The sequence below is a fragment of the Pezoporus occidentalis genome, unplaced genomic scaffold (assembly GCF_034315485.1).
Source record: "Pezoporus occidentalis ecotype Australia unplaced genomic scaffold, CSIRO_AGI_Poc_V1 ctg23, whole genome shotgun sequence".
NCBI lineage: Eukaryota > Metazoa > Chordata > Aves > Psittaciformes > Psittacidae > Pezoporus > Pezoporus occidentalis.
Window position 1 is genome coordinate 9,118,746 of NW_026914180.1, and position 72,089 is coordinate 9,190,834.

General features: G+C 39.6%; 1 protein-coding gene and 1 long non-coding RNA gene across 2 annotated transcripts; one reads left to right on the top strand and one right to left on the bottom strand.

Moving 5' to 3' along the window:
• Positions 1-36,020: 36,020 nt before the first annotated feature.
• KLF6 (KLF transcription factor 6) lies at positions 36,021-44,651 on the bottom strand. The gene is made up of 4 exons (XM_062621545.1): positions 44,156-44,651; positions 40,729-41,302; positions 38,893-39,016; positions 36,021-38,468 (listed from the first exon to the last, which is right to left on the bottom strand). Exons 1-4 carry the CDS (start codon positions 44,255-44,257, stop codon positions 38,417-38,419), a joined length of 852 nt encoding a protein of 283 aa, XP_062477529.1. The 5' UTR covers positions 44,258-44,651; the 3' UTR covers positions 36,021-38,416.
• Positions 44,652-44,748: 97 nt separating this feature from the next.
• Positions 44,749-58,713, top strand: LOC134165110 (uncharacterized). Its single transcript, XR_009965372.1, has 3 exons — positions 44,749-44,996; positions 51,006-51,100; positions 57,817-58,713. It is a non-coding gene; the product is annotated as an uncharacterized LOC134165110 (long non-coding RNA).
• The last annotated feature ends 13,376 nt before the right edge of the window (positions 58,714-72,089 follow it).

Here is a 72,089-nt window from a genome sequence, read left to right on the forward strand (position 1 = left end):
CTACTTCTTCGACTTATTTTCAGTGCACACTTACCTATATGGCATTGCAGAACTACTTCTCTGTTCTACCTTCAAAACCCCTTGAGAATGTTTTTCCTTCCTCTGAATGAAATGAGGGACAAAAGCAATAACAAATTTCTCATGACATAATGTTTTCATTAAGTAGCACAACTGTCAAACACTTGGTTCACCGACTATTTTTGACTCAAACGAAAATATACTTACTCTGACAACAACAAAAGCCAATGTTTAAAAAAGGTGTGACAGAGTAGATCTATTTGCATTTTATTATTTTTGCAGAAGGATGCTTTTTTCAAATTGTCAAAAAGTGTGCAATATTCTCACAGTGTAGAACACTAGGCATGGAAGAGCTTCCTAAATCAAAGTTTCTTAATAGAAATAATCCCTTGTTTTCTTACTAAGTCACTATTCCAGTAAGAAGCCTCAAAAACTGCAGTTCATAGCAGAAAAGAAGCAGGAGCAGTACCATCATTACTGATTTTTTTTTTCCTTCAAAGGTGAATTATAGCATGAAAATTTCCATATAAACCTGAGTGAATGAATGAATAAATGAATATATGTATATATACTGAAAACAAAGAAGCTCTGACTAATGTTAAAGGAAGGAAATAGAGGAAGTCTGATGACAAACAAAAGAATTGAATGAAAATCTTCCTGTACATCTGATTTGCATTTGAACATAAAATGTTTTCTTCTTCTCTGGGTGCAGGGCTCTATTCTGTTCATCAGTACCCACTGCAAGACTTCAGCATGTGTGAGAGATTCAGTTATCCAATCTTACATGCTATAAAGTTTCTCCAAGGTCAGGAACAGAAAATACTGTTGAGGCCACCAGGGAACTAGCATAAGAAGCTCACTGACATTGAAGAAACAAACTGTAATCCCAAGAAACTGTCATGTCCATGTCATATCTAGCATTAAAGTAGTGGGATTAAAAAAACAGAAGGAGGTTTCTAAACGGAGAGAGAGCAGCCGGAGCCATATTTTCAAGGGGATTTTTTTAAAATATTGGTTCCTAATGCTCCACAGTGAACATACCTCTTCCCTCAGCATGCCATTAGCTCAACACGACTCCAGCTGCCGATGGTACCCTGACCCCAGCTCACAGCTGGAAGTGAAGTGCAAACAAAGAAGAAAAGAAACTAAAAAAAAAAAGAAACGTTATTCTATAGGTTTGTGTTGAGTTTGTCTGAATGAAAAGAGAACCAAATAACTGGCTGTAAAAAAAACCTTATAGCTGGACAGAAAAACTGGAAAAGAAAGAAGGTGAAAAGGGTAAGAAGGAAACAGGTTTAGTCTAGAAGCACTTGTAGAGTTATGCTGAATCCTAGGACCAAGCATGGTCTTTTACTACCACTGAAGTATAAATACATAAAAAAAATACTAAAAAATAAAAGCATAAACCCAAACCTATATTTTTTAATATTCTATATTTTTTATTGCTAGTGATACCAAACTCTGTGGAGAAATCAGCACTTTGGAAGGGAGAGCCACCCTGCAGGAAGACATGGACAGGCTGGAAGAGAGGAGTAACAAGAACCTTATAAAGTTCAACAAGGGCAAATGTAAGGTCTTGCACCTGGATAAACACAATCCAAGTGCAGCACAGTCTGGGATCTGCCTGGCTGTGGAGTAGCTTGTGGAAAGGGACCTGGGGGTCCTGGAGGACAGCAAGTTTAATATGAATGTACAGTGTGCTTCTGTGGCAAAGAAAGCCAACAGGATACGGGGTTGCATCAACAAGGGCATCACTAGCAGAGATAAAGATGCCATTGTCAGTGCTTGTCAGGCCACATCTGGAGTACTGTGCTCAGTTTTGGTCCCTGCTGTACAAAAAATATGTGGATAGACTGGGGAGGGTCCAGAGAAGGGCTCCAAAGATGGTCAATGGACTGGAAAACCTGCCGTATGAGGAAAAGCTAAGAGAACTGGGTTTGTTCAGCGTAGAGAAAAGAAGGCTCAGGGGAGACCTTATCCCCATGTTCGAGTAATTAAAAAGTGGCTGCAAAGAAGATGGGTACTTCCGTTTTACAAGAAGACACATGGGGAAGATGATGGGTAATTGGTATGTTACTCCTGGGGAGATTCCAGTGGGAAACCAGAGGAAAATTTTCACAGTGAGAGCAGCCATTGCAAGAATATCCCCAGGGAAGTGGTGGATTCCCCAGCACTGGACACTTCTAAGACTTGTCTGGAGAGGGTGCTGGGACATCTAGTCTAGACAATGCTTTTGACATGAAAGGTTAATCCAGATGATTCTTGAGGTCCCTTCCAAACTGCTATTCTATGATTCTATGAAACGCAAATATATATATGTGTATGCATGCATCTATTGATATATAGATGTTAGGTAGGTAGATAAGTAGACAAATAAAAAATGAAAAATTTCACGAATTTGTAGTCAAGAACAAATACAATCTGCCAGGTTAGGAGTGGATCTTCACTGACAAAGGGTTTCACCTAATGCCCTCTGGAAATATAGTTTCAGGAGATCAATTAACTTCGATTTTTCCTTTTGCTATTGGAATCTATTAGTGCTTTATGTGTATGTGTTGAGTATTTGGCTTATTTTCAGGACAGAAAACATTTTCCTAAATTGTTTCAGAAGAATGGCTGTCTGAAAAGGCCTGGCTTTAACAAAGATGGGGAAAAGGATGTTGGACCATCTGTTTACATGTTCTTTGTGCTTATTTTGCACCTGCAAAAAGAACTCGGTTCCCATGATTCCGCGAAAGTGTACCAGACCATAAACAAACAGCTACATGTGGAAGAGTTAAAAAATGAGCTAAAGTCTTTGTATTTTTAGGAGACTAACAAACATCAGCCTAAAAGTCAATGAACTACAAGCGCTGCAGATGACAATGGAGGAAACCCCTCTCTGCATCTAGACCACATCATTGTTAAACAGGTATCAAGTCAATAACCAGAAATCATCATCGTGTAAAAAAATACAGAGCATTTAATTGAGAAATTCATTAGTTTCACCAAGCAAGGAAAAGATGTACTTAGGGAAGGTCACCCAGGGTGTAGAGATGAAACTTCATTGACCCAGGCAGAGCTTTTTCTACTTACAGCAGTGAAGTTTCTGGTCTAGTTTTACTCAGTTAAAACTCCAGTACTTATTTCACCCAGAGTCTGTTCAGTCATTTTGGCATCCACAAGAGCAAACTGTGGGGGAAAGGGCAGTATTTATGAACCACCTGAATTATAGCAAGAGGCTGATATAGTTATAGGAGATCAGAGTCTTTAATAAAGGCAGCACAACCCGCTAAGATTCATCTGACTGGCTATTTGCCATGTATGAAAGCGAAACATTTGAGGACTGTCAATGTTTCATTCAGAATAGCCACAAGGGCAGGGAGACATACAGGTTTTAAGCCTTACCTTGACTGTAGGAACTCTTAAACAACACTGACTCTCATCAATTTGGGGTTTTTAATGGTGCAGTATTTCTGATCAAATTCAGAAAAAGCTCTTGTCACATTTTGTTGGACTAGGTCTCATGCTCTACCTACGTACAGATATTTTGCTGCGGTGTTTGGCTAGTTTTTATCAAACAGTCATAAAACTGACTGGTATAAGCTACCCCATCTTATAAGCAGCTGAATAAAATCTCAAAACTTGTCTTCTTTGCTGAAGAAGTTATTACGTGTAGGCAAGTAATAGATTTGGACTAATTGGAGGTAATATAATGCCCTGAATAGAAGACGTTAGGATTACTGTGAAGTGAACTATGTGCAGTCAAGCCATGATCACCCACATTAAGTTTTTACCTTGCAGTAAAAATACAGTCTTGTGTTTGATGCAGAACGCCTTGGCAACAACCACCAAGGAAAAAAAAAAAAAAGGCTGTATCTAGTCTATTTGTGAATTAATTAGAATATTAAGTAATGATGGAATTCAGAACTTAAATGACAAATATCCCAAGGCTCCCCCACAATCATCTGAAGTGTACATCCATCCCTAATCCCGTTTCATTGTTTCAGCCTCCAAGAAAAACAGGATGCAATATGCCTTTTGTCTATGATAAAGTTTCCTAATACAGTACAGTAATGCAATTTATTTTCATACAGCATCCTGCATATAAAATATTACATAACCCTTTATGAGAAGATAATGCATTACAGACTCAGGCACATTACTGTCTTGCAGGAAGAAATTGAAGGATAATGTTGTGGGAAGGGATGGAAGAAATACGACCTGAGGTACAAAAGTAGTTAAGAAATAAAGTAGTAAACATGTATTCTCCTTGTGCCCTTAGTATCTGCATGAGGCTAGCTTTAGCAGAGAGCAAGTCAGTGTTATTGCAGATGCAGTGTAACACAAAGTGTGATGTACACATAGGAAGGGATATTTCTTATCCCATGGGTTTATGCTATAAATAGATATGAAGGATGACAAGGTGAATCATGGTCATATCATATGAATTCCCCAAGATCAAACAGGGAGCTTGTGGTTCAAGTGTGGAATGAACATGAATGTCAAAAGTTCCAGATGGTGCACTGTCCAAAAAAATACTTTCCATGATAGATGGACCAAAACTGCAGACCCAAAGATCTTACACTGTCTGAAGAGACCCACCCTAGATCCAGATTATTCCCACTTGGAGCCACCTCTGAGTGTTGCAATGAGAAGGCCTAGAGCAGATGGAGAAAGAAGGCCTTTGTGCAAACTCCAGGCTAAAATAAGGAGATTTCAGATTTGAAAACCAAAATTACTTTCAGGAGAATTTGCTTAGTATTTGGACTGCTGGAGTGAGTGTTATTCCTGATTCCTTTGAGGAAATATGAGTGAGCCAAATCTGAGGCTGTGGCTAATCTGAAAGTAGACAGATGGGGAGGCGAGCAGGGTGTGTGAGGTGAAGCAAATCTTTGGGGGAATTGTAAGGAAAGAAGAGAAAATACACATTCACTCCAAATGAGGGGAAGGCACCTCTAACCAAAGTTGTGGCAAATATTTATAAAGCATAATTACAAAACCTCACAATCCCACTATTTCAGTTCACAACAAACGTAAACTCTGACAAATCTTGCCCAGAGAGTTCAATATTATTTTGGTGTCTTCAAATGTGCTTTCTACAGAAAAGGAGTTCTTAGGGAATTCGAACTCTCTGTTGAGAATGTTGTCCTTCCCACCATTTAGAATTCAACCTTAGGAGAAAAATGGTTAGGGATGTAAAGGAGGGGGAAAATACAGGGATGTGTACAGCTAGTGTGGTTGGCTTCACTACTGTATGGATACCCAAGCTACTGAGTGTACGGATACACAAGCCACTGAGCATATGTATACCAGTGGGGGAGAGATGGGGATTTTAGGCATACTGTTCTCCTTCTGTAAATCCATCCCTTCAGTGTGGTCTGCTTTTCAAGAGCTCAAGGTCTTCTGGAAACTGGGGTGATTAAAGCTGGGTTTCTGCCATGGCTTCCTGTGTCACCTTGGACAATATACCTAGGTGTGCTCAAGAGGATGGAAGGAGGAAAACAGGAGCTCCTCTGCCTGTGTTCTGAGCCTGCGGATGTAAGCCACCTCCCATCTGGAACCCATATGCCCATGTCTCCATGCTGACAGACATCCTCTGCTTCGGGAATGTCTAGATATTGTTATGTCTCTTTTAGTCCTCCAGCAAAAGTCACTGCCCCAGTAGCAAGCTGCACAGGCACAGATGCACACCTGTGTCTTGGCCAGTCCATCTCACATTTCCATAGCCTAGGATATGCCTGCTTTCAGTGCGGCTGAAGCTAAGATGCTGAATTCTGAAATGGAGCAGCTGATGCACAAGCACATCTGCTGAGCCAGATGTAGGGGCAGTAATCTCTGTTAGAAGTGTAAAGCAGACAGATGCTGGCAGTAAAGTTTGAAGAGGCCACAACTAGATTCTCCCAAGAAAGACTGTCAAAATCCTAATTAACTCACACACAATGAACTAATGCAGCAATGACGTTTCTGCACCACAGCTGATTCTGGCTGCACCCGTCTGTGTAAACATGCTATAAATCTCTCTTTGATATTTTTTCCCCCCATCTGTGAAATAGGACCCTATCACTTTTTTATTTTATATTTAATTTTAATTTTTTTTTTCTGTATATGATTTTATTTCTTCAGGACTGGGTTCTCACTCTAGCCTTGCTCATTACTGTAACAGTGGAAAAGATACTTAATAGCTGTCATAGTTGGGTATTCTCATTGAATTCAAAGAGAAAACTGACATTGACTTTAATGGGAATCAGAAAGGACATTCAGAAAACCACAAATTAGTCAGTTTATTAAAACGGTGAGAATTGTTAATATGATAATGATTCAAAGTGCTGTAACACTGGGACAGTTTTCAAAGGTGTACATTTACCCAAGCCTAATCTCTGAATGTTTACAGATGTCTTATGTGCTTATGAAAATACAAGCATTTCTCATGCTCTTAAGATAGAAGTATATATAGCATAGCCTGCACTTTAAAGAAACTATAGCTTTCAGAGTCTTATGAACATTAACCTTCTACTCCTTTCTCATGATCCCTCCCACTTCCCCCCTCCATCTTCCGAACTCAAAGATAAATAGTGAAAAAGCATAAAAGCATGGACTGAAAGCTGAAAAAGAACATTAGAGTTGTTCTGGCTTTCTGTACAGTTGCTGCTCTTTGAGGTAGGGTTAGGGCAAGTTTTAGGTTTGAGAAAGAGCACAGCATTGCAGCTGGAAAGGAGATGACAAAGCAAAGGATGGTGAGCAAAGAGAATGTCGTTGTCGTCAACAACTTTTGGTGTGGATACTGCCTGGAGGGGCCTGGGCATATGGATAAATGCTGGATTGAGGCTTAAATTTGTCATTTAGAAAAATATGGAGTCAAGAGCTCCTATTGAAGAGGGAGGGAAATGTTGGCTGCCAAAGCAAAGTGACAGGACAACAGGACAATTTTTGTGTAAAGACTTTGGTCTGTGCAGTAGTTTCTTTGTCTTTTCTGAAGCTCAGATTAAGGTTAGGTTTGCCTTTAAGGTTAAGGCTGAAAGAAAAAAAGAGTTGCACTTGGAGAGGATGGAAATTGGGATGGACTGATTGCCTAGTATTGCTGTTGCTGGTCTCTCTAATCAAACATTTCTATATTGGCAGGTCATTCTGCCTGAAATTAAAAACAGCTCCTTATTTCAGAGTTACTGCTCTTTCCTACTCTGAGTGCAGCTTTGAGTTCATGCTTTGCTTCAGCTTGCTTCAGAACACACAGGGTAAAACACTTGCAGAGTGAAAGTACACTACAATGTGCCCAAGGTTTTGCTGTTGCACTATCATGCAGTTGTCATAGGGCTGACAAGTCACCTCCCTGGAGGGGTCCTGGTGGATATGTGCTGCAGAAGCCAGTAAGAAGTACAGGTAGTCTAAGCATGGACTCTCAAAAAAAGCCGTACTGAGCAAAAGGTGAGGAAGGTTTTCTTCACTGAGTACCACTGATTTTTCAGGATATTGGGCCACCTGTGTGAATATGTAATGGTTCTGCAACAGCACTGAACACAGTAGCTTCAGCTGTGCTGGCAGTCCTCAGTCTCATTTGCTCTAGGACATTGCAGCAGTTATGAACAGACCACACAAGCACTGACAGTGATCCTTTTCTACTCAGTATAGTACAGCATGAAAACTGAACCCCCAAACAATTCTGATCGGATAATTAATTCTGTGTTGCACTGCCTGCATCCTGGTCCAGAATTAAAGTTAGCATGTCTCTTATTTGGTTCTAATCACTATGTTTACTCTGTAATATTTTTTCATATTTGCATCATTTATACAATATTTTACTTGTATACCCATCTGTTTTACAGTTAAGGACCTCATCGCACTGAGACAAAAATTCATGCTGCTGGCCCCTGGGAAAACTGGGAAATTAAACTATGTGTGCATAGATTTTAAAACACTGAACTCTATTATACCTTCCCTTTCCTGATGAATGACAATGGGTTTTACTTGCTGAATACTTACTTATGAAAGGCAACTGTTTATTAATACCTCCCTATATAAATATTAACATAGCAAACCTATAGGAAAAATATGTGAAGGGTCATCTTTAAATTGTGAAAAGTCAGGCTATTCAGCACAAATGTCCGTTCTTCATTCTATCTGGAGACTTAAACAGCCTCATCACCATAGTATCTGGAAGGTGCACACAAGTGTGACATGATTAGCATCTGTCATGTGCAGGTCTTTCTATTCCTTCTGCACTCCCTGGGGAAAAGTGTGCAAGGGCTTTTTAAAATATACGATACACACACTCTGCTGTGTGTTTATATTAGTAAAGGCAAGGTCAAAGATAGGTACTTTACTCCCATCTTTCACTCACCTCATTATAAAAGACAGGAATGCAGGAAGCAGTGTTATCTGTGCCAGATATATATGCCTAGATACTCTGGAACATTAATTGTTCCTATTAAGGATGTGAACAGGGACTGAATAGAAAGTGGTTCAAATGTATTTTATTTCTTAATATGCTGAATATGGCTGCTTTTTTCTCATTTCATCTCCTTTCATGGCACTTAAAAGAATAATAAAGATTTTTGTGGAAAGAAAGAAAAGTTTCCATAGTCTATGGGTCATTGGTATTATAATAAATGTAATGGTTCCCACACAGCCATTACAGGCTGCTCTGACAATGCATATTATTAGGCACCTTTTGTCTGTGAGTTATTGACATGATAGATTGCAACAGCTCTTTTGAACATTTTCTCACATAAAGCAAAACCAGCAAAATTGCCTCAGGTCTCCTTTAGAGGAGGCGCTAAATTTAGGATTCTCCTGTCCCTTTCAGTTTTGTGTGAAATTAAAGATTTGATGACACTTACTAAACATATTTGAGGATGAGCCTGTCACCCCAGACGTTTTTCCCTTCTCTGTGTCTGTCCTTACACCATGGTTGGGACCAAACCTTTGCTGTTGAAACAAGTCTGTCCTTGGCTGTTTCCATGACTACTCCCTTAGCTGAAGGAAGGATCTGAAGGAAGGATGTGGGGACAGATGCCAGGATTCAAGGAAATAAATATGCTCTCACCTTCATTCACTCTCTGCTGAAGTGTCGCTGTCTGGTGTGAAGGACACCCCTAAGCTCACAGAGCAAAAGCGTCTACAAGATGTGCACCCTCCCTTTTCCCAATTCACCTGCTACAGGCACACTGGGACCTTTACTAAGAGATTTATAATCTTTCTATTCCTAATTTAACAATTATAATAACAATAAACAATAACAATAGTAATAATAATAGCGGTAATAATGTTATTCTTATTCAGGTAGGGGAATATCTGGTTTTGAACCTTACTCTTCTTCATCAGGGAAACAATTTTGCACAGGGGAAAAATCAACATTTGCAGAAAATCTCAGTGAGCATCAACAGCACAAGTGCCACAATCCTGAGGAGTCCTTAGTCCAGTAATTTGTGAGAGGTTTGTGACTAAAAACCACCACCACCCATGACCTACCAATGTTTCATTGCAGAGGATACACTTATGCAGCTGCCACTGTCTCTGCAATCCTGCCAAAGAGAGGAGTCGCAGTGAGAGAATCAGCCTTGGGCTGTGCTGTCATCTACAACTCAATGCAGGTCTACCCGGTCCTCCATATTTGGCTCTTCCTCTGTCCTGCTTTTCCTCATAGTGTGGCTTTTCCATTATACCAAAGCTAGTGCTGATGGTATAAAGGTTACTGAGCCCCTTGCCCCAAACAAAAAGGCAAGAATATGGGGATCTGTGCACGAACAGTGTGCGATGCATTTAATGTATTTTCAGAGAGTGCCTGGATAGTGCTTTAGAGATCAGCTTTAATTGATTTTTTGGCCAGACTCAGTGACAGAGGGGAAACATCTCTGTGGGGTAGTTTCTGTTGCTCATTTAAATTGCTTGAAGAATTCTGCATTGGGCTGTTTCTGAACACCAGATGAACGCAAACTGTCTTTTCCTTCCTTTCTCTTCATGCCCCTGCTAATGCATTTTGGGCTTCGGCTATGCATTCTCTTTGCACCCTTTTTCTCCTAAGATAAGTAGGCAAAACATGTATGCAGCATTCAAAATGATACTATCACTGGTTTGTATAAGGACATATTTTCCTTATTATCCCCTTTTTCTTCACTCAATCAGTCAACCATTGCACTTTCCTGTCTTCAATATGAAATGAGCAGACATTTCCATCGAGTTGTCCAGGGAGACTGAATTCTTCCTGAAAGGGTATGACTAATTCAGAGTCAGCCACTATGCTCAAGTCACTAAACACACCTTTCCCACAGTGCAGTACTGTTTACCTTTCCCTAGTTTAGACTTTGATTTTTTTCTCAAACAGAAATGGAAAGCCAGTCTTGAAAAGAAAAATGAGGGAAACAATGGTCAAGAGATGAGTGATACGTGGTTAGATCATGCTTACTGTCTACCATGCAAGTTCTACATGTAAACTACTCAGAAGAGTAATGAGGTGGGGAGAGAGAAGCACTAACTATTCATAAAATAGTGAGTCCAATAGATCAGACACCCTCCCACTTGTCCTGTCTTACACACTTCTTGGGTTGCTACCAGCTTTTATCTTCCACAGACAACATCGGTGGTAACTTATCCCTGACAAGATTTCGGAGTCTGCACTTTCATGCTCCTTTCCCCCTTCACTATAAAAAACTCTTTGTAAATTTATGCAGAGACTTTATCATTCGCTGAGTCTTAAAACCAAAAGGAATCTCCCTGCAGGTCATCAGATCCAGGCTTCTTTCAGCTTTGGCATATTACACACTACCTTTCATAAGCTGCTCAAATTCCATATTGCTGCTAATGTGTACTTTTGCTCCTGTATCTCTTATCAGAGGGCTGGTGTTGCAGTTTTACTCCCGTGAATAGGTATGAAACCTTTCTACTGCCTATCTGTATTTAGTCTAAGCCTGATGATATGCAGATTTGTGCACCTGGTTGCCATTCAATCTTTCTGCCGACTTGACAGAAGGAAGAATTTCAGACATGAATAAGGAGTTTATGTGCTCTGAGCAATGCCTGTGCTGTATGTGCTGTGCAGCTCAGACACTTCCATGCCTGTGTCTAATACCAGGTCTTTCCAATACTTCAATATAGGCAGCTTTAGGGGGCATCAGTAAACCAGCAGCAGAGCTAGAAACTGCTATTTCTGAGCAACAGTACAGCGCTTTGCTCAGTTGTACCTGTTTATAAAAAGTTTACAAAGTAAGACATAGTCTTGACATCTAGGAATAAGTATGAAAGAAATTATAGTAATTCTGTGCTCTGAATTTCAAAAAGTGCAGCAGTTAGGAGGTGTAAGGGAGTGTACCGATCTATATTATCCCTGTGCTGTCAGGGCATTGTGTATATTTCCTGCTTGAAATCTTTCTAGGCTCCTTGTGCTCGCTTGAAGGGACAGAGTCTGTGCCACCATATATACTTGGTCTTCTGCTACACAAAGCATCTCTGATTTTTTTACATCTTTTTCCAACCAGGGACAGGTAAAGACGAGGGACAGACTGAAATCAGTTCCCTAACATTTAAAAAGGTCAGAAGGAGAGAGAAGGAAGAATAAAATAAGGAGAGGAAATACGAATAATTACTACCTAGTGAAGTTCCCTTTCCAAAATCCAGGCAGCAAGGGCAACTGCGACAGCTGTAACATTTCCATTTCCTCCTGCTCTATGTAGTGCCACTAGGGCAAGTGAAGGACAGCAGTGGTCCTGGAAACACTGAAGCATATAAATTCAGTTAGCATGACTGCAAGAAAAAACAGCAGTGAGCTACGAGGGCAACAAGTGAGATGTCACAGGCAGCCAGCACAGACACAAAGAGGCAGCAGATTTTTGTGCATGATATTTTTGAGCTGGCATTTCCAGTCACATTTCCCTTATGAATAAAGCGGTAGGATGTGCTGAGAAGACAAAGACTGCAAGAAAGAAGCAGAAAGCAGTGTGTCAACTGAGGGACTGAAAAGTTGCAGACTTCTGACACCACCTTTACTGCTGCTAAACACTGTCATTGAAATGGCCCTCCCCCTTTTCCTCACTCACTTGCTTTCCAACTCAAGAGATACAAAACTATGCTTTGAGCAGGGGGGCAACCTTAGTGGGTGGAATCACAAAAGCAGACATGCATTGACCTAGTGTGACATAGCTAACTTTCTCATATGCACTGCATGGGAAGGGAAAGGAAGGGAAGGCAAGGCAAGGAAAGGAAAAATTATTTGTTTTAATATAGATATCCAATTCTGTCTACATCTGAGGTTTTGTTCTCCACAGAATAACGCCCTCTGTGTTCATTTATACTTGAGCTAAAGGAGAACCTGAATGAGGACTTGAGAAATCTGGGTTCTTTCTCTGCTTCTAAAAGAGATTTGCTGGGTGACTTTAAGCAACCCGGGGGATCTTGTCTTCATGCCTCAGTTTCTGTCCTAGAAACAGTGATGTGTTCTGACATAAGCACCATAAAAATTTTGAATATCACATGTATATTTTTGTGGTGATAGCATTCTGCACCCTGTATATACTCATTCTGCATAAAAACAAGGGACCAATTATATGGCTCAGAAGTTCCTACAGTACATTACTCATTCTAAAATATTTTAATGGACTCAAATAGCACAGAAAAGGGGCTCCAGTCTCTGCAGAAAACATCTTCATAAGCAGGTGCTCTCCTAAGATCTCTTTTACCAAAAATATATTTGGCTTCTTCTGTGGACATTTTGAAAAATTCCTTGTAAACGATTCAGGAGAGGAAAGCAAAATAAATTGGTGGTCTATATGCCCTTAATCTGGAGCAAGTAATGAAAACACCTCAAAAAAAAAGTGTACCTGCTTTGCTTCCTTAAAACACTCAATGAGGAGAGCAAAGGTAAGAAAGAGCAATGGCACCCTAACATAAATACCCATATTTCCATATTCAGCAGCAGTTGAAATTCCATGAATTGTCCTATCAATCACCATAGAGCAGACAATAGAATGTCTCTGAATGCCAGCATCTGGTATCCACACAACGCAAGTGAAGGGCAAAACCAGAAACCAAGCATAGAAGCAGACCAAGAGCTAAAGGAGAAAAAGTCATGTCAGCCTTCTTAAACTTCAAATTCAGGAGAAAATAATAAAAATAAAAATAAAAACAAAAAAACAACCAAACAACAACAAAAAAACAACCAACCAAAAAATTCCCACAAAGAAAACCCAAACAAAGAAAAAAAAACAAGCACAAAAAAAAAACCAAACCACACACACCAGGAAAACAAAAAAAAAACCCAAACCACAGGAAAAAGGCAGCAACAGCCAAGCTGGAAATTCCACATCTGATGCAATATCCTTCAGTGTTACAATGCTGCTAGAGACCCTAATCTGTAGATACTCACTAGTGAAAAAACTTGTGGATTGCTTAGATCCAAATATGGGAAATGACTAATTTCCTCCCCCTTTCCTCCAAACTATGCCATATATAGGGATGTAGCATCCGGCTTCTTGACTGAAATTCCCAGAAACTGTGCAGTATACAACTAAGAAGCCTGACGATTCCCCATGACTTGAGGACTATCCATTCAAGAGTAATGTGTGTCACAGTGTCATTTCATATGAGGGTTCAGCAGGGGAAACACAAGCCCATAGTGGGGAAAAAATAAAAAAAAAAAAGGAAAAAAAAAAGAAGCACCTAAAGCCTCTTTTACTTCACATGTGATCTCTCCTGACCTTGTGGGGAGCCATGGCTGGGAGCATGGTGTTCCAGTAGGTACACATTGAATGGGAAAATGGATCTGTAAGGCAGTTCTTCAGACAACTGTGAGCTGCCACTGCTCACAAGGATACGCCAAGGACTCAAAAAGGGAGAAAAAGAAATCATATGTGATCTGCTGAAAGGTTATGAAGGAAGACGCAGGGGTTTGTAGGGGTCTGTTGAATATTCAGAGAGTAGGAGAAAAACTTACTTATGGATTTTTCTGCATTGTAGGGTTAGCAAAGTGGGCTTTCTACTGAGGGATTGCTGCAACCCAAGTTGAGCTCAAACTGCCAGGAGTTAGAGAATTGGGTTAATTTATTCAAAAGGAGGGGATAAACATGGCTGAGGGTTATAGATGATTCTGCATTTGGAGGATCCACTGAGAGGATGTATCAAAAGGGTGGGAGAGCAAAATAAAAAGCAGATTATCCCCCTTGTAAGAAGGGACAGTCAAAATTCCTTGGAATTGGGATACGCATGATGCAGAAAAGGATTTAGGGATTTTAAGGACTAGAGCCTTAGGTTTGATATAAAATTAGATCAAAATAGATAGTGACTGCTTACTTTACACAAAATAAACCATAGAACAATAGACCTTAATTAGGTTTATTCTTTTAAACAGCTACATTAAAGCTAGTGTAGGAAATACTGGTTTCTTTCCTGTTAAAACCAACAAGCTGTAAATTTTCATTTCATTTCTAAGCATATGTGCAAGTATTCTAAGAAGCAAATCTTAGCAGCTTGTTATGACAAAGTTGCTCTGACTTAGAAGGAGCAAATGAAAGAGAGTTTTCAGAGTTTTCTTTTCAGGGCCACAGAGCCTTCTCCTTCAAATCCTCGGATAGGTTGCTTTGCTTATCTACAAAACACCCCCCTTACATCCAAAGTTAGAAGTCATACCCCTTGACTGCGTGCCCAGCCTTACACAACACTAACGGGTCTCATTGGTTAACTAAACAATTACATCATGCATATTCTACAGTGTCATTACATGCAATGCTGTCAAATATTAACTTGTCAAATGCTCTACAAAACACAACATCACAGATGTCTTTCAAGGACACTTGCTGCTACAACTTCCTTATTATCTACTTTATAAACCTTTCCAACACAATTCATTAACTCATTACAAGGTTAACTGCTCTTTTTACTTCATTAACTGAAACAACATGATTTTTCTTGTGCTTTAATAGAAGATTCAATTTAATAATTTAACAGAATTTATTTCATTCATAATCCCAGACAATACTCCTATATCTGTTACCAAATCAGATGTTGTAGAAAGAGTCTACCCTAGTTTCCCTGTAAGCAAATATTAAGGTAGGGCTTCCTCCTTTGTGTTTGCAATTTGAGATACTTTGCTGCTAGTGCCCACTTTATAGACAATATAAACCTGAGGATATCTGAAATCAGTGAAGTTCCATGTGCAGAAAACAGAACTAATATCATATGAAGTTCTTGATTTTCTGCCCAGAGTTCTTCAGGTATGTGGTAACCCTAGGAATCAACATCAGCAATAAAACTCATGGGAAAATATCCTCTATTGCTGTAAACTGGCAAAGCTCCATTTAAATCTCTACAACAAGAGAAAATTTGAGCCAGGGAGTAGCAGTAATGTACAATAACCCTCTCCAAGGATTCCTAGAAAAAAAGTTCTATTAAAACAAAAATAAAAAGCAGGGTTTCATTTCAAACTCAGAAAAAAGTCTGAAAAATGAAAACCCTCTTGAAGTTAATGCTGCAGAGAACATATTTGATCTTTGTGGCCAGGGTCACTTGACCTATGCTTTTATGGCCTGAGAGGGGGGAGTTTAAAACTGAATCAAGGAGAACGGCAATCATAGTGCATTTCTGGGGGCTATTAGTATGTTCCCCTGACAGCTTCTACCACCACTGTGTCTATGGGGACCTTGGAGCTGCTTAAATGCTCTTCCCACTCCTGTTCAAAAGATTGCTTTTTAAAGTGCCCTTTAAGCTGGTAATTTATACTGTAAAGAGGGATTCAAGGCCAAAAAATGCATCCACAAAGTAAGAACTTGAAGCAATAATGTTATCTGACCCCATAGATGCCACCATTAGATGCTGTTGTTTAATGCACAGTGAGTGCTTTATTTTGGGCTGGTTTGGCATTCAGCAAAGAACACTTACAACGATTATTAACCCTGTGTTCTACACTACCATTGCAGTAAATATTTTTGCTAGGTATTATATAATGGCAATGACTTCATTGTGGATGCAAATTCTTTTTGGGAGCTGACCTCTTACTCGATTAAACAAGTATTTGGAGTTAATTTGCATGTGCTCTTCCAAGATCATCTTCCTCTTCTAATTTTCTGTGAAAGATTGTTTCCTCTCCTACAGTGAAGTGTATTAGGGAGCAGATAATTTAGATTCAAGGTCAGCATCCTTCAAAGCAAGTAGCCTGAGCTATTGCGAGTAATCCTATGACATGCAAGGGAATTGCCTAATATGAGTAAGATTGCAAAATCAGGTCATGCCTGAACTGACGATGTTGGGAAACATGAGGTATTTCCTTCCCTTAAATGACCTTGTGGGATGTTACATGCCCAACCTTAGCCAAGAATGCAACTGGGGAACTAGCATAAGTTTTCAAATCTAGGCTCCCACTTAATGATACAGATTGTGGAAAATACCACTACTTGCAAGCAGGACTAATTACTCTAAATAAAGGAACTGTCTAGTTGCTGTTCATGCCAAACAACATGACATACTCACCTGTGAATTTTCCCAGCCCAGGAGAACCACAGTGGTTAAAGTAACTCTTTGTTGCATTGCATGAGAATGTAAAAGTGAGTCATGGAGCAAACCTACTGAGAACCTGATTAACAAAATAAAGAAAAAAGCAAACAAAAAACACAGTACATTCCATGAATGGTGATGTATTAAATGCGACAGAAACTTTATTAGAACCTGTATAACCTGGGGGCTGTAATCTCACTTTAGGTGAACTGCCTGAGCTATACTGAGTATGCATCAATCCTCTGAGGTTTGTGGTATTCGGTTTAATTAAAGTGAAGGATTTTTGCAAGACAGCCCATCAGGTGCTCATCATACTGCTCCAAACTGCAGAACTTGGGGTCAGGCCTGTACATTTAGTACATGTACATCAAATGCCAAGCTACTTTGTATTCCTAATTTCCAAAATTGTATCCTTTAAATGTAATTTGCTAATCTGGCCATGAAACCTGATGGATTATATTTGTCTTTATTCATGCCCCATCTCAAAGTCTTGTTGTATCTGGTGGGATTTTTGCAGTGACTGTTTCTGGCAAGCATAGCTTTGTTCTATCCAGCAGAGCCCAAGTATAGATCCTTCAGCTAGTGCTCAGTCTGTAGCACCATAAATTTTTCTCCATGACCCTTACCCTGAGCTACTTAGCTTTGTTTCTACGACTCAAAAACCTCTTGGTAGTACAACAGTGTGCAAAAAGCTAACTCAGAGATCTTTCACATGGCACAACAAATAGACACAGACTGAATGTGGAGGCAGTGTTTGATGGCAGGCTTCCCGGCTCATGTACTCCTCTCTCCCAGGATAGAGGGAGGCTCATCCTACGCTAACAGAACCACATTACTTAGATTTTCCTCACAAATCTGAAGTCAGATTATTAATAAATCTACCACGTCTGCAAATGGCAAAGAACTTGTAGCCTAATTGTACTGCTTCCTTGCATATGGTCTAAAATGCTGAAGTGGTGAAAGGCTTACGCTTCTTTGTGTGTATTTTACAGTGCCAGGGAATTTTGCTTTGCAACCAAATTCCAGCTATGCTGTGCACAAGCTGCCTGTGTACACCCTGAAGCAAGACAGCAAGGCTTGAAAGCAGCCTTGGATCAAGACGGTGACTACTACGCACCTTCTGCATTTTTGGCCCGAGGACTGCATAGAGAACAGCCCTGCGCTTTGGTGAGATCAGGACTTCTCCCTTTGTTATTTAGAATCCAGTCCTGCAGTTCCTCCATCGTACAATTCCCATGGCTCTCCACAACTAGACCTTGCATTAATTAGCTCCAATCCCTCTGTATTAAAAACTTCCATCCTATTAAGACCAAGGCTTGCTACTTTCTTGCTTGCTGAAGCAAGAAAGGCTTGCTGAAGTCCTGATTTCATAAACTCTTTACATGTGTCAATCCCATTGAATTTGATGCAGATAAACCTGCATTGTCTAGTCATTTCTCAGTGCCAGCACAAAGCACAGCTAAATATAGAAAACATATTCACACAGGAAATGGTCTTTTTTTTAAAAAAAAGAAGAGTCACCACATGTCCACATTATCAGTGCTGAGTCAGAAAGTTCCTCACAGAAGCAAAACCCATGTGTCATAATAATGTTTAGTTCAAAATCCAGAAGTTTTAGTTTAACATATATTTTTTTTTTTGCTGAGACAACTGAGACTGAAAGCCTGAGTTTTCACTGAGGTGGAAACAAAGAAGGACAAAAAAAAAGAGAATGGCATTTCATTAAATTAATCGTGACTCAAATCAATAGTATCCCTCTGAAAACAAAGGGGTTTTGAATGAAAGCTGTACACTGTATTTTAGTTATATTCCATTAGAGAAGTAGAAGAACATTATAGATTTGATTTTTAACATCACATCCTATTGTTTCAAGAGTACAGCTCCAAATCTGATGCCTTTTGAATTGCATGAAATTATCTTAAAATGAAATATGAGTGTAATTACAAAGTGCTAAGCACTCTCCTAATGCACTTGTTGAATATACTATGCTGGTAGCATAAAATATATCATAATTGATAAAATTTAGAACATGCTTCAGTAATTTCACTTAACTCTTAAAAGTAGGAGAGAATAAAAGAGCTTCTGTGTACCTTTCTTCTTGCAGTCATAAATGTTTCATTGTTACTTTGGGAGGCCAGATTGGTCTGGATTATTTTAATTTTCTTTGCATCAGCAGTACTAGAGCAGATAGAGAATTTAGTGAAGTTAAAATGAATGGTAATATTCTCAGATAGTGTAAATAAGCATTAGCTCAATACAATCATGTGACTTTACTTAGGATTAAAATCTAAAGACATAGGTACTAAATCTCAGCACCTCCCTCCCTAATTAGCTGTTCTGCTTGTGGACAAACAGGGTCACTATTGCTTCAGCTGTGTGATAAACTTTGATTCCTTTTTGGTCCCCTTTTGTTTTGCTCACTAAGTTGATAATAGAAGCAATACCGTGATCTCCCTATAATGCCCCATAACAAAAAAATTAAGATTTCTTTTGTTGACACATGAGGGTAGTAGAGCAGTGAACAACACAGCAACTGAGCTGGGGGATGAAATGTCAGTGTTTTCTAGCCAGAAGCTGTTAACCAAGAGGAGTGCTACCAGGTCTCACCTGCGAGTGCACCGGCTGGAAGGGGACCTTGCCAGTGCTCCTCTTCAGCATACGAACTCTCCTGTGTTCATAGCATGACAATCATCTCAGAGTTTTCAAACTTACAAGAGGGTTTGAAATGAAGTCTAATGAGCCACCTTGCCCTAATTAAGGACTTTCTTTTACCCACCTTACAGCTAGTGGTGCCATGTTCTCAAACCTGTGCCTGAGCATGAGCGTACGAAGGAGAACAAGCAAAACTTAAATTTATACACTGAACCTGAGCAAAGCAACATCTAGATTGAATTACCAGTTATTTAATTAAGGTTGTCTCCAATATTTTCAAGCAGAATGAATACAAATAACACATTTAACAAGACAATAAACCAAAATATATATGGGCTCTTTAACGGGTTTGTCAAAAGTGTTCACAACATGTAATTTTTAATTTGATCACATCCAGGATAAAGGTGTACTGCCTATCCATTGTTCATACAGATAAAAACAGTACATTGATAGAAGACAATCTGCAGACTCTGGAATTCTTTATAAATGTGTCATCAAATGTCATCCACATCTTGCACAGCAGGAACACTACAGAACTGTATGAAAGCTCATGCTGGACTGGACCTTTGGAAATCATCTAGTCCAACCTCTTGATGAAGGAGGTGTTAATTTCAAAATTAGATCAGGTTGCTCAGGGCATTTTCAGCTGAGTTTTGTCTACGGGTGGGGATTCCCTGATTTCTTGGCAGACAGTTCAGCACTTAGCCATTCACACTGTGATTTTTTTTTTCCCCTTTATATTTATGAGAAATTGCATTCTCCTTCCCAAATCAGAGTCTCTCAGAAGTGGAATTTAAAAACAAAGACCTCTGGTCTGACCTTTAAAGTACAATCTTGGCCCTTAAGTTTCATCCATTTATTCCAGTATTAGTGTCAAAATTTTATTTGTCCAAATCATCCCTTTCAGAAAAAGATCCAGTCTTTATCTGCAGAAATCAAAGTTTCCCCTGCTTTCCTTGGCAAACCACTGCAACAGCTAATCATCCTCTTTCTTAAAATTGTGTGTCTTTTTTCCCATTTGAATTTGTCTGATTCTCTCTTCTAACTACTGGTCTTTTTCATTTTTTTCACTCCTAAATTAAAAGGCCCTTTAATTTTCAGCATTTATCCCTGCCCTCTGATATTATGACTTAGAGGCATATTTTGCAATACAGGAGTGGCTACAAACACCTTTTAAACATGTGAATATAAAAGGCTTGAGAAAAACAAGCTCTCAAAAACAAATGGTGATTTTTTACTTGTCTCATTCACCTGCAAGGTGTGAGAGAAATGATAAGGGTTTTTAGGTGCCGTAATCAAGTTTCATTTCAGCATGGTTTTTGTTCAAATAAGCAGACTTTATCTTCTTTGTGTGTCTTAGGGTAAGGCATCTATCTCTGCATGCTTTCTAATTTTTCAATTGCTATTTTAACATATGGCTGCCAGAACTGTACAGGATCAGCTTTGCTATGCAACAAGAAAAAACTGCATCCCTCCTCCCCCTCATTTCTGTTTATCAGCCAAGGATCATACAAGCCTCCTCTTCTTTCTTTTTTCTTTTCAGCACATTATTCTAGAATTTAAACCAAGTTGCTTTCAAACTACATGCCTATTTCTTTTACAGAGGCGCTGATTTCCTTTGTTGTAAATTTATGATCTGCCATCTTTATTCCTAGAAATAAGTTCTTTCATTTGGTGTATTAAAATGCATATATGCAAAAGGGAACTTCTACATCAACCTGTTCTTATTATTTACTATTCTTTCCAATGTTGTCTCATTAATTTGTTTTTTCAGCAACAGGTTTATATTTACTCCCGGATCATCAACTGAAATGATAAACAGCACTGGACACAATGCCGATGCCTGTCAAACATGACTAGAGCATTCAGCTATGATTACCCGTAGATGACTGTTATTTGAGAACAGCCAGTTAATTAGTGGCTAACTCATTGAAAGCATGATTTATTTGAAATTAGAGTATCTTATGGAACCAAGTATATATATCCATGGGCCAAAATTACCAGTGAATGTCAGGTAGGAACAAGCATACTAAAGACTAATAATGATGAGCTTATAAATATGTATAGCCACATTATTATTATTTTGGAGCATTTCCTTCTACTGCTCTGAGAGAAATCATTTCCCGGCTTTACTTCCAGATGATTGACAATTCAAGGGTCACACATTGGCCTGTTTCTTTTCCTAAAGGAGGAAATCTAATTTTAGTCTGAAAGAGACTTAAAAAATTCTGGAGCAAGAGGTCATCCAGCTTTATTAACTGCTCTTTGGGCTAAAATCTTTGATGAAGAACTATGAATTTGGAGGTGTAAAATAAGATTCTTGTAAAATGTTGATGCCTCCCCGGGTAGCATCTTAGATCTTATGAGCATCATTGAGTCACATAAAAAAAAGTTCATCAGTTTTATCAGAGAGCCCTTTAGGCAGCAGGAAAGGAAGGTATCCTCAGAGTTTGTTGCTGTGAGCAGGCAACGTGTGACATCAGAAATACTTCTTTTGTTTCCCTTTAAGTAGTGAAGGCAATGAGGGGATTCCTAAAGATTGAAACTGATGTAGAAAATTCATCAAATGTGATCATTCAGCAATCAACCCCCACAAAAACAAAGCAAAGCCAAGTAAATGCATAATGAATGTATAGGCAGAACCTACTGACATTTTACTGTTATAAGTAGTTTTTGTATTTTTATTGTCACAGTGAAGAAACCAGGAATATAGATCATCCCAGAGTAACATATATGCATGTAGGCATTTACAAAGCTTACCGGAGTTATTGGAAGGATTACCACTGGCTTCAGATGGATTAGGCTACTTCTATAAAATATCATAGAATCATAGAAAGGTTTGGGTTGGAAGGAACCTTAAAGCTCATCTAGTTGCAACCCCCTGCCATAGGCAGGAACACCTTCCACTACACCAGGTTGCTCAAAGCCCCAACCAACCTGGCGCTGAATATTTCCAGGGATGGGGAAGCCACAGCTTCTCTGGGCAGCCTGTGCCAGGGTCTCACCACTCTCACAGTAAAGAACTCCTTCTTAATATCTAATCTAAATCTCCTCTCTTTCAGTTTAAAACCATTCCCCCTTCCCCCTTGCAAGCACTACATGTGCTTCTAAAATGCATCTCTCCAGATTTCCTGGAGGCCCCCTTTATGTACTAGAAGGCTACTGTAAGGGTTGCTGCTACACAGATCTGCTATATAGGCTGCTATACAGATAAATTTCATTGATCCATAGCTGTTACATGGAAATTCACAGTCTGATATCCTGCAGAAACTAAGCAATTGATTTTCACCTGAGTTCCTGACCTACTTAACATGGTAATCTGAATTTAGATTCTAAACCAAAACTAAAATCTTTCATGAGTACTTTTCCTTTCAGAAACCTGGTAGTTAAAGGATTCTCTTAAGATTGGTGAGGCTTAAATTCAAATCTTACCTTTTTCTGATTTCAGAAGTAGAGATTTAAAAAGCATTAAGAAAATAACTCTGCAACCAAGTGAGAAAAAACTCCAGTCTCTCTTTCACTTAGGATTTTCTTAATTTATATAGGATGAAGACATTTCTGTTGGAAATTGCACCATTCCAAAATACTCCAAGGAGAGCATTTGCACCATTCCAAAATACTCCAAGGAGAGCATTTGCTTTTCTGAACTGTGGAAAACCTTGGTGCAATTTCTTGCTCCAAAGTGGATTTCAAAGATATATAAATGTGGATCTCGCATATACCAAGGGATTATCACTTCTCCTGTTTGCAAGAAAAGATGAAGCTGACAGATGAAATTAATTCCAAGAATCATTTGCAGCTGTAAATCTAAAATGGGAGAAGATATTTCCTTCTAACCTTATATATCCTTCTAACCTTATATTTGCTAAGCAACCTTTGATGGCATAGCAAAAGTCTGAACATTTCTTTGTCATTTCCTACTGTTTAATACTTCACACAAAGCACTGACTTCTTTGAACCCCATTTTTAGGCGTCTTGTTCTGCCCATAAATTATAAAGAGTTCTGATTTCACATGAGAGAAAGCCATCTGAAAAATGTTCCAAGCCTCTTTAGACTTTATCATTTTTTTCTCCTTTAGCCTATTTCACCTTAACAATGACTTTAAAAAGATCACAAACTGCAGTTTAAATGTTGTATAAATTGATGCATCTACTGAGCTACCCTGGTTCACATTAGATGAAAACAGAATTCAAGTCTGGAAGTGACAGTCCAGTATCATATAATCAGACAATGCTGTAGGAAAACACTGTGAACTAAGCAAGGCCAATGGCCTTAAAAATATTGTGTGAATTAAGTCTGTAAAGTAAATTGACCTATAAAATTAATAAAGCGTGGTTTGGTGCTGGTAGGGGTTTTTAAGGAGAATTAGATTCTCAGCAGGTAGTTGAACTGTCATGTTTGGAGATGTGCTGATTTAAATAATGTGAAGACATAACGGAGATTATTTTAAAAATTATTCTACTTTCTCAGCTGTTGCATCTTGGGATGGAAATGAAGAATAAGCAGAACTCCCACTGAAAGGCAGGAAAATGAGTAGAGGTTGAAGATTATTCGTATGTTCTGAAGAGATTTTACTGACCATCTTTACCTGGTGTTTTCACATTCTTCTCAAGGGAAATAGATATACTTTTACAGTACTTACAGAAGAGTTTAGAAGCATGTTCTTTTTCTCTTCTTGCTTAAATTTTAACCTTAAAAATTGACAATATGTTACAAGTCCACCTCTGGAAGGAGAAAATGTCATTTCCTGAGGGTGAGTTTGTCGATGGCAAGGCCAACTCAGCGAATGCTGACTCACTTTTATCAAAAGGGTCTGGCATCAGATTAAGGAAAAATAACATGTGGAGACAGAATGGTATGCAGCATATATTTTTACTCACCTATGCTACCCATTGTCCTAAATCCTGACTACACTCAGCTGACTCATTAGACCCACCAGTAAAAATAAAATATTGTGAAACAACTAAGGTGCCACACAGTGACTCATTTAATATCTTCAACAACCTGAATACTCAAACAGGATTTTTTTTTTGCATTTTTTAAGTCAATATTAATCTTCCTGTTTATTTTAAATACACTTTTCTTGTAAAAATCAATGACAGGGAGCTACATAGCTTAAAATGTAATGTGTATGTGTATGTGTATGTGTATGTGTAATGCATATGTACATAGAATCATAGAATTGTTAGGGTTGGAAAGGACCTTAAGATCATCTAGCTCCAACTCCCTGCCATAGGCAGAGACACCTCACACTAGATCATGTCACCCAAGACTCTGTTCAACCTGGCCTTGAACACTGCCAGGGGTGGAGCATTCACAACCTCCTTGGGCAACCCATTCCAGCGCCTCACCACCCTTAACAGTGAAGAATTTTTTCCCTATATCCAACCTAAGTCTCCCCTGTTTAAGTTTGAACCCATTGTCCTATCACTATGGTTCCTGATGAATATAAGTATACATTTATATGTATATTCAGGCAGACAGAGAGTCCTTATGATATTGACTATTCAAGAATAAGATTTCTGAGGAAAATGTCTTATGAGTGAGTATAAGGAAGGACATGAAAATCTATAAAACTGTGTGTTGAAGTTTTAGGTGACTGACCTCAGAGTCATATCCAAGTCCTGGCTTATGAAAATACACCGTCTGTATCACATATAGGCAGACTTAGGACCTTCACAATGAAACCCAGAGCAGTTGCCTACAGTGGGCACCCTCAGCTGGTGACTGCTGAAAAGCAGCAGAAATGCTCTGCTGCCAGTTCTGCGGTAACTCTTCCCCAGGTAGGTGCCTGGCAATGGGGATGAGCCTGCAACTGAGTCTCCAGGGCTGGTGCTCTGAGTGCAGAGCTCTTGGATGTGGGAAATGCACCTCCTGCTCCTCAATGAAAGCCCAAATATGTACGTGCAGGCTGTATATTTCTGTGTGAGAGAGATGCTCTGAGACTGCTGTAGTGACTGCGCGTTTAGATCAACATTAAACTTCTAGATATTTTTTAAGTATAACCCTTTGGCAGCTATGTCTTCCCCAGAAAACAGTGTAAGCCTGATTATTATATGTGTGGCCCACATATAATGCACATCTTTTAACTGGTGAAGATGGCAGATGTTACATAGGCAGGTGGGATCACATCCTGCTATCACGTCAGTTTTACGTGGTTCTGACACCACTGACTTTGAAGGAGATACCCCAAATTTAAACTGTCACAAGGGGAAAGAGCCTGTGATATTTCTAAGGAGCTGATGTCCTTAGACACTCAGTTGTATTCTTGTCTTATTATTCACAGATGTATTGTAATGGTTAGATGCAATACTGAAGTTCTAGCTTTAGTTTAGAAAACATATGTCTGTCTCTGCTTTAGCCTATGGATCAGCTGTGACTGAGAATACTTTTGCTGTAGGTTTCTGTATGCAGCTATTTCTCATAACAATGAAAAAAGAAAAAAAGAAATCCGTGTCACTTCAGTAATTTGATTCCATTAATAGTTAAATGTGAGTTATTGCTATTGAATGTATTCTATAAACATGGATTTTATTTTTTTCTGCATCTCACAAGCAAATAAACAAAAAGGATCCTTAGTCAAAACAGGTGAGAAATCCTTTATTGACCAAAAATTACATTTGCCGTGACTTTTTTTGTGGAAACACACTGCTTCTGATCTTATGTTAATAGAGCATTTTTACACAAAGCTTTCCCTAAAATATCTGCCTTAAGGAGAGTCATGGGTCCCTGTACTACAAAAAGAGCAGGGGGAAGAAGGTTTCTTTAATGTATATACTAGCTATTTCAAACCTAGTAAGTTAAAGAAAAAGGTTTGTGACAAGAGTGAACTTTGAAATCTAGTTCCTCCTGCTGTTCCAGTTAGATTCCTTGCAACCTGCTTTTGCTGAACCAGCATTTCTAGAAACCTGGACCAGATTCAGCACAGTGGGGCGCAGGTAGGCTAATTTAATTCCCTTGTTCCTTAGCACATCTGACTGTTTGACATTCTTTGTTTCCAAGCCTTAACAACAAATATATACCTTTTGTGCAATTCTTTCTTAAGATGTGGTCTGTCATTAGGAATCCACAGCAAAGAAGCTGGGACTGACAAAATCAGCAGGAAATGCTGATGCAATAGTGATGCAGATGATGATATACTGTGTTTGAGTAAAGTTAATCTGGAAAAGCATGTATGTATCCGCCAGAGTGGGAAACGTCCACCCACCGCAGCTATGAAAGCAAATGCAGTGATGAAGCAATGAGGAAGTGGGCTCCTGCGAGTTTTCCCCCATGTAGAAGCATGACCACCATGACAAATGCTGTTTGCAGGGACACCACTAGCCCAGTCTTCCTGCGCTGAGGATGAGGAGGGGAGCCACCTTCCACACTGTGCCTTCACTTTCATGTCTCACAGGACCCCCACAGCATTCCTACACGACAAAGAGGGAACAAAAAAGGACTTCCCCATGTAGATAGTAGGACTGATAGAACGTTTAATATAGTGTTAATCTATTGTTGTTGCTGGGTATGGCTGTCTCCTGTCCCATCAACTCTTTCCCCCCTTCCCAAGATTTTATTGAAAGCAAAATTGTTTTGCCAAATTATAAACTTAAGTCTTGACTAATATATTGCTGTTTGCACAGCTTGAAATCATAAACAGACATAATTTGAAAAAGTGGCAGACTGGAAAAGGTGAAAGATAGCAGCACAAAACCCTGAGGACAGGTTTTTCCTACTTTTTTTTTCTGAGGAATTAAGAAAGGAAGATAGAGGAAGAATGATTGAGAAAAAATATACACATTTCAATCTTGAATTTAAAAGTGAAGAATATAATGTTTAAAAGTATTATTTGTCACTTTTTATGATTCTTTTTTTCTTCTTTTCCTTCCTCCAACACTCCCTCCCCCATGTCAGCTCAATCTCTTTGTGTGTGTAATAATAGATATCCCAGCAAGGTACCATCTTTGTTAGCATGGTTCTTTAGCTCTTCTAAGCTGCTGTTTTCACTGGAAAACTCTGGAGCATTATGATATGATAGCTTGAATATTATTCCCCTAAATGATTCATATAATGATTGTGGCTACTTGCGGGCAAAGTAAAGTCATCCATTATGCCCTCAAGAATTGCATGACAAGCCTACTGACCCTAAACACTCATGTCACTCTGTATCCCATACACTGTTTGACTCACTCACATTTCAGACTGATTTCTGAGTGGTGATTCAGCTAAGTCCTGCCCAGCTTTCCATGCTGATAACATAAGAAAAAAACGAGAAAGCAGCAACATTAGAGTCATTGTATTATCTCAAAGCCAAGAAAAAGCCTCACTGTTTTCCTGATGCTGTTTTTGTTGACACTTCCTTGTTGTGTCCATAGTATTGGAATATGATCATTATTCACAGTTTTGATGACTGGTTTTAAACACGCTTCCCTCAAAAGTGAATTGACAGTGAAATTTTCAGCACATGCAACTCTTTCCCAGGTGCTGTGTTTATTGTTCTTATTCTTCAGAGTTTCCTGTAGAATGAAGCTGGAGGCAGACGTGCACTGGTGATACGTTCATGGAAAACGAGACAAACACCATTTGCTTGGCAGGAAGATAATTCTGAGGGATGATAGGATTGCCAGAGCTGTTCTCCTTTCCCAGGGGCCAAAGCCCCCACATTCAACAGCTGGGAGGCAGACAGTGTCCCTCACTGCTGCCGAAATGCCATCTATGTAACTTCTAGGCATAAGAAGATTCACCCCTTTGAAACTGAGCAACCTCCAATGGCCTTTTATTGCCTCAAACCCATCCAACTTGAACATGATTACTTAATTATATCTCAAACTGGGCAGACTCAAATCTCATTTATGACATGATCCTTTTGGTGTATAATAGTCTTAACAAGCCTTAATTTTCCACTCTGTCTTCCTGTCATAGTTACTTACCACCGCTAAGAATAATGAGATAAAAATGTTAGGTGGAACAGTAGGAAGGAAAAAAAAAAAATCAGTTCAGAGCAATGCTTGTTTGGACTTCCCACACAGGAATAGTTAAGGATGTTCCTTAGACACTTCTAAGACTCAGCTCCTTCTCTGGGCTTTAGGCGAAGAAGGACCAAGTCGATGACATTTTGGGGTGGTTTGCTTTTAATAGCTTTTTTCCAGACATTGTCAGCCTGAAAGATATGGCTTACACCTTCTGCCCCATGAAATCAAGGAAACTCTACTGATTTACTCTAGCAAAGGATTTTATTTGCATACACTTGCCTCAGCATGACAAATTCACACCATTTTATAGTATGACCTTGAGTATCTATTGCCTTTTTTATTTTTTAGTTTCTTTACTTTCCTTTTTAAAACAAAAGTTTCTGACTTTAATTGTAAATAATATAATGAAAACATGTTCTGAATGCACCCCGCTCAATCCAAAATGCACTTTTTTTTTTCTTTAAAGTTTCATGTTACTGTTATTTTAACTTTCAGATATTTAAGGCAATCTTCCACTTAGTAATTTAATTTTTTTAAGTGCTGGTTCCTAAATTATGGAAACTTGGATCTATAACTCATTGAATACAACCATCAACAACTTCAATGTTGACATGCTTAGGTCACTTATATTCTCACAAAGTGTTAAATTCAAAAGAACTCTGACAGCTGGATTTACTTTTTGCCTTTAATGTTTTCTGGTGGGGTTTTTTGTTTGTTTTTGTTTGTTTGTTTGTTTGTTTGTTTTTTGTTGTTGTTGTTTTTCTTTTTTTTGCATCTGTTTCAGTAGCACAGACAGATTCTGTTCAGTATTTTCAGCTGGTTTCATCTTACACCCTGCTTTAAGGCTGATATATTATTATCAGTCTTATGAATGACTCTTGAAGGACACTTATTGGAATGTAATAGCACATAGAAAATAAAAATCCTAGACAAGAAAATCTTTTTCCATTTATGCATGTGTGCATATGCATATAAATTGTAACAGAAAATATGAAGATTCTTGAGCTTTTTAATGCCTTCATGTTAAGAACTTAATTTTAGCCTTAGTATATAAGATCATATTTACATGGATTGAAAGGACACCATAAAGTATATGGGGGATGAAGAGGGTACTGTCTCTTCTTTTTCTGGTAAGGGATACCTAGGCAGGGGACAGGAGGTGAGGGTCAGCAGGCTGTTTGCATGGCCTTTATTTCAGAATCGAGGCTTAAATCTGCTTTATATAAAACTATCTGCACACACATTTGCCTGAGCAGACTTTGGGCGCTACCCTTTGTGACAAATGCAGTCATATCCCACAGCTCTTGATTCTTTTATGAATCTTCTTCTCTCTCCTGGACAAATGCGCTAGTTTTTTTATGACCTCATCATTATCCCAAGATATTTAAAGTCTAATGAAAAGGATGGTTTTTAATATTGAATTATACAGTTCCAGTTGTTTGTTGACTAGCAGTTTTAGCTGCTCTCAGGCTGCTGCTTAAACCATAGTGCTTAATCTGCTTGGGTAAATGAAAGAATACACATTCTTCTTTTTTTCCTTTTTTTAAGTTGTCCATTATAGCTAAGATAAATAATGTCTTGTCACAGAACACAGAGACCAGAGTCTGAGTAGATCCCATCTGTGTAAATGCTGGAAACCTTATTGCAGAAATTTCCTTTAGTCAGCTTCTTTTGTTGTGTGTTAGTTACCACATAATTTTTACCTACAGGCATCCAGGCTGGTTTTGCCCTATGAAGCATCTGTGGTCTGGACTCTAGGGATGGAAATTAGAAGAAGCTTCAGAGGACTTCACAGGCACTGTGTAAACACTGCATCCCTTTGTCTCTTTTCTGCCCTTTCCTTCGCCAGTGGATCACAGGCTGGCCAGCAGCACTCGTATAGCAGGAAGCACAGCACTATAGATTTCACCTGCAGTGCCTTGTTAGACAGATCCACTGTGGCGTTCAATGCCTCTCTCTTCTGCTTGATTAAAGATAATAAGGGACAAGTCACTGACAATCCTTCGAGGCAGGGTGGTTTCTGGAGATAACTAGGGGATGGATTTGTATCATCATATTTATATTTAGGATTTGATTAGGTTTTGCTTTATAATTCTAGAGATATTTTTAGTTTAGTTTATTCAGCATTAGAGCAACCCTCTCTCCAGTGACCGGTCTAATACCTCCAAAGCCCCACAAGGGCCGTTGGGACACTAAAGACCATCAATCCTTATGAATAATGCATCTATTTCCTACTGAGGCTCAAATCTCATTAACACTATAACATTATTACATCTCTTATTTACTCTTTTTTATCTTTAGGATTAAAGATTAATTATTAACTTTTTTTCAAATTAAGAAGAAATCTCAGTACATCCAAAGAATTTCACATAGAATATACCAAAGTTATTGCCAAAATAAGGTTGTTAGAAGTAGAAAATAAAATCATGATATTATAAGAAATATGCTAATCATGTAAGACAGGGATAGGAATGACAAGGTCTCACCTAAAAATGCTCCCTGAAATGCATTGAAACCTAGTGTTCTGCATGGTGATTTCTCATCCTGGTGTCCAGAATAAGTCCATCTGTGACAGGCAGATGGGACTGAATGGAATTATGGTGGAATATCAACAGCATTATCTGTCTGACCAAGAAAAGGAAAACCACTGAGATCAACAGAACGGTTTGCAAAACTTCTTTCTCTGTCTTTGGATGTGGGTAATTCCAAACGTGCTGTGGTCTAACTAGGCAGGACCTAGATGGAAGAGTCTCTCTACCTGTATGTTCACCATGGTAAGATCTCAGCCTCCTCTGCATGTCTGACTATTACTGCTACTACTTCTACTGCTGATGAACAATTAATTACAGTGAGGACCTATTAAAATCCAGTTGCCCCCAGTGTCCTTTTCATAGTTAGCAAAACAAATAAAGGAAAACCCAGAAGACGAGTAACTTGTGTAGCTAAGCTCGGAAATGAACAATAGTCTTTGACTATCACTGCATGTTCAAAGATAAATCTTATAAATGAAATAACATACAGTAAGATGCAGTAGATAAAATTCAGAAAAATACAGCTTTGCATGCATAACTAGTTTTTTGATATATTCAGTATGAAATCCAAAAGGTAGCACATTACATGAAAAATATATTACTGTATCCAGTGCAGATCTGCTGCTTTCCTGAATTATTACAGTAGTGTTTTTACGTTACAGAATTCAGCGAATATATTGCCTTTCCCAGCCACATTAGATCATTTGCCTTTGTCCAGAACGGACCACTTTTGAAATGCACAGGGGCAATAAAAAGAATATGGAGGTTTAGCAAGTGAGGCACAGAGGGACTAATATTCTGCAATGCTAATTCCAGCTAAATTTATATTGTATTGAAAGAAAGTGCTGTTAAAGAACAGCTTGGCTTACATCAAGACATGTGGTTACCAGATTACTTTCTATCGCCGCTCAAAAACATTTAGAGAATTTCTCATTAAAATTATTTAAAGTGAAACAAGTCAAATAAATCTACTTAAGCGTGTTGTTGCATTGCCTCATTTGTGCTGAAAAAATGTTGCTTATATTTTACATTCTATTTTAACTGTACGTATGAGGCTTTACTCACCCATTAACAAAATACATCACCTCCCAATTGCTTTCTATACCTCCTTAAATGTTAAACAGAAACACATATACCATCTGTTTCCTATCATGACACCAATCCAAAATGGCTGCACTAGACACCTCCGCATAATATATCATCTTAAAACACCTTAGCGGTTTTGCTTTATGGAGTTATTTTTCCTGTGACAAATTATAAACCTATATTTCAAGAACACGACCAATCTGTAGCCTCAATTGCAAATTCTGAATAATTACTCTTTATTTTAACAAAATGTGCTAGCTTGTATCTGATGTAGCACTTTTTTAAAAGCCATAGGCCACCTTTGTTGCTATGGTACCCTAAAAATCCAGTTAATTTCTTCAGTTAATAATTTTGCAACTAATAATTTGTGGAGCGTTCAGATTGAAAACATCACAGTTCAATATAGTCACTGCTATAACTTACAAAATTATTATGTAGCTGTTGTGTAACTGAAACTGCAGAACAAATTACATGTTTTACTGTCAGCCTGCAATCAAAAATAAATTTCAGGGAAAAAATTGCATTTCTGTTAAAAAAAAATAAAAAATCAGCTTTGCAGTGCTTGCACTCGCAAACTCCAGCTATCAAATGTTCAATGGGAAACGGATAAAATATAGTCAGAAATGCCACTGAATGAAAATTTGGTTCTGAATGGATTTCAAACATACTTCCTCCTCAGGTTCTGCTCTGTGAAAAAAATGCATGCGTCAGAGCAAGTTGAATTCAGTGAGGAATTTCTCCTTTACTTAAATGAGCTTTTGACCAAGGCCTCACAATATTAATGTATGAACCTGAAACCCTTATTTCCCAGGGTAGCTCCAATGAATCCAAGACTGATTATATCTCAGCAGACCTATGTGCAAAAGCAGTACTCTATCTGCTCATTCTCCCTTATACGTAAGAGCTCAAATGGTTATGAGACAGTATTGCTACAGGTTTGATCAAAAATAAATGCCATATATCTAGGGACCATGAATAAGGGATGAAACAGCCAGTGTAGATGTAAGAGCTAAAGGGGAAAAAAATAAAGATACTATTGCCTTGGACTGTATAATCTCAGCAGTTTCTTGCCATGTCAGAGGCTTTATTTCAGAAGTACCTGTTAATGCCTGTTGGCTACACAATCCCATGAGATGAAGCAGGATCAGGCAGACTTCTGTGGGGGTATGAGCTGCTCAGTAACCTCTTGTCACCAGAAATACAGAAGTGGAGTATTGGTTTATTGCGTAGTCTATAAACCAGTGCTACCTGAGGAAGCAAAGCTGGAAAAGCTTAAGAAAGAGGTCTTATAGAGATTTCCTATCTGAGCCATTTTGTCTCCACAGAATTTTTGAAAAATGGAGGAACAAAGAGGAAATACATATCCTTTTATTCTTTAAAAGGCAGATGGGAAACCTTCACCTGTGTCTTCCCCTCCCCCTACTCCTATGTAGTTAGAGCTCCCCTTACTGTTTCAGTCTACCTTAACTCCTCTCTCCAGACAAGGCTAAGGAGACTTCCAATGGGTGGACCATGAAGTTTTCCTCTTATTAACTGTTGCCTCTCCCTGTTGTGTGAATATGTAAGATCACGTACTCCTTTGGTGCTGCATAAATAACACTCAGCTACTTTTTGACACAATCACCATAGTGTTTTTCTTTCTCCTTGTTTGCAATTTTGCTGCGCTGTTTGTGTGATTTACAGAGGTTGTTTTGATTCCTGAGAGCTTTCAGTGCAATTAAAGAGCAAATGCTCAAGTAGTTGGGAAGAATGGAAGTGGTAAAAGACAGACAGAAAGGCAAAGGTACCATGAATGACTCCTAAAGAGGAAAGAACAAAATACAGCTTGTCTTCAGCATACCTTACCAGGCACAACAATTCTAGATTCCATTTGCAACAGATCATAATATGCTTTAAGGGTGAGAGAAACAGCAACTTCTAAACAATATGAGCATCCAATTAAAAAAATGACAATCACTTGTCTACTGTGAACTTCAAAGTCATGCTGTATTTATAATACACAGTTGTTCAAATAAATTGGTAAACTGTGATGTGCCCTACTTGCACTGACCCCTTGTATGCCAGGATTTTTCACACCCAAGAGACAAAAAAACCCAAACTCCAGATCCAAGCAAGTTCTGTTTGGGGATTTAAGTGTCTCATCCTGACCCATGCATGCATGTATGTGTGCCTAAGTGCACAATCATGCCGTAACTGACCTTTGCAGCAAGAAGCTAATGTGTTGGCTCACAGGCTCTGTCCACTTTCACCTTGCTAACCTCTGTTGAAGCTGTTGGAACTTGCTGAGGCTACCAATCCAGGTCTATACCTAAGCCACCTAACTTCTTCACCCTCAAATTCACATCCCTTCCCGTCTGCTTGGCATTTCAAAATCTGGAATTAAGCAAGCCTGCAGTGGATGTGCATGTTGAAATGCACTACCCCTTAAATGGCTATTGCTCTCTGCTTTGTAGTTTCCTTGTTGCCCAATAGCTCTGTCACTAGCTCTTTTTTGTCCTGGATACTGCTGTTTTTTCACTACAGTCTCTCTGAGAAATGAAAGAGGATGGGATCTCAATAACGTCCTTAATAATGGAGTTATCAGGCCTTTTCTTTTTTTCTTTTACACACACAGCCCTAGATGACACACACCCAATAGACAGGAAAAAAATTTCCAATCCTTGTTCTGTGTCACACACCCACTGAACATTTTGGGTGGAGAACCTCCAAGGTCAAACTGAGTTCTTTAAAAATTTTTCCATTTCTATGTTATATACAGATGAGGAGGCAAAATGTCAGAATCCCTTAAACCTTGGTAGCCTTCTCTATTGCAACTGTAACTAAGTTTCCCAGGACACACCTGTGTTTCACTGTGTGAGATACTGTACCAATGGTAAAATTTAATATATCCCTCTTGTTACAGGTCAGATTTTGCTTAAATTGCCATTTCTTCCTTGGCTATAAGGAGGCATATTAACTACTCACTAGCCAGCTGCAGGTCTAACTGAGAATAATGGCAAGGGTCTCTCCTCCACATTACTTTGGCCTCAATCTGCATTTATTGATTCAGTTCTTTTCTGCATCAATTTTAAGCCATTTCTCATCTAAACCTACGAAACCTTCAGTTATGGTGAACTGAATTCACATGGTAAAAGTCAGTTTCTCAGCATATAGCTTCGCGTTTTATGCCAATAGTTTTACCCAGTGCTTAAGGGATTTTTAACACCAGCATTAGTGAGTAGAAGCCACAAGGCAACATGAAACAAGTTCTGCATGTGTCCCAAGCCAGCATACGTGCCAGGCACGCTTTGAAGAGCCATTGCTCTGAAAAAATGCAGTTCACAGAGACTTGCGTTTGTCTGGTTGAAGGTCACCACCAGCATGTGGGTCAGGTCAGCCCTACAGCTGACTCAAGATCTCTGCATCTGAGCCAGGCACATCTCATGCATTCCTTCCCACAACTGAGTCTTCAAGGTTTCAGACTTGCTTCCCCAGTGATTGGGCAGTTCAAAGGCTCACACTCTGCAGTAAAAGTTAAGGACAGGTGGCTCCAGCCCAGTCATTGCCTTTCTCTTTTTCCTTCACTTCAAATGCCCACTGACTCTCCTTTCCCACATGCAGAACCTGTCCTACATGCATTCACCTCTCCAGGACAAATTATTTGGAATAAAGGTGCAGTCTCGCAGTAACAATCGTGTTAACTTCATTCTGCTGAGGCAAAAACTAAGTCAACAACAGTCTTTCAGATACGGAAGAACTTCTAGTTTCTACTGTCAATATTATTTTCTCATCAGGGCTTGTCCTCCACAAAGCAACCCGATTCAAAGGTGTTTGTACCTGCAACCAGGTGACTCAAGGCAAAATGTCAGCATAATACTTGACATCCTTTGATGTGTAGGACTTCAGAGGGGAGAAAGATGAAACCAGACACGTGATGCTGATAAGAATTTCTTTTTATGTTATTCCAATAAAAAATACATTCATACAGAAATATAACAATCTTGCAAAAAACAATTTCAAATAAAATCTTGTAAAACAAAATTTTTACAAAAATCTTACAAAGAGATTCTTTAGATAACAGGGTGCTTCAAAAACAAAAAAAGAAATTTCACTAATAGAAACATTTTCTTCTTAAATTTCAAGCAAAAATGTTTTTTTTTTTTATTTTTCAGCTTGATTGAGGCTCAGTTATCACCTGAACAAAATGTACTTGCTTATTAAGAAAATTACAGGCATTTGACATATGGCACACAGCCCCACCCCATCCACACAACTCTGATGGTATTTCACAATTGAGACAAGCCAGTGCAAGTTTAATTTATTTTTTTTGTTGTTGTTTGGGGTTGTTTTTTTGTTTGTTTTTGCTTTTGTTTACTTTCTTGTTTATAAGAATTATGGCTAAGCCAAGGACAATGCAAACAAGGAGTTATAAACACAACAAAACCCAACCTTAAACAGAAATCCATTTTCTGCAAAATTATGTTTGGTTTGGGGGGAAAAAAAAAAAAAGTGCATTTTCAGGCAATTTAAACCAAAAATGAAATGAGAATGATTTAAGCCTGTGTGTTCCTTAGAACCAGATCACTTGCATATACTTTTTTTTTTTAGACCACTTATCTACATACATTTCCAGGAAGATATACCAAAATATTAGCATAGTAAGCAAGACCAATAATAAATAGAAAAAGAAACAGGTCACATGTTTCATTGCATCAACTGTAGTGAGCTGGTTTAAAAAAAAGAAAATACTGCTTTTGGACAGACAATTTCTACTCTAGGAAAAAAGAGTCTTTATTTTAGCTGAACTATGTAAAATTAGAGCTCAACCACCACAACGACTAGCTCACTCACAGCTCCTCCAGTAAACTGGAAGGCCAAAACTCGAGTGTACTTCATCTGCACACAGCTAATATTCTTTTAGCATGCCAATATTCGGTTCATATCATTCTTAAATGGCCACAGATACGCTACTCCAGACAACCTAATAACTACAAAACACAGTCAGCAGTCTGAGAAGGACTGAATGCCAACAAAGCCTTTAGCATACAATTAAGCTAAAGGTAAAGCCTCTAAAAATGCTAGATTTTAATTAACTGTATCTTTTACTTCTTTGTCTCCTTAATGACCATATTGCGGGGGGTAGAGGGAATATTTTGATGGGCTGTGGCATTTTCCAGCTATGTGTTCTAATTTTTTTTCCTCTTAAAAAAAATATTTATATATTATCTATATATATACACACATACACAGACTGTACACACAAATATACATACACAATTATTTTTCTGCCCACTTTTAAAAAAAAAAGTAATATAGTTTCTTTCTGTATGACCAACAGATAGCTAGATATATAGATGTGAAACTTGTGCCTTTTAAGCAAATACATCTTTTAATACTTCTGTATCTTTAATATGTATGAAAACTCGACATATTAAGTACAGTTGGGGTGTGTATATACACAGTTGTTGTGCAAGGTCAATATAAAAAAAGTCTCAAGGTGGCAGAACTGGTCAGGTATTCAATTGGCATATGCATTATACTGTAACACAGTCAAATTGTCTAAGTTAAACAAATACTGTATTGACATGAATGACTTTTCTCTATATTTGTCTTTGTGAAGGAGGACCCTGGAAGTAACCTTTTTTCCCCTCATATTATACATTTGATACAGTACAATGCCAGGTGAAAAGAGAGCCTTAATAAAGCATGCATCACCCATACCCCTGTATAAGACCCCCTGCAAGAGAAGGTCACTTGCATAAGGCACCATTATTAAGGTCAACAGTGCATTAACAGCTAGAAAACCAGAAGTTAGTCCTCAAGGCATAAATAAGAGAAAAATTAGCTGCATGAGAAAAATCAGTTTCTAACCAATAGTGGTTTTATCCACCCAACAGAAAAAATTATTCATGTTCCATACATTACGTAACATTAGACCAATCGTATTTTAGCTGCTCTTAACTGGAATCAAAACTGCAGTCCTGATTAAAGAATGGAAAAGCATATAGTTCCCCAGAACCATGCAATAACCTTGGTATTATAATGAAAAGTTATAGTTGTGTTACATTTGTAAATACACAGCTTATACAATGGATTACAAATGAGCTCTGTAGCAAGTAAAACAAGCTACTTGACACATTGCACGTTTAATAGCTGCACCAGACACCTAAAGCTCCTCTCACACAGGAACAGGGAGGTACCCCATCTCCATTCTGGCATCCTGACTCTTTTTATTCCCGCCCCCCTTTCCCCTCTCAATTTCCCCTCTAAAAAGGTGCAGACACCCCTCCCCCCACCCCTTGGAAATGATTGGTGGTCGTCCCATCTCACAAGATATTCCTCACATACAAGACATTCAGACTATTTTTTTTCTCTTACAGTCATAAAACAACCACAAGAAAAAAAATGTGCCTCAGCATACAGTCATCGAGAGATCCTCATCGCATACAGTCACCCAATCATTAACATTCTCAGTGCACATGCTCACGGCAAAGGCTTAGGAGCCACTCAGAAGGTTAGATACCAGTGTATGAGTCCAGGAAACCCCAAACATCACGCACCGCGGTTGCTATGCCGTTTCTTACATGACTTATTAGCCCTCAAAAGACCTTCAAGAAAGTGAGGTCCTGGAGGCAACTGGGTAGGGTGCAAAATGGCATGCTTTGGCTGGAACACGCATCCCTTTGCTCAAGGCTCTTCAACCTTGACGCCTCTTAGCCCGCAGGATTTACCTCTTGACCCATTCAGAGATGTCTCTTCATGTGAAGGGCCAGGTGGTCAGACCTGGAAAAACACCTGCAAAGCAAGAGCCAAATTTTGCATTAGCCCCCTGCTGAAGGCACGCGCAACACAACATGCATGGCTGAGGCACTCCCCCATTGCCCTGCTACTCAGAAACACGGCTGATGGAGGAGGGATTTGGCATTCCCTGGATACATGGGAGCACTCAAGGTGTCTGTGGGCACCCAGGAGCTCCACAGATGAGTGGTAAGACTAGGGACTTGCCAAAACTTATCTGAAGCATCAGGCTACAAGCCACATCCCAATGACTGGTAAAATGGGAGGGGTTTTTCCCAGTCTAAATATAAAATAATCCCTTAAAAATACCAGACACAGTTGCATTCCCAAATGATTCCTTCACAAGTCAAAAGCAGCCTAGACTCGCTTTCCAACAAGCATTAAAAATAACTATTTTAAAAGGTGCACTTCAGTAACATACCTGTCACAGTGACTACATTTAAAAGGCTTGGCACCAGTGTGCTTTCTGAAGTGTCTGGTTAATTCATCACTTCTTGCAAAACGCCACTCACACCCCTCCCATGAACATCTGTAAGGCTTTTCCCCTACAAAGAAAGCAGATTACACATTAGTCATGACTTCATTCAAAGAAAGATAGGTGCTACCCCATTCATTTTCTATGTAAACCTCCTCCACCCCCCAAAGACAGCCAATTTTATTTAAACTACCTATCTGAATGCTTCAGAACATGTAGGCAAAGAAAGCTTGCAAAATTCACCCACTATTTCTACTTAACTATTTTGCTGCAAAAGCACACCAAATAATCTCATTCTTATTAAAAGAAAAAAAAAAGTGATTAAACAGGCTCACAGGAAACAAAGAAATCCAACCTTCTACCATTCCTGTCCATCCATAATAGCAGGCTTACTCCCAAACAGGTATCATGCACCTCATGAAGCTGATTAAAGACAGCACAGCTAGGCTCCAAAATGCAATTAGGCTACTGTATTGCACCAAAGCCCTTTGTCACTCACTCATCTGCATAATACGCAACCTCCTTTCTGCTGAGCCACATATTCTTGGAAAAGCCTTCATGCCACTTTGAACACTGCTATTTCAGCAGTCAAGAAATACCACTTCCATTCACAGGAACGTTCTCAGCCAGACAGCACCAGGACAACAGTTCTGCAACACTTCTGAGGCCGGCAGCTATTTATGTCTGCTGAACCACCATGGTTTCAGTGGAAGCTGTTCTTTCCTCCTGAAATAATCTTGTTTTATCTGATTTCTGCATGACAATGGGAACATCCGAGCTTGCTCAGACTTCCCATAAAAGCCACAAAATGCTGAGCTCATGAGTCAAAACAGGATCTTTTCCTTGAATTCTCTTTCCACTTCTTGGGGGAAAAAAAAACCACAATGTACAGGTCTTTGGATTGGTACACCAAGAATGCCAGGCCAATTCCTCATGTTAAATGATGACGACTGAGCCAAGGCACAGCTCCACCAGCTCCACATATTTAACTGCTGTCATAAAGACATGTCAAATAATAATGCTCAAGCAAGCAAATCAGCGTGCTACTTCAACCATAAAATATTTATAAAAGCCCTGAAGTGTCTTATCCTCCTCACTTTCTTTCCCAGTAACACACAGGATTGCTCATTTTAGTACAGGTTCCATAACAACAAAATGCTGTTGTTCAGCATTTTGGGAGGAAACTATACAGTAGACCATACATTTTTGTAAGCCCAAATATGTTAGAAGGACTACTGTGACAAGATTTTGGCCAGTAACAATGGCACACAAAAACACTGAATGATTTACAACTATAGCTATACTTTATATAATCAAGGCCTTGGGATGTCTGATTGAACAGATCCAATGCAGACCAAACCGTGAAAACAGGGATTTAATGATCTGATTTTCAGATGACCGATGTTCCGTTTTTTTTGCAAGAAAGTCTCAGCTCTCTTTTGCTTTAGAAATAAACGTCAAGAAAGGTTTAGCGTCTACTTTGGCTAGATCTTTGTTCCCGAAGACTGCATACTGCTGCAGCTTCACTACTATTGCCGATTTAGATGAGTGGCTCCCATTTGCTATGACAGCACACTAATCTACCACCAACTGCCTTGGCTTCAGCTCACTTACAGAAAGAATGAGGAAGTGATGTCCATGCTGGTAAGCCTCTATTACTATTATATCATCTCTCCAAACCTGGGCTCCCACCCAGTGATTGTGTAACAATGTGACACCACCATCATCAGGGGTATTCCCTACAGCACTTGCCAATTCTTAATAAGCAATAGGGTTACTAACCTGTATGAGTGCGCTGATGTGCTTTCAGATGTGAACTTTTGGTGTAAACTTTCCTGCAACCGTTAAAATGACACCTGTGAACACGCCTTCTGCCATCTGGCGAGGTGTCACCATTGGCGGGTGTACCTTTTTCTGCAGTCTTTCCAGCTGTACCGGTACGAATTTTCCCTGGTGAATGCAACTCACCCGGGGTACAATTCCATATCTGGGAAGAAGGCTCCTTGCTCAGCTCAGGAGACGAAGGGGGAGTGGAAGTGACAGATGAACTCAAGTTTCCTGAACTGGCTAAAACATCACTTATAGGGTCAGAGGTAAACTTTGTTGTGGGCGAGAGCTCCTCAGAGCTGTCTGAAGATTCGCTGCTCACATCAGAATTTAAACTGTTGGTCTCTAAGTTCTGACTAGTAAGATTGTCCTCCTTTGCGACACAAATGTTCTTCAGTTCAGATTCCTCCTTTTTCTCACGTGCCAGAATAATTTTGGTCCAGAGATCCTCTTGGCTATCAAATTTGATCTCAGATGCAGAAACGTAACAGGGTTCACTTTGAAGATACCGTTCCAACTCCAAACATGTCTAGGTGAAAGAGAAGGAAGAAAAAAAGATGAAAGTCACAACCTTGCTTAAAAATAAACTCAATTGTAGTTTACACTTCAAAAAGCATGCAGGAACGTAGTGCGCTCGATTTGAGGTTTCTAGGTTCAAAACAAATTAAAGGCTCCTCCAGCCGTAACTAGGTGACTGTTACGATGAAAAGAAATCTGTTTTTGAGACCTGGGCAGGAGTTCAAACACACAGCTGAAGGTGCAAGTCAGCTTTGGTTTCCAAAATAGCATTCTAATGAGTCAGTCAAATTATCATCACTCTCATCATAAAATCTGTGTTTTCAGTAAGCTGACATTGAAAAGGACCACAGAGAACCACAACAAATAATTACACTTTGCTCTCGCGCCTCATCTAATTTCAAGTTGTTTTGTATCTGACACAAACATGAGGCTGAAAGGACCCAAGTGAACACAATGTGCTCTGACAGGCAGCTAAAACTCAAACGCTGTGTCAGAAAACAAAGCCACATTTCAGCATGGCTGCGGAGCTGCTGGCCCGTCTTCTGGGGACATCAATGGAGCAGCAGACATCCTCCCATTTCCTGTGCATGAGAACGCAGCACACTCGACTTTCAAAGAATGTCATTTCCAAGCACACTGGCATGCACACCACGTAACTCAAACTGCTCCCATGCGTGTTCGCAGGAACATGGGGAACTTCAACAACAGAGGAGAGTGGAGAAAAAAGTTCCAGAATAGAAATGTCCTATTCTATAGGATGCAAAACGGGAAATTACTCTGAGGTCCTGCTGGGAGTCCCACAATGAACAAGAACTTTATCTACTGGCCAAGAGTGCACTGTATGAGTCATCTCTCTCTTTCTTTCACGCAATGCCAAGGGAGACTTCCTTTTAAAACCCTGACCATCTGCCAAGAAAGTACTCTGTTGAAATATACATGCAACAGTACATGGACAACCTCCCAAACACACCACCCCCCCCCCCCCAACCACATTCCCCTCCACTCCATGAAACGAAACAAAACAAAACACAAAACAACCCTAAATGGGTGAAGCTGTGGTTTTCAATTTCAGTTCACCCTGCTGACTTTCTGGCCATCTTCAGAGAACAAAAAATAAAAAAAAAGAAAAAAAGAAAAAAAAAGGGTATGAACTGTTATGGCAACAAGCTGATGTTTTGAGATTATTCTTTCCACTATAGGAAACGATCCACATGGAAGCTTTACACAGAAAATGGACACATCAAGTTTCCATACCAAACTCTACTTATTTTAGCAAGATCATCTCTTCCAAGCCCGGTAGCAAAACCTGATCCCAAATGCCATACATTCCCTTCACAGCCCCTTTGCATCTGTCCAAGAGCAGAGCCGCCATAGGAGCTGCCTCCTTTTTCCCCCAGCACTGCTCAAAGTAAACTGGGTCACATGTTCTGGCCAGGCTAGAGTGGGGCAAAATTAGGAAAAAAAAACAACCCCAAACAACCAAACAAAAACCAGTGAATCAACCCCCACACTAAACCAACCACTGCACACAATATTTATGTATTTGTCTATAATTAGGTAACTGGATCGTGATGCATGTTAAAAACAAAAAAGGTTTCGTGAGGGACAACACAATAGTGAATTGAATTCCCATGAAAACAGGTAGAAAAGCATTTATTAAGATCTTGTTAAACTTTCATATTCCCGGCTAATTTAAATTCCTCATTAGGTAGATTAGTAATGGGGACCGTAGTGAAGCTCTCTCCGAGTTTAAATGCCTCTGAAGGCTACCGGGAATGAGGGCTGGCCCCTCGCCAAAAGCCCAAATGCCTGAAGGAAACTACTTAGCTCCATTTCAATCACGTACGGTGAAGCTCCCTCTCTGCAAGGGGAAAGGGGGAAGGGAAGGAGAAAGGGAGGAAAAAAAACCACCAAACTCAAAAGGAAAGGCATTGCATACAATTAGTGTGCATGTGAGGGCTGTAACACTTTGCATTTCAACGTTCTCCGAGAGGTTCCTGCGTCCAAGCCAGCAGGTACTTGGTCTGGTCGCCGGGCGGCCACCGCCGCTCCTGCCAGCCCGCTGCTTGGGCAGGCTCGGGAGGCGGGGGGGAGGGAAAGGAGAAAAACCAAAAAAAAAAAAAAATAAATAAAAAGGAGGATAAAAAGGCAACAACAAAATATGTCCATTAAAGGGAAGGAGCCTCCGTTCTTCCTCCTTCCCGATCAAGGCAATTAGCGAGAGGGGCTCGCTGTCATATGACTGACAGCTCACGGGCTCCGCAACGCTCCCTGCGCTGGGAACGGCTACGATACACACACACACAAGTATGGATTATACATGCACACACAGAGCTACGTGTGCATATGTGTCCATACACTACTGCAGGGCTACTTACTCAACACTGCCAGGAAAAATAAGAAAGTAAAAAACAATAATAAAAGGAAAAAACAAAACAAACCCCATCACGGCAACGGGCGAAGAGCAGCGCTTGGCCGAGGCCAGGATCTCGGGTGACAAGACCCAGCTGTGCAGCCTGGACCTGGTACAAGCGGACAACTTTTGCCAGGACTCGTTGTGGCTGGAGCCGGCGGCAGCGAAGCTCCAGGATCGGCCCGGGCCGGCTGCGGAGCGGAGAAGCTGGAGCTGCGCATCTCTTGACATCCACCTCTGCACTCTCCCCACAAACCCGTCTTAGTTAAAACAGAAACACCTGCTCCAAAACATTCCCCCGCATTCACGCTTAACGCGCCCCAAGCTCGCTGATGACACTTGGCCTTTTGTATTTTCTTTTTTTCCTCCTTTCCATTTTAAATCTGGTCATCGTTTAACACGCCTTATAAACCCCGACCCCACACCACCACCACCGGCACCCTCGTTTACCTGTTGCCAGTACTCCTCCAGGGACGGCAAGGCCGAGAAGTAACCCGTGTCGTGCACAATCTGGAGCTCCTGGAAGATGCTGCACATGGGGAGCACATCCATGTCTCAAGTTGCAACAACAAAGTCAGTGCTGGTTACCAAAAGCACTACGCGGACGCCTCCTGGGTGCGCAGGGGCTGAGGGGTGCGTGCGGGGGGGTGTCAAGCCTCTGATCTCGAGCTTCCGAGCCCCCCCCCCCCTTTCCTCCGAGAAGAATAATAACAGTAACAGCGGCGTGTGTACAGACGTGTATGTAGGTATGTATTAATTCCGTGAGGAGCTTAAAAAAGACCCAAAGTTTCACGCAAAGTTTAATCGCACGGCGCGGCACTCCGGCTCCCGGGGCGGTGGACGGCGGCGCGGCTCTCCCCCGCCTTGCGCGGCCGACGGCGGACGTTCCGCTCCGCTCCTCCGCGCACCACAATATTTGCAAACACGGCGCCGGCTGCGAGTGGAACCCCCCGCGAGACTCCCCCGGCCAAGCCTCTGCCCGGCCGCGGCGCCCCGCCCCGCCCCGCCCCGCGCGCTCCGCCCCGCCCCGAGCGCACCGCCCCGCCCCGCCCCGCGCGGCTCCGCCCCGCGTGATCCCATGACGCCCGCCCGCCCGCCGCGGCCCAATCTCCGCCGCGCACCCCCGCGCCCCGCGTGCCAATGATGTCAGAGCCTCCCAATCGCCGCGCGGCAAGCGCCGCGGCTCCTCCTGGCGTGACCGAGCCTGGCCGTGACGGCTCCCGCCATTGGCCCGATTCGAAATTCGCCCAGTCCTGATTGGCGGGGCCGGCGGCAGGCTATTTTTAGCAGGGTATATAAGGCGGCGAAGCGGCCCCTTTTTTTTCGGGAGTGAAGGCGTGCGCTCGCGAGGCGGCTTTGAGCGGTGCTCTCGCGGGGGAGGGGAGCAGGCGGCAGCCGCCGCGGTCGCGGAGGGCGCTGCGGAGCCGCCTGCGCCGTGAGGGGGCCGGAGGGGAGGCTCTCTCCGGCCGGAGAAACCTCTCCGCAGGACGGTCCGTGCCCCCATGGTTGAATGGCAGCCCCTCTGTGCCTGCCTGGCGTGTTGGGGTGGCCTCTCTAACCGGGGTACCAGCCATTGATACCCCACTCCCACTGGCGTCTTCGCCATGAGGCTTCAACGGAAAGCCTATACATGCTGTAGGTCTCTTGGGTTCTGCTTTCCCAGTGAGCAGGAGCTCTAGAAGATGACTTGCTTTGGCCTCTGAGCAACAGTTGATGCCATCGTTGGTGCTTCAGTAGGGTAGCTGGATAGCAAAGCATAACAGGTTGATCTTCATGTCTTCATGAAAGAGAGAGGTTCCCTCCATAGGCTGGGGCCATGCAGCTGCCCCGCGTATGGGTGCTGTGGCAGGCACACACCTGGCGTACGCCATCAGACAGTGCTTCTGCAGGAAGAGTTTACCCTTCCATGCCCGATTCCACCCAAGCACGGCTATTTATTTGTGTATCTCTTAGCACCAAGCTTTTTTAAGACTAGATCTACTGATGATACAGATTTCTTAATATAATTTAAAAAAATTTGGGTGTTTGCTTTCCCAAAGAGTGTCCAGCACGTGGAACATACACTGCTAATGTGTTTCTTTTATTAAAGGAGTTATAATTTTCCACTGATGTTTCCATCATAATCTCTACTCTGTTATTTCCATTTCACCACTTTTTCTCTGTATCTGTTGCTAATTACCCACAGAGGGTGACTTGTGTTTAATGTGTGTTCTTTCTGCCTACTGTCTTCTGGGAGCTACTGATTGCTGGTGTGAAAATGTCAGTCTAACTTTGCATCTCCTAGCCCCTCATAAACTATTAATGCGGCGATTCCATAAACAAACAACTGATGTTCACGCTTAGGTTTTCCTGAGTCTGTAAAAAAGCAGAAAAAAAAACAAAATTAAAGTCAACTAGAGCGTGATTTTATGTTTAGAAAAACAAGCTGGTGCTGAAGACCATCTAAATCCAGAGAACGAAGCTCCTTTGGTTTAGTCAGTAATTCTTTACTTGGCTTCACGTGGCCAAACACATAAATACGTATCCAAAATTGCCTTCTGGACAACAGATAGTGCAGAACGATCTGTGTCTACTTTGTGGCCAAAACTAGATCCTCTGAAGAAAAGTGCAGAGAAAAAAATAAAGTCCCTCTTAAGCTGATGAATTATGCACCTTACTCGAGACTATTTTTAGTTCTATGGAGTTAAATATTTTGTGGCCTGAAATGCGGTGTGGGCTCCAGTCAAATATAACCTGGTAACATAGCTCTGGAAATCCTTAGTGTTTGTTTAACCGACCTGCTCCCTTTGGAGAAGATTTTATTTTCAACCACAGCGTCAATGAACGCAACTGTCCACTCGTTCAGTTTTACACCTGCCCCTTTTTAGCCGTGCTTCGTGAAAGAGAGATCTGGGCTTGTCAGGGACTGAATGAGATTTACTGTGCCCAGGTGGGGTTTGAAACATAAGTATCTTGTTTTGTATGGTTATTCTCAGGCAGGCAGTATCTCCTGGTGAAGGACAACTGGAAATAGCAGATGTAGACTGATGGCGATGCAATGTTAAAAAGAAAAAAGAAAGGTCCTTTACTAAAACGCATTGTTAGTTGACGAGTAGTTGACTGGCTTCTGCCAGTCTGTGGTGAGTTGAGCAGGATGAAGGTTATTGCTATAGGAAAAAAAAACAAACCAAGTCAAAGAAAACTGTGGCACAGATGTGACTGTGGTGCAGTAAGAGCTGCTTAAGTTGTATCCTGATTAAATGCTGGCCTTGATTAGGCTGTTATCAATGGGCATTTGAAAGAAAATCAACATAAGTGTCACTGGATGCGTTAGTTCTAGGTTACAACTGCAGCAACAAATTTCAAGTAACAGAAAACGTCATTAGAACTAAAAACCAATCCAGATAAGAAAGAATGGATAAGACTGTAATGTGAAGTAAACAGATGTAGTGTTTTTACCAAGCATGTTTTTAATCAGAAATTAAAATGAAATAGTCAGTAAGATGCTGCAGTTTAGGAGACTGTTCCATGGAACACAAGCTGAGGGGAAGCTATACTGGCACTTGTAGCAGCCAGGTGGAACAAAGGGATGGTGGTTGATGTGAGTTGAAGGGAATTTATTGTAGGCTACAGAAGATAATGAACATTAGGACAAATTTCAGTATGCTCCAAAATGAAATAAAATGAAAGAATGAACTAGTGGAGATACTTGAAGATACAGTTTACTCCCTAATGACCTTCTTCAAGCTATACATGGTTGTAAAGTTTCAAATACTGATTTTATACAATTGTGTTTTTTTGAATCATGTGCCAGTGTGGAATTCACCTGGGAAACCTTAAATGAAAACATGTTCTAGCTTAACAAAACCCAGACTGAAATCAGAAATCAGTCGGTCCCTTGGGACTGCACAACTTTACTTGGATGTGCCAGCCAGAGACAGAGACCACCTGATGTAGGGCAGAGGCCTCTTCACATGTAGTAGCGATGAGGGATGCCGAAGGGTGTGCACTGAACAGGCAATGCTGATTGGTAGGGAAGGAATACAACTACTGAGTTCCTTGGATAAATTTCTTGTGACTGCCATACAGCTAATACAGTACATGTGCCCGCAATGGCATAGAGGTAGTCACAGATTTACTTCCCATCTTGCAGATGCTTGGTGTGTTTTTAAGCTGTGTGATCTAGGTCATTCATAAAAGTAGCAAAAATTAGTACAAATTATGTAGAATTACTCCAAATGTTGGTGCTCTGCCTGCAGAGTTGCATGACTTTTAAGTAGGGCTGTCCACAGTTTAGGATAATCAGCCAATTTACCCCTCTAAAGCCACTGATTTACAAATATGAGCAGAGATAAAAAGGCCTGTGTGCTTTAATTTTTTTTTGGTTCATTAATTTTAATAAGGTTCTGTCTGAAAAGCAATACTGCCACATTAAAGGCTCCACCAGTTCTCCGTAGTAACTGTGTTTGTTAGGGGTGGTGGACTGTTCCTAGAAAACCTGCTTCCCACCATAGCGGGTGACAGACAGTGTTTTCCAGTTGGGTTGAGCTCCACGTGAGGCAGGGGGAGCACCTGGTCTGTCCTAGAATATTCTTGCATTTTTAGAGGACACATTAACATGCTCTGTATGCAGCTTTAAGAATAAGAAGAGGAGAAAACCTCTGGAAAATGGTTCATGCACATCCAGAATCTGGGAGGTTAGATGGAATGGGCAGGAATTAATAACTTGTGGTTTGATTAGGATAAATGGACTTTATTTGGGGGAAAAGAGAGAGAGTGTCAACTGCATGAAAGCATTCTCAGATAGCAGAGAACACTACTTGAAATTATCTGCTTCTGAGGTGGTAACTAGCATGCAATGTGATTTTACCACAGATAAAGTAAATGCTCTTTGAGGATATATAAATAGAACTGTTATGAGTAGGCAAGCAAGTGAGATGATTCCTGATCTGTCAGTCTGGCAGAATTAGCAAATTACATTTTGGACCACAGCTAGCCTAAGACACAGTGAAAGGTTAAAAGAATTAAGACATAATGACAAAAATAAACTAAGGAAGAATTTAGGTAAATGTAAAATGAACTTGTTCAGCAGACGTAGAAAATAGTTAGCTAAGGTGATGTGTTGCCCTACAAATACTGCTAAGCAACCAGAATGTAAGGAAAGAAATTGTTGTTATTACCTAATGTGAACAGAACATGAGTTAATGATCCACACTGAGTCAAAGAGAGGTTTCTATTTTGGGGGGTGGGGGGGGTGGGGGGGGTGGGGGTGTGTTTTTTTTGTTTTTGTTTACCTCTTCAGGCCAGACCTGGAGCTATGTAATTTCTACAGTTTACCTGGTACTGAGCACCCTGGAGTTCATGCTTTTACACTCCTGTTTTCACTCTGATACTCCTAGACATGCCTAAACAGTTGATGAGAAGGCAGCACTCTGGAAAGTGGTCTGTTATACCCCATCAGCACCCAGAAGTGGCATTAGAACAAAAGGTATTGACAATCAATCCTTTTCTGGGCAGTACTGTAGAATGTATTCCTTAGGTCTGTTACATTTTCCATATCCGTAGCTGGCACTGGGAAGGTGATTCTGTCTCTTGGTGCTGTAATTATGAGTTACTGTTCTCTTAATTCCCGACCTATTTGCAATCAGTTGATTATACCTGTTTTGTCATGTACTGGTGTTTTTCCTCCCTGATGCTTAGGTACTGGATATATTTATAAACAAAACATGTATTAACTTTCAGCTTTTTCTTGGGTTACTGTATTAGGAAAAAGATAGGTCTTATTTCCACAAAAGGCTCAGCTGAACAGTCCACTTAATAGTACTCAAGAGTATTATTAGGAGTTACAAGTCTTAACTGAATAGGTATTTTGTGGTTTCTAATATAGCAAATAATCATGTATGGGGGTTTCAAGTATTTAAAATCACTCATCTTTTACAGGGTGAATAAAAGCACTTCAAAAAGTTAACAGTTTTCATTTCTTGGTATCCAAACTTTAGGATTACTATTTTTCTAGCCGTGCATGAAATCTTCCATGATTTAGAAGACCTGGATTTCTATTTAAATAAAAAAAAAAAAACAAACCTCAAACCCAACTTTCTTTCTATTCTTTCTAAATTTAATTATTTATTTTTTTTTTTCCCTTACAAAAGAGACCATTTTCTTTGCAAAGTGTCTTTAGGAAAGATGGGGATTAGGGTAAGCACCCTTAGGAGAAGCAGCAAATATGGGCAACTGGAACTTGTCTGGTGGCATTTAGGAAGTTCAGTGACAGCTTCCCCAAGTGGAGGAGCAGAAATCACTATGGTTAATGGTGAAAAAAGCAGCTTGAGCTGAGAAAAAAAAAAAAAAAACAACCAAAAAAACCCAAACCCAAAATCATGTGTGGCTGGGCATTTTAACATTTTCATGTGACCATTTCTTCCTTTTTGCCATTACTAATTAGTGGCCATTATTTAACAGTGTATTAAGCTGGGAAACCTAGTTAAGACCAATTTTGGAAGCTGTGAGAAAAGGAACCCAACATGAACCAGTCATTTTTTGCGCTGAGAGACTGAAGGACTAATGATTGTTAAAAATAGCTGGACCGTCTCACTGGTGGCTTGTGAGGCTTAGTAAAAGTGTATAGAATTAGATTGTAACTGCAAACTTTCATAGAAGAATGCACAGAAGTATTTCTTAAGCAGTGATGCCAATTAGACATAGGGCTGGCTTGGAGTGGTAGTGAAACTGCCTTTTCTGGAAATTAGTCATGTCGAGACTAGACAAGGAGTGTGGAAACCTCAGCCAAGAACGTCAGACCTTTGCTTGGAATGAACTGCATGGCCCTGGATATCTTTTTGAACTTGTAACGTCTCTGCTCTAACTTCATGTGAAGCGCGTTATGTGGGTTGTAAGCTTTGCAAAGGGTTTCTCTCTCATGTCACAGTACCCCTTTTTGTGGTGCATGGGAGGGAAAAATCCTGCCTCGCTGTTTCTGCAGCAATGGGGAGATTTCCTCTTAACAGGGCATGGGGTGAACCTTTCGGCTCTTGCAATTTGACTTGTTTGGTGGCATAGCTGAGGAGAGCAATCTAATTGTGTCCCTCGTTATGAGAAGACACCCCCCCTCTCCTTAATAAAAGCTGCAAAATTAGATACAGTGTCTGATATATAAATGTGGCAATACACACGTATTCGAGATCAAAATGAACTGTGGCCTTCTTTAGGACACAAGGAAATAAACACAGTCATTAAAGAGTCAGCACCGTTACTACATAGTGAACCTTTACTCGCTGTTCCCACCTATTGTTATTTGAGATATCCCATTTCCTGTTTTCAGTAACTGTTGCCAGTGGGCAGGATTCAGATCTTGTTCACATCAGTGTAACTGTGGTAGCTTCGGAAGATCAGCAGGGAAAAGGAAATGAAAAGCAAGTGACTACTGTGAAGTAATCTTGAGTTTCCACTGAAGTGTTTTGGGTTTAGTCCCAGTTGGTGTCAGAACTCAGCCTGGTGTGTGGGAAATCAGGGAAATTATTATTTGCTGTGCAAGCCCCAAGGCAGACCCCATCAATATACTCGCATTATTGTCATTATTGCTAATGTACACTAGGATAGTAGCAATAATAAAGTAAGGATATTTACTCTGTATGTATCTGAGATGCATACGTATATATTTATACCTATATACACACATAATAACTAGTTACTTCTTGATAATTAGAAGCTTCTTGGATCCTCACTATGAGACTGCAGAGTTGTAAGAAAAACATAAAAAACGATGTAAAAAGAGTATTTTTCCTGAGAGCTTATATTGCAGGCTGATGAGGAAAAAAAAACAAAGCCAAACCCAAACAAACAAAACCAAATAAACAAACAAACAAAAACCCATCAAAAAACCCCAAACCAAACAACAAACCCCAGCCTTTGCTCAAAGTGGAGGAGAAAGGATTTACTATCCAAATGCTATAAGGAAACAGAAACACAGATGTGATTGGAGGATCAGACGCACAAAGATACCTCTCAACTCTCAGTCATCTTTCTCTGCTGTGAAATATATTTAGAATATAGATGCCTATAAAGTGTCGTGAATCCTTGGCCAGTATTATCTCTGGGTCTCAGTTCCCAAAGTATACAAAAAAGATACTACTTCCTTCTTCAGTCTATGCGAAATGTAAGCTGTGACCCAAAATTGCAAAGGGAGATTATGGCAGTCGAGAAATGAACTCGGATCTTCTGAGTCCTAATCCAAGTTTGTTATCATAAGCTCATCTTTCATTTGCTTTTGAATAACAACCAAAGTGTTAACCCTATTCCTATACATTTACAACCTGATGGAGTTCTTATCTGGTGGTCATTTCATTTCCTGCTGGCAGTTTCACAAGCCTTTGAAAGCTTTCCCCCACCCTTATAATTTTCTTTTTTTTTTTCCTTTTTTTTTTTTTTTTAATCCCCAAAAGATAGGCTGCTTCCTTCAAGATTTCTCCAGCAAAGCTTGCCTGTCTTCTTTGGAGGTTTATGCTGTGTGATTTTTACCGGGTGCAGGAATCATCTATTATAGTTTTTTAATTACATGCTGTTCTCTGTTTTCTCTACCTGCCGTTTGTATCTAATCCTTCTCTCTCAAAAATCTGTAGACAGTTTTTTAGAAGTTGTCCAAGAAATTTTTGATAAATAAAAATATTTTGCTTTTAAAAAGCACTTTTTGCTTTAAGCGCTCCAGGCAACTTGCTGTTTTGAAGGGGCAAACAATTAAGTGAATATGCATGCACAAAAACCAAAATCGTTTTCTCTAGGTCTTTTCCATTCTCTTGCAGTTTATGAAATTTATTCATGTGGGGATTTTTATTTTGTTTTTAATCTCATTTGGCATTCATTTGGAAATCATGGAACTTACACACATACTAGAAATCAAAAGTAGTGTCATTTGAAACAAATAGATTTAACTTGAGGGAGAAAATTTTAAAATTTTCTTTAAAATTAAATTTAAAGGTGATCTTTTTAGTTGATCTTTTTGGCATCATCTGATTTAATATGAAATCACACTTTTGTTTTATAGAATGCTGATGGTCTTTTGAGATAATTTTGCCTACATGTTGTAAATTTAATTTTAATAGAAGTTCTTTCTCATTCTTTCTAAATGTCATTGTTAAGAATGTCTTCAGTGCAGCCAGATCCTTAAGAGTTCATCTGATTTTTTTGGGTCTTGTCCACCTGAAACCTAATCCATCAGAATGAATGTGGAAATAATTTGATCCAAAACATTACACACATGAAAAGAATTAGCCAGCCACCCTCACATTTAGCCCACGTGAGCTGCTAAACATTTACATAGTAGTAACCCAAACTGTGCAATAGTAAAGCAAATTAAAATATGTCTACTGAAGCAGTCATAGTAGGAAAAAAAAAAAAAGAGATTTATACTTCTGTAGTTATTATTATCATTGTTTATGTTGTGGTAACACCTAAATGCAACAGCAGTGCTAAATCCCATTGGGCTACATGTGGCAAGAACACATGCTAAATGACAGTCCTCATCTCAAAAAGATTAGTTAAACATGACTTTAATTAGGGCTGATTGGTCCCTTTACAGAGTGTGTTTCTGCTGCTAACTATTTCAAGATACAACATATTAATTATGACTGCACTTTGCCCAGTTTCATCAATAGCTAATGTCAGGAATGTCTGTAGGGAGAAGGATGTAACGTGGCAGTTCCCCAGGATTAAGAAGGGTCCCACCTTGGCCAAGTAATATAGCAGTGGGAATGGAAAGAAGGAACATGAAGGCAGTGCTGCAGAAAGGCCTTGCGAGCACAGCACTGCCGCTGGCTGAGTCTGAGGATGCTTTGTGTCACTGTGTTTGATCACTTGGGTTTTGATGAGAAATGCTAGACTCATGAGTTGACTTGGAGACCTCATGGTCACAGCCAAGCTTTAAAGATAGATACAGCCACACAGACAGTCCCTTTCCTGACCAGCCTGTTTTCAGAAAAGACAAAACAGGGTAAAAGGAAGCTGCAGTGTTCCCAGTTTACAGACCAGAAGATCTGAAATACAAAGTTTGTCTATGCAGGGAGACTAACACTGCAGTAGGATTCTCAGTGGAAATGTTTCTTGCTAACTGACAAGCAGTATCGGTGTCCAGATGAACAGATGGCTTTTGCTTCACTGTGACTCATTATTGCTACACGGTGGGAATGTCCTCTGAAGTATGAGCTTTGGGGGTTTCTATCCTTTACTCCTCTGTGCGGTTGCTGGGCCCAAAGCATTGTGGAATTGCTCTCTAGCTTTTGGCTGATGTTCATTGTATTATTTTTTAGTGGTGAAACAGCAATGTTTCTCTTAGGGAGGTTGTCCCATAATTTGGAAAGGGATATGCTTAAACGTGAACACAGGAAAAAGAATGACTGATCAAAGTGTCATGGAAAGCAGTGTGGGAAGTGAACCACTAAAAAGTTGGGTATTCTAAGGTGCCTCCTTGTTTGAAGGAGAGGAAAATCTTCTTATCTGAGTGCTTAAAGACACAATGGTGCATGTGTGCAGATAATTAAAATACCACCAGTTCCCTGCCTCCACGAATTATAACTCAGAGTATGTGGTGTTATCTGTACATTTGTAAAGTATCAAACAGTGCTATAGATCCTGCTTCACAAATTAAAATAACACAAAAATTGAAAATTCAAAAAAATGCAATTCAATGTAAATAAGCTCTCCTGGAGATTTTTCAGAAATAGAAACACTGCTTGCTCAAGTGAAGTTCCTTTTAATCCAGTAGCTTTCCATCTTCCTACATCCCTGTGGGATGAAAAGATGAGCCATGTGGCATGCGTGGAAGGTTAATGAGTGTGGACTCTGGATATAGTTTCAGGTTGAAAGACTTCTTACTGAAAATGTGTTATAGAAAGTGTTTAAAAGAGGGCACTAGTCTGAGCACTCTGTGACTTATAACAATATTTCTAAATAGAGAATAAAGATGATATTTTACTAGGTACTGACTACATCTTTGAAATGTTGTACTATGAATATCAGCCACAAGTAAACAGCTCCTGCAAATGCTAAACTCAGGTGTAACCAGCTGGCTTCACGAAGTCTTGCTTTGTCAGGCATTGGCATTCAGCAATAGCTCTTGTATTTGAATAATCACTGGTGTAGCTTCACATTAAGGGCCCAGCACCAGTAGCTTAATCTGCGCGTTGCCAAAGGGCAGGACACCTGCAATGACTTTTTCAACCAGAATAAGTGGTTGTGCTTGTCTCACCAAGGAAAGAAGTCTTTGCCAGGACTGTTGTTTAACCCTCAAGGTGCTTCCCAAGGTCTACCTCAAGACACAAACCTCCCATTTCAAACTGTCACCCATATCAGAGTCCTTTCCAATCCATTCAGTTCCTTCCTACAGTATATCAGCATTGCCTTAGGGTTTTTTTTTTCAATTTTCACACACATCCATGTATTAATTCCATTTTGAATCAGTATCCATCATCTTATGCTTCAGTTTTGAATTGACATATGGACCGCTGATTTCATGCCAGGAGGTTGAACTAGGACAGTTAGATAAATACACAGTATGTGTAATTCTTGCATACATCATAATCTCAGTGGATGTACTTTTATTTCAGTACAATTACAATAGTGCTGACCACCTACAAAAGATGTCTGAGCAACAATCACTTTGTGAAATTACTTTTCTTGTGAAAATTCAATATGATGTCAACTCTCAGCATGATATTTATTTGTAAAATGCCCTTTTTCCCTAGCCCTTCAAAAGTTCTGCATATGTCTGACTGCATCTGACACTCGCACACCTCTATAAAATTTAACAATTTTATGTTTTTAATTTTAAGACTTTTTTCCTGAAGGCATATGAATAGGTGAACATCTGAGTTCTACCAGAAAAAAATAAAAAAAAAAGGCTGTCACTGCCTTTTTATCTTTGAGAAAATCCTAAAGTATCCAATGTGCCTTTCAAGGACTCAGAAGCTGGAAGTCCAGCCTAATACTAACACACTTGTGATACTGACTTTTAGAATAGTTTCACGAATTTTAAAAAGCCTGAAAAACAAGATCTAGGATTTATTTATCTGTTGGATTATTAATTATTTTTTAATATTACAGGAGATCATTGGGAATTTTTCAGATTTTAATAGGATATCAGACAGATTTAAAATACAGAATTATGATCCTTGTGCTGATTTCCATAGAGACTTCTCTAGTATCTAATTTAGATTTTGTTAGACTAACATGATATCATTATTTAGACATTTAATTGACAAGAGCATAGATTTTTTTCTTATCAAGAGAAAATCAATAGATTTTCTCAAGGGAACTCTGACAGATCTGATTTTCCTCGACTTCATGAAAATATTTTAATTGATATTGCATGGAGAATTATTATTAATATTTCCATTCTTGACCTTGGCACAAGTAGTAGGAATGTAGTAATATATACTGATGGCACAAAGCTGGGAGATGTTGTCAATACAGAGATGGATTGTACTGTAATACCACAGGAAAAAAAAAAATGGCCTTGAGGGCTTGGGTAATACCAATGGAAAAAAAAAAAAAAACAAAACTATACAAAATTCAGGGTCATGCATTTATGCACCAACATCAAGGATTTATTTTGCATTACAGGATATGATCAGTTAGTCTTGACATAAGAGTGAATAGGCCATTTAGTCACTGATCATGAGATAACCTCATCACGAGATCACAGGGTTGAGTAGAGGAATTTCAGCCAATTGCAGGAAGGTAAGTGAAATTGTAAGAAAAAAGTATTTCCAGAGAGAGGTTCTAACTTGCAAAGTCCTAAGGTAGGTCATGTCTGTGATACCATATCTAACTGTGGTCTTCCATGTTTAGAAAGTACACTGTGTGTAAAAAGTAGCATAGAAAGGTGACATGTGCCCCAGATAACTTTTGTTGTAAGAGAGAGAAAATAAAAGGTTATGTTTGTTTAGCCAGGGAGAACAGCTGAGAGAGTACGTATTTGTCCTCTGAATGAAGAGAAAAAAATATCAGAGAGGAAAAACTAGTTAACAAACGTGACAGGAAAAAGAAGAGTTGTACAGAAGGTGGTTATGGAAAGGTCTAGACTAGAAACAAATGTTTTGTGGTTTTGGGCGTGAGAATGTATTTTAAATCTTGCAGTAGGGGTAGAGGAATGAAAGTCCCTTAATTAATGATAAGAAAAGAAGACGGCCCTACTGGATCAAGCCAGTGGTATGTCATGTTCATTATTCTCTCTTCAGCCACAATAAAATGCATGCAGAATGTCAGACATTCAACTTCAGACCTTGTGGTAATGAAGGACTAGATTTTAATTCTCCCTTTAAAATAACAAGGGCAAAAGCCCAGTGGCAAAAATTTTAGTTAGGGAGTGTGTATGAGCCTATCCACTTTGTGCAGTCAGTTCCCTTTGTATTCCCTTAGCATTCAGAATTGTCAGGCTCATGATGTTAGATGCTGTATTTATATGTGTTTAAAAAAATCTCTTTATAGACCTGTTATCTATGAATTTGTGTAATCCCTTATTTTTCTTTAGTGTTATTTTATTGATAGGTGTCTGTTTTCTGTGATAATGGGGGTTTGGACTGTGTATCTAGGTAGGTCCCTTTGAGTGATCTTGTGTTGCAGCTCTGAGCAGAAACAAGTTGGACTCGTGTGATTGCTTGTGTCACCCTTTGCATAACGAAAATCCTGAACTATGTGACTCTTTTCATGTTAAGATATGTTTAGCTTCTTAACAGCAAAATATTATGTATCTGTAACATAGAAACTAATATTTTGATGGTATCACAAGTTCTTCAGTCGTCAAGTAATATTTGAAACAAATATGTACACATTCACTTTTTAAGATACATAACAGACATATTTTAGCCTTTAAATAGGCTTTTTGCCTTTTGAAATGACCACTCAACTAGAGTTGTTAGTTCAGTTCTCACTTTCAAGCGCTATCAAAAAACAAGGACCAGTGGCAATTACCCAGCATCTGCATGTTGCACAACACAGAAAAGGAAAGGAAGTTTAATGTAATTTACAGTGCTGTTGTTTAAAAGACAGTCAAGATTGTCCTTGCATGAGTTTCAGACAGCAGGTCTGGAGGCAGATCTGAGCTGGCACTTACTCACCTCCAACACACCTTTGTCTTTCAGACTCTATCATGGGAGTGGATATTCCATTGTCTGGTATTTTCTCTTCAACGAGAGTGCTGGTGTGGTCAGGGTGACTGTTCTGTGTCATCACTGGCATTTTGCCTGTACCTGCCGCGTGTCCTTGGATGTCATATTTTCTGTACAACTTTACTTTTAGAGCCATGACTCCCATCCGTATTCTTTCTGAGATTCAGATAGTCATAAAGAAGTCAGGAAATGTCTCTCTGGGAACCCCCTTGTTAAAGGCCTGATTTTTTTTTTCTTTTTCTCATTCTTTTATTTGCCTTATTTTTCTGTCTAAGATTTGCTTTTCTCTTTGGTCTATATAATATGTCACATTTCTCAAACCAAAGCTACAAATACTTTCGTATAGAGGCAGAAGAGTTGTCTGCTTTCACTTCTGTTAGTAGTTAAGTATCTTCTGTTGCAATAGTTTTAACAAGAATTTTATTGGATTTATTGAACTGACTCACAACATGCATTTATGACCATTACAGTGCCTGCTCTGCAGGATCTTTATTTTTCAGAGATGGAAACACATCATTGTGTTAAAAGCTGTGTATGATGATTGCTCTTTCCCCTTTTTATGGCTAACAGGAAATTTTTTCTGCAGTTTAAACTGCAGAACAAGAAATAGTCAACTCAGTTGAGGAGTCGGAGCAGAAAAGCCTGTTACTATGATTGTATAACATTGAGTAAATGTTAATAATTCGTAGTGGTAAGTTTAGATTTCATGAAAAACTGTTAGCATATGATTTTTATTTTTTTCTTGAATACAAGAATTAATAGTTGAAATCCTATTTGTACTGGCAAAAGATCCATGTGTGCAATTGGCATCCACATTTTCTGGTAGGTGGTGGACTTGTGGATCATCGGTGAGACAATACTGAGGGAGCTTCTAACCTTTTCCAGACATGCACAACCTCAGTTCACAGTCACATCAAGAACCAAGGCAAGGAAGGATTTCATGTCTTTAAAGGTCAATTTGATATAATCAATTTTAGTTTGTCAGTAAGTCTCGTGAACTCTGCATGTAAACTGGAAAGGCTGAAGAATGTTTCTGAGCTTTCAGATTCAACAGTGCAGCCTAGCTTCCTATTGGTATCACTGTGCCCTATCTTAGACTGTATTTTTGCTAGGAAAAGAACTTTGGCATGTAAAATAAAGCTGGAAACCCCATGCTACAAGAAGTTCTAGTCAGAATGATCACAAATTGGGAAATGTTGTAGGGCACAGAGGAAAGTGAAATCCTCTCTAGCCAGCAGAAAGCAGATTACTTGCTTACAGAGGCTGGTTTATGAACTTGTTGGCTGTGGAAGTCATTAGGGAAGGCAAGACTCATGGACTGGTAAATTGAGGAAAACAATCGGGTATTGTAAATATCTGGGAACAAATATAAAAATAATCACAGAATCACAGAATATTTGGAAGGGACCACTTGAGATCTTGTCCAACCACCCTACTCAAGCAGGGTCAGTCAGAGCAGGTTTCACAGGACCATGTCCTTGCAATTCTTTGAAGATTCATCAAGTCAGAGAATCAAAGAATCATAAAATAGTTTGGGTTGAAAGGGACCTTAAAGATCATCTAGTTCCAACACCCCTGCCACAGGCAGGGACACCTTCCACTAGACTGGTCAAAGTCCTGTCCAACCTGGCCTTGAGCACTTCTAGGGATGGCCATCCACAGCTTCTCTGGGCAACCTGTTCCAATGTCTCACCACCCTCATAGTAAAGAATTTCTTCCTAATTTCTAATCTAAATCTACCCTCTTTCCATTTAAAGCCACTCCCCCTTGTCCTGTCACTACATATCCTTATAAAAAGTCCTTCTCCAGATGCCTTGTAGGCCCCCTTTAGATACTGGAAGCTGCTCTAAGGTCTCCTTGGAGCCTTTTCTTCTCCAGGCTGAACACCCCAACTCTCTCAACTGTCTTCATAGGAGAGATGCTCCAGCCCTCTGATCTTCTTTGTGGGCTCCCTCTGAATGTGCTCCAACAGGTCCATGTCCTTGTGTTGGGGGCCCCAGAGCTAAACACAGTACTGCAGACAGGGTGTCACGAGAACGGAGGGGGAAAGTCACTTCCCTAGACCTTCTGGTCATACTTCTTTGAATGTAGCTCAGGATACAGCTGGCTTTCCGGGCTGCAGGTGTACACTGCTGGGTCACGGTGAACTTCTTGTCAACCAACACCCCAAGTCCTTCTCCTCAGGGCTGCCCTCCATCCGTTTTCCACCCAGCCTGTATTTCTGCTTGAGGTTGCCCCTACCCAGGTGCAAAGCCTTGCACTTAGCCTTATTGAACTTAATGAGGTTTGCACAGGCCCACCTCTCGAGCGTGTCAGGGTCTCTCTGGACACCATCCCTTCCCTCCAGCATGTCAAATACACCACACAGCTTGGTGTCATCAGCAAACTTGCTGAGGGTGCACTCAGTCCCACTGTACATGTCTCTAACAAAGATGTTAAACATTGCCAGTCCCAAAGCCAACCCCTGAGGAGCATCACTTTTCACCGTTATATAGTGGAAGCCTCAGGGAAGTGAAAATATTTAGGAAGAGCATGATTTTTCTACATTAGATTAGGATATAATTTCAGTATAGCACATTTTCTCTGTTTAGTCTTGTGATTCATGAGTTTGGTTTTCTCCCTTCCTGACAACTAGTTCTGTGACCCTGTTAGGATCACTTTTAGAATGAGTTAGGCAAATGAAGACCACTTTCCGAAATACTTTTTCTAACTAGAGATACTGTGTCTTTCCTTAGTTTCAAGGAGACATTGTTTCCTATGCAAACTGTTTCCTTTCTGTTTTCTACAGAATTTCTGCACAGCTTCTCTATTTCCCCACTTATTTTCTATGCTGCAGTACCTGTTGAAAAGAAAAATATTCAGAATATGGTTTAATGAGTCTCTGTATGTTTGATATTTGTATTCCACCAAATGCTTGTGTGTTTTGTAGGGAATTCATTTTGCATGCCCTAAATGAGTTTTCAGAATCTTTTAATTTTAGCATTTGAGACCATTAAAATGCATCACAGAAACATCAGAAATGTATACAACTAGAGAAATATTTTTGTCCTTGTGAAAATGTAACTTGTATTATCTTACTGTCTTTACAAATCATGAATATAGTTAGTTGCTACTGTGCTTCATAATAAGTTAAAATAATATCATATCATGCACTACAAAGAATGTAAAAAAATAAGCCATTTTTCTGCAAAACTCAGAATGTTTTCTGCATCCTCAGCTCCTTGGGTCAGTTTGTCCTGAGATGAAGCTGGGAGTTGCACACAGTAGCAAGCAGGTTGCAGTTTATCTGTTCCTGTCAACTGCTGCTCCTGACTGGGCTGAATCAGACCTTTGAACTCTCTATTTCAGTAAAAAATACAACATCAGGGTTGAAACTTGTCAGTTCCCAGATTAAGGCTTCATGTACAATGGAGGCCCATTGAAACATGAGTACTTTTGAGATGAGCACATTCGAATGGAGGATTTGTAATTGTAAAACTGACATGGTGCCAATGGAAGATGGCAATATATTTGTGCCTGTTGAATGTAACGCAGAGAAAGCTGACTCCAGGCATATGTATATAAAATGTTAGGTTGCAGGAAAGCACAATGTTGGCTTCAAAGTACTGAAATGTGGCTAATAAGAAATGTAAGGTCCTTTTATTTTCCTTCAAGTGTTAAGACACTGGGGGCTTGCATTTTCACATCTGTCTGAGCAAATTTGAGATATATAAAAAAATGATGTGTGTGTGAGAGTGTTCATGTATAAAATTGCAATTTTGAGGCAGTAAGTCTTTTCAGACAATTGCAGTAGTGTACTGTATTAGGAGACTAGAGTTGGAACAGGAAGAGTTTGCAGAAGAGCTGAAATTACGTTCATATTGTGTTACATGGTTATATGTTTGGACAAAGAAATGTCGCTTCTCAAATTCAATGTTAAGCTATGAATAGATAGTGAGGCTTGGTCAAGCACATCACAATGACTATGGTTAAAATCATCTAACACATAATGGTGCTCAGAAGGGACAGCTAACTGAAACCTGGACCATGTTAGCCCAGTTGAAGCCTGGGCCAGTATGGTAGAAATACCTTTCTTAAATAATGTGTTACAGTACTTGGAAAATGTTAGGTTCTGATTGTCACTATATTTAATAGGTATAACACTAGAGTTACTTAAGCTTCTGCAATTTGAAATCACAGAAGCATACCCTGTGTTTAGTAGTTTTTTGGCAGATGGTGGAACAAGATAGCTATTTTTTCCTGCTAGAAGATAAAAATGCTGTTTGACAGAGCATAGAAAACCATGTTGCTTTAGCAGCAAAATTATGGAATCTGCTGTTTTAGTGAGCTGGAATTATAAAATACTGCTTGTGCCACAAGGAAGGTAACAGTGAAATAATGTAAGGTGCTGAGGTTTCTCAGGATATATTTCATATAATGCTGAACTGTAATTTCATCTTCACCTCAGTGGCTTTTCAGAAAAGTTTAATGTTTCAAACATTTACAAAACCAGTGTGTTTTGATAACAAAGAAAAATGCTTGAGGCCTTACTGTGTTCTTGCAGTGCCTGTTATGGGAAATTGTCTGGAGTTTTATTTTTAATACCTAAAATTAGTCTCTGAGCACAGTATGGAGGCAATAGATAAAGACTCTTGTTAATAGAGGTTTTTAAGATACCCCTATGAACTTTTTTTTTGCTTACTACCTGCCCAAAATAGAAGGCTGGCACTGTTATTTGTATGTTATTTATGCGTTTGCATGGGATATTTGAGTCATTGTTATGTGGAGTATTATTCTTCACTGGTATTTTAAAAATATAAAACTTACAACAGATAAGGAAAATATTAGGAAGATGACGAAATCCTGTTCTCAGAGTGCTGCAGCTGGTGGTGTGTTTACTCTTTATCGTTAGAGGGAGAATTTTAGTTTGGTTTGAGCAGTTAGTTTCTTTTTTGTGCAGCCTCTATGCAGTTGTGAACTGTGCTAAAATGTACTTGAAGCAAAAATTAGTAATGCCAGTGTAGCATTGAAAAGAATATTATTTTTTCTGTCTCCACATAGTTTTATGAGCTTGTATGTAATGCTAAAGATACACACGATAAATAACAGTGCAGAAGCAGAGAGGGAAATAAATCATTCTGGGCTAGGCTGGATGCCAGATATTTAGAGAATTTTTGGTTTACACTGATTAGGGGAGAAGTAGCATAATATTATGTGCCATTTATAAATAACTGATGGAAAGCCATGTAATAGGTTGTTACAACAGGGCACATATTTCCTTCAGCTGTAATGCCTGTGTGAAGTAGTTTTACTTTAGCTGTAACGCTGATATCAGTCATGTATAATTGTCATGGAAAGTTACTGGTCCAGACACAAATCTCCTCACTCATCCTCATTCTCACGATCATAATGTAGCTGGTGCTACTTTACTCACCCACGTGGGGGAATTCTTGCCTGGGGGTTGGAATTTTGTACATGCAGCAAATTTAAGAGAGTTAAAAAGACAAGAGGTTTCCAGATGCCTTGAATTAAACAGAGTGGTTATTCTTAACCATAAATGCTTAACTCCACTCCCTCAGCAAATCATTTTCAAAATAGATATTTATTTTCAAACAAAACCAGTTGCCTTGTGAAACGGTTGGTTAGGGGAAAAAGAAATGACCTAATGCTTCTGAATAAAGTGTCTGATCTCTTGTTGCCAAGGCTGAGTCACTTCCTGTTACAATAACAAGACTGTCATCAGCAAACTTCTCTAGCCACACAGTGTAGTTTGCCAGTGTATGGATGGCTTTATTTGTCCATGTTGTTAGAAAGTTAGTGTTGGAAAACGTACTGTACTAAATTAGGAGGCACCAGCTTTGCATTCAAGCACCTTAGTGTCAGATCTTGGTTGCACTTAGAGTGTCCTGATAGTATAATCTCTGATTTCTTGTGCAACATAATAATATCCACCCAGCTGTGTACAGTAATGTTGTAATTCTATCAAGGGATTCTGGACACAACATAATGCATTACTATCATCAGAGCTTTCTCAACTGGAATTTGCAGGATCATAGTCAGCTGTTTCTTATTTACAGGAATCAGATTTGAAAAGTACCTGGAAGTTCATTCCACTTGTCACTTAACAGATAACCTCTAGCATTTTCTTGACTGTGGTGGGTTTTAAAGACATGTTTAAGCTACCTTTCAAAATATTAATCATATGGTGGTTTTGGTTGCATTTAAGCAAGATTGGCACTTGCTCAGCTTGCAGGCAGAGGTGGTCTGCTTTTGCTGCACCGCTGATTCAGCAGAGCAGGAATTCATTAGGGCTTTTACATAACAGGTTGGAATTGATTTCCTGGGCAAAATGAGTCGGCAAAAGCCCTTTCTGCAGTTAAACCAGAGAAAATAAAAGCCCAAACCAGTGTTCAGTTTCAATACTATTATTGCTTCCCCTCCTCCCCCAGGCTTCAAATATAATTTGGGAGCAGTGTCTGGCAGGCTGAGTTCTGAGTGATCCATCAGATCTGTATGTGAATCCCAGCTACTGACTCACTCTTTGCAATGTGAATGACTGTTCTGAGACTGTTAGTAAGATATGGGGGGTGGGGAGTGGGGGCTGTCTTACATGTTCTTTGTGATTTTCATCCTTGCATTCTGCCCTAAAAATCAAGTGTCATATTTGTTCCTCTAAATTAAAGGGCAGCAAAAAAAATTAACCTGCACTTTTCTTTTTGCCTCAGTTTCCCCTCCCATGAAAGAAAAAAGGTAAAACTTCTAAATTGTTTTGGTATTTATATAGAGAAGCAGAAGCAGACACACAGAAAACTGATCCTTTTGAGTTTGTTTTGCTCTGTTTTCTATATTTAATGTCCATCCTGCAGGATTATTTATGCTAGTTCTTCCTGAGAGCCATGTGTTGGGTAGTCCTAGATAGCCTGCATCTCTCATGCCTACGCTCTTCATACAAATCCAGAGGAGCCTAGCTGAAATGAAAGTTCTTGTGAAAGCGACTCACAAGAGGATGGGCATCACACTGATTGTGTGTCAATTTGAACATCATTTTTATCCTCCCACTTTCAAAATCCAGTTATTATAAACATGTCACAGAACAAAGATCCTGCTAATAGCTAGCCAAGCTAAATTTGCAGTTTTCTTGCTTTCACATTTTTACAGAAGAAAACCCACCATTTTTCAACTCCTCTCTTTCTCCTTAGTTTAAAAAAGAAAACAGAAAATGTAAGTTGATATTTTTAAGTTGACCATGATAAATCTGGGATCAGTTACTATGCTCTGTTCTTTGATAGACAGAGACGTTATTGTGCAGTCCTGGATAAAGTCACTGATTATACTGTTTGGGCCATGAAAGCAAAATGTGTTGCAAGGGTTTGGGTGTCTGTAATTAACCAGTTGTAAATGCTGTGGTTGGTGGCTAAGCAGCTGTTGAGATCGCTGTCGTAATTTCACCACTGTAAAGGAGCTATCATGTGTTATTCCATTGTTTCAGGATGGAAAAGAACAGTTGTTTGTATACGTTTCTTTTTTTTTTCCCTAGAACAGAACAAATGTTGGCTGTAAACTGCACTTACAGTGTTCCAGGCTATATCAGTGGAAAGGATTTGTATTTGCCTGAGACGATTGTCTTTGTTTTCAGTTTAACATATCGGACACTGAGAATATCGCTGCAACTAAAGGTTCATTTTTCAGGAGTGTTTGGTGCCACATCTATTGAACATTCATTCTGCTGTGGGCAGCTTTCCGTGTCTGTGAGCTTATTCATTCCCTGAATACATCTGTGAATATAATTGAGCCCTAAGTTTGGATATTAAGAATCTCATGCATTTTTTTTAAGAACACATATCATATTAATACTGGATTCAAGCCTCTTAGGGGTGTCTTAAAATAAACCTTGCATTTTGACATGAGTAACTCGAGTATTGATGTGTAGACAGCAAAGAACTTTGCCACCAGCAAAGTATATCAAATGCAGCAGGTCAGCCACTGATTGCCTGAAAATCCTAATACGTGTAGGTGAAACTATGGTGTAAGACCTTTGGCACTCAAACCTCCTGACTATCTAGTTCAGGAACGGTGAGTTCTCAGTTACAGGGAGTGGGAAGATGATGTCATTTAAAAACTATTGCCCTGCTTTGATATTAGTAAATGTGTTCAAAGTTCTCTAGGGACCTCTAAGGGCTGGAAAACTCTCCCTACCACAGTTGCTATGGGATAGAAGTAGTCTCCCTTTCAAAATTTCTTTGCTTTTTTTTTTTTTTTAATTAGAATACAAGTGAAAAGCATTTAGGAAAATAAGTCTGTCTCTGCACTGTTGAAGAAAATGTGTTGAAAATGAGGCTGGTTGTGTTCTTGTATCACTAATGAGAACAACGCCATGAACAGAAAAATGCCAAAAGTGTGTGTGTGTGAGTGTGCGTGTGGAAGAGGGGGAGGGGGAGACAGGATGGAGTCTTTTGCAAAACAAAACAGTAGGTGCCAATGTTGATGTTTTTAAGGCATGCCTTTGACTAGTCACTATGTGATAATTTATTATCAATCAAAATCTGAGGGCTGGATTCCTCCTTTTTCTTTTCTGCATGCACTGCATAAAAAAAATCCCAGTGAAAGGTCCTGGCACGTTGCCCGTCCTCCTTCTCCTTGGATAAGGGGGTGAATGATGCAACACCATGACTCTTTTTCCTTCTCCCATCTTGCCTATCGCATGGGGAAGTGAGCAATTACTTAGTTTTTTTATGCCTACGAGCTGGGCAGGGCTTTGTTTTGCTTGTTCTGGTGACAAGCATCTTCACACCACTTCTGAGTGTGTGTTGTCCTCAGGGGGCTCAACCCAGCCTTGGGGACATTTGAAATTTTTAATACGCATGGGTCTGGGTTCTGCTGCTAGCCTATGCCTTTATAACAGGGCCATCATGTATCCCAGAGCCACAAGCCCAGGGTATGCGCTAAAATCACTGATAACAAACCTTTAAGTTGCCCCCACTTTCTTCCTCCCAAATTTATTAACTTAGCTTTTTGAGCTGTAGGGTTTAGGTATTGTGAGATTTCTTTGCAGCTACGAAGCTTGGTTTGTTTAATCATGGAAAAGCAGATTCTCTAATATTTTCCTTTCTGCAGTGAAGCTTTTCGCAGGACAGCAAGTATCACAAGACTCCTGATAAAATCATGGGAGTTAACAAGGCTAGCGCTTGAAGAACCTTTGCAGATTCAGCCTTTTTCTGAAAATAACATTCCAACGAAGCAGAGATAAACTGAATGTTTGAAACAATCTTGCAGACTATTTTACTTTGTGTTTGTTTATTTTTTTCCCTACATAAAGACCCTCTTCAGACCATCTGAACAGAATTTCAGTAGTCATATGTTGGTTCCATGTCACTTGATCAGTACATGACTCAGCAGGGGAGGGAAGAGATGGGAGGAAGGGAAGATTTAGCTCTTTTCACAAAAGTTAAATAATGAGATGAGGACATTCGAAACCTATCTTTAAAATCTCACTAGTACTGAATAACATCATAGTCCAATTTGTAGCATCACTGAAACAAATAACATTTAGTAATAGCTGGCAGTGTGCACATAGTCACTGGTGAGGTCATTGTGACACATCTGATACCTATCCTCTTGGTTGCAGCCACGGACACAGCCTGAGAACTTTAGAGCTTGGCATCCAGCAGGATTACAGGGCATTCAGTCAAAGGTGAAATGCCAGCACCAGGGAGTGATTGCTGGTTTCACTGACTAAAATACCAGTCATACTGCACATTTATTATACTTACACAGAGAGAAGGGGAAGATAGAGCAAAGGGATAAACAGCAGAATTACACTGATGGAAAGAGGCAGCATTCAAACATGATAAGGAATACTGCTGTGATAAAAAAGCAGTAATGTTGGCTGTCAACGTACTGTTGCCGATACAGCACTGGACATCTATAAAGGCATTTTTATTTTCTTAAATAGTGAGATACATATTTATTTTTTTCATGTGTGTATGCCATATCTCACATGCAATTCCAGAAGCCAGCAACAGAACTTACAACACACAGATGGGCATTACTTACTGAAATTTAGGTCCCAAGCATGCAGCTAAGCCCACGGACATGAAGCACACACTGGACCCTAGTTCATACACTTAAAGTCAGGCATATACCTCAGTGACTGCAGCAGCAGTACTTTGCCTTGACTTCTACCATTTCCTGAGACTAAAATGTGTAATTACTAATTACAAATTACAATTACAAAATTACTAGTACTGGCTTCTATCACTCACTGCTCTTGGAAGTTGTGGAGACTTTGTCATTTGTGGCTTTCCTTTTAAAAAAAAAATAAAGAAACTAGCTCTGGAAATACAGAAATGCAATTTATTACCTGTTTTGCATCTTTTAGTCTTTTTCTGTCATTTTGTGTGGTAGTTTCAATTTTTAGAACTAGCACAGGACAACATTCAGTGGTATACTGCATCCTTTTATTTTTGTTTAATTTGTTACGTTTTGAAAAGTACTCAGAATTTTGTTGCACTCTAGGAATGCTAATTTTGAAGTTTTCTAATTTTGAAAGCTTGAACACATTTAAACATAAAACCAAGTACTGCACAAGGAAATGATACCAGAAAACCATCAGAGTTAAGTGATATTTCTAAGAGAAATGTTACAATTTTTGGCCACCAACCATGATATAAAAAGAATTTCTGTGCATAAAATTAACTTCTAATAGTTATCAAATCCTCTTTCTTAATGTAAAGATTCTCTTTTCCAAAGGGAGAAGGAGAGAAGTTTAATGAAGAGAAAGATTCCAAAATGATGAAAAAGAAAAAGATTCAGTTATGGAATGTTACTGATACCAAGATTAATGTAATAGCTGTCTCTTAATGAAATCTAGGAAGTGACAGATGTGGTAATGCAAACATACATATGTGACCTGTCTTTAAGAATTTTCAAGATCCCAATTCCATGACGACATGGTAATGTGCTCAGCTTTATGCATGTGAAGTGCCCCTCAGCTTCAAATTACACATATGCTTCATGTTTGCAACTTTACTCTTCCAGGACATCTTCCAGCAAATTCAGCACTCCTTTCTTTTCTTCCAAATGCTAACTATGTTACACGCTTTCCTCCCTTTCAGTGACTTAAAAAAGCACGGTCTGTTAAGTCAATGGCAGAACTCCCACTGACTTCTGCTTATGAAACTTAAACATTTCTTTTTAGAAAACTTTCCAACATTACAAAAAGGTCATTTCAGTCCTGCAGCTACCCAAAATGGTCAGTGAGTCTCTTACACTTTTTTCCTTATATTCAATAGCATTTATTATTAGCACTTTTAGTTATTATTCTTTGTGCTTTTTGGAGTAGATGCTAAGGGCTGGGGTCATGTCTACTTTATCTGAACTTTTGAAGATCTCATTATAATATTTGTAAGAATTTTTTTTCGTCTTTATTTCTCAACTCTGCCCTCCTGTGTAAGATGCTGGATGCCAGATTTTTGCCACTGTCTGCACCAGAATTGTCTGCCATCTTCTGAGACAATTCTTGTAAAAATTATGGGGAGCTCTGTAATCAAGATACAGTAGCCAGGAGATGGAAGATGCTGAAGATTTCTGGCAAGGTTTATTTGCAAAGAAATATGGGTCAAGTTTTATTTAGCTTCAATCATGTCAAAATTGTCCATATCTTTCTTCTCAGCCCTGAAACAGAGGGATGCTAGAAAGATTTTTGTGTTCTTCATGTCTCTTCCTCTAGCCTTAGCACTACTATGATGTAACAAAGGGGAAGAACGTGTTTCAGAAGAAATAAAAGGAAGCTGTAAGAAATTGTGAAGTTGCTGCTAATGGATTTTCTACATACAGTTGTTTCACCATGTTGGTTCCATATATACTATTAAATACAGGGCAGAATATGGCCCTCAAAGCAGCAGACTTGTTATCACAGCTGTAGGTTCTGAATCAGAGGTTGATGACTACTGGAATCAAGCCCTGGTTCTGCAGAACACAGATCAATAGGTAAGATGGATCCTGCCTTTTAGTTCAGATGTGGATTCATTGGTATTTTCAATTTCTCTTAAGATAATCTGAATTGAAAGTGCTCTGAAGAAACAGTGCATCGTGCAGAATTAAACTTCCAGGCCCTGCCTGAGTACATTGAAGTAACCCTGTACCATAGCTATACACTATTCAGTACAATATTCTTCATGAAACAAAAATATTCACATTTTGGAAGTTGGTATTTATGGAGTTTTTCTGAAAGTGGAGGTTGCATCATAATGAGACAGTTCAGCTAGCCAGTGCCTTGGCATGTTTCATTTATGGCTGGATTAGACCCTGATTTAATGAGATACTGTACTACATGGAAGCACATCATCTTCAGTCATTGAAAACTGAGTGGAGTCCTAATGTTTCATTTCAACAGTGTCTCTGCACTTTTGAAACTAAAAGAAAAAACACAGAATAAAGCATAATTTAAGTAGAATGTTTCATTCCAACTGCAGTAGGCAATTACAAAGAAAAGCATTCTGAGACTGCCCACTTCTTTGCTTCTCTTTTCAATCATATAGACTATGCATTAGTGCTTCTGAGGTTTTATTATACTGTATAAAATGTGTTTTGAATTTAAGATTTGTAAGGGAAAAGCAGACAAAAGGACAATCTCATGTTTCCATTCATCTTCCCAATGTGTTATTCCAGAGGCTCAAAAGGGTGATGCATTGTCTAGATTTTGTGACTGGTGAACTTCTTTGTTACTTGGTGACTTAAGATGTCATAGAAATTTTTGATATTCTCTTTCACACAGCTTCCAGTGGAGGGGCAGCTCCAGAGTGCTGCAATACTCCAGTGGATTTTCTCTGTTGGATAGCATCTAAGCATCCAAAAGCTTCACTAAATTGTGCTGTAGACTGAGCAGTTCTGGAGTTGTACAATCTCTGAGTTACTGCTACTGTGCTTTAGGGTCACCTCCCCTTGCAGTGGTTTTGTAATGAATGGATTTCAGTTGAACCCAGTGACCTGTGAATATATAGTTCTCATACATATTCTCACTCAGGGACAAGCCATGATGCTATTAGGAATGGCGTACATCTATTTCTTGGCTTTGGGTTAACTGTGTAAACTGAAATGAGTCTAAAGAAAAAAGCATATATTAAGAAACAATTATGTCATGCTGAGATGAGGTTTATTTAACATCTGGCAAAAGCAGATGGATTCTCAGTTAACATAGTGGAATCCATTCAGTCAGCACCTTGATAAGCACCACATCTCTTTAACTGTCTCAGATGTACGTGCTTTCCAGTTGCTCTGAAGACTGGCTGGGCAGCACATTAAGACAGTTTAAAATTATGTAAGTATGATGGGGAGATGGGGAGCTGTAGTGATAGGACAAGGGGTAACGGGTTCAAACTTAAACAGGGGAAGTTTGGATTGGATATAAGGAGGAAGTTCTTTACTGTAAGGGTGGTGAGGCACTGGAATGGGTTTGCCAGGGAGGTTGTGAATGCTCCATCCCTGGCAATGTGCAAGGCCAGGTTGGACAGAGCCTTGGGTGAAATTGTCTAGTGTGAGGTGTTCCTGCCCATGGCAGGAGGATTGGAACTAGATGATCTTAAAGTTCTTTCCAACCCTAACTATTCTATGATTCTATGATTGCCTGCCATTGCCTGCAATGCTCTGGTAATTTGCAAATGTGAGTGATGTACACTGGTGGACAGTTACTCTGCAGACCACTTGTCCAGCAGTTTGACTTTTTATTTAGTAGCTAGAATAAGTTTGGTGCTGTATATCAATATAGGGATGGGTGTTCTCAAGATTATTTGTTGCTGAGATGTGGCCACTGCATACTGACCATAAAAGCGCCCATTAAAGCATTGTATTGGAGCTATTTGGGAGAATATGGTTTGACATGGTGACCACGCATAAAGATCTTGGTGGTCACACACACACTCATAAGATGGCTTACGATTTGCTAGCATGTGATGTGGTCTTCCATGAAGGAATCCACAGTAAGTTGTCTCCATATTACCACAGGGTTTAAATATGTTTAATGCTTAAGGAGATATTTTTTTACTTAATGTTGGGGCAACATGGCCATCTCAAACTCCTTTCAAGAGGAAATGTCTGTGGTCCCTCTTAAAGGTCATTATCAAAGAAGCACTTTCAAATTATAATGATTGTTCATATTTTTACTCTCCCCCCCCAGTCCCAGGTAGTATATCTGTGGTCTTCAGTTTTTCAGCAGCCTTTTTTCATGCTCTGTGTGATTGGATAGGAATCGGGTAAGATTATTCTGTATT

Excerpts from the sequence above, each read along its gene's own strand:
- KLF6 (XM_062621545.1), bottom strand. The coding sequence starts at position 44,257 with ATGGATGTGCTCCCCATGTGCAGCATCTTCCAGGAGCTCCAGATTGTG. Across the intron at positions 41,303-44,155 it reads TGGAGGAGTACTGGCAACAG|ACATGTTTGGAGTTGGAACG; the intron begins GTAAACGAGGGT and ends TCTTTCACCTAG. Across the intron at positions 39,017-40,728 it reads ACATCAGCGCACTCATACAG|GGGAAAAGCCTTACAGATGT; the intron begins GTTAGTAACCCT and ends CTTTCTTTGTAG.